Raw genomic sequence first — 72,089 nt, forward strand, 5'->3', positions numbered from 1 at the left:
TTTTTTTCAGAGAAAGGCCTCGAACAACACTAAGTTCCATGAATACCTCAATTCTTTTGAGTAGATTACTAATAAGGGATGTATTCTTTGGGAGACAAAATCCCCTTTTAGCAACATATTCCTTCAAGACCCCAAATGCATTTTAACCTTTTTGGCCAGGAAGGAAGTCTAATGGCTTGGCAGAGTCATCCCAGCAAAAGAAGTCATTACTAAGGATCAAGAGGCATCCCTCCCGCATCGAAGACTTCTGCAAGATTTAAGAGCAGACATGTCCAGCCATATTAATACCTCTTTGGAAGGGGTAAGCAGGGTGTAAATCTGTTTTGTACACATTTTCTAACCCGTACATGCTATGGGATTTTTGTATATGCTGTATCTTTAGATATAGAATTCTCCAGCCTTCCCACCGATGTATACGGTGTTTCATGTTCTCATTTTTTTATGCTTTGCAGTACCTTTGTAAAAATATAAAAGAAACAGATTACCGGTCAGACTTGACCTTTGTGGGTGCGGAGGTCACTGCCCCTACCCAGGCACTCCTTTGCCATCCACATGCCTTAATGTAGTTCGAGTCTCGCAAGCAATAAACCAGTCGGATCTCGGTTGTCTCATACGTTCAGTCTCACACACCAATACGCGACGTGCGCTGTCGTTAGTCCGTTAAAGTGTCAGGTTCCTGTGTGGTCGTCTACAGGTAAATAGCAGGGCCAATCAACTTGGGGAAAAAACGCCAGTGTTGAGTCATTTAGTGGCGTTTTGATGTCAACCCAGGAAAGGAACTTTCAGATAACCTAACTGAGGCATTGTTTGGTTCCATTAAAAGCTTTCTGAAGGCAATGCAGCTGTAGTAAGTCCGTTACCGTCCAATCTGGGAGGTCACCATTTGTAAGGGCATGAATGAGACAACTGAGATCTGACTAGTTTATAGTGTTTTAGCGTTTATGTAATATGTTAGCCTATTAGTTTTATAGTGAAAGCTTATTTACATAGTTTTACTTCACAACACCCCAGTCTCTTCAAATTGAAAGTAAGAACTATCCAATCATGCCACCAGAGGATCTTGTACAAAATGTTATAATGCAAAGGTAAAGAGCAACAAAATATTTTAGCTTAAACTCTCCCATATGGTCACAAAAACACAGGCAGTTCAGGTGTATTCCCCAATAACCCTAAGACACTTTTAATCTAAAAAAAAATCTCCCATATATATGTAAGAAACGAAGAGGTTACACTAAACCTAAAGACTTATTGTGCCGTTTACTTAATAATATAAACGATTTCAACTAATCTTGTGTAAAATAACAACTATGACTTAACCTTGAAAAAAATAATGTTGCCATGCTGTAATACTCAAAAGCTATACTGTTCCCATGTGGTCTTTCCAAAATTCAAAACTAAATAAGTCTCACAAAGCGAGTTAAAGCAAGCAGTAAAACTCAAAGCAAATACTGTAGCACTAAAGAGATTAATAATACGGTATGTGTTTTAAAATGTTAACTCTGTCGCTAAGGATAATGAATAACAAAATCATTACATAATCAACAGCACTAACTTAATGGCTGAGGAAGATGCATGAATCTTGGTACTATGACCATACAGAAAGAACATCTGTTCAATTGATTGACAACAGATAAAAGATGCCACACGAGAGCAAACAAGAGCCAAGGAAAGTTTGTCTCCAATATTAGTATTTGTTCTTGGTGATAACATGTCATTGGTTGTCAGACATTTCAGAATAAGAAATGATATGATAAGACTCAGTAGAGCCTGAATCTGTAGGTCTCCCTAATTATGTACTCGCAAAGTTTGTGCTACGCATTTTGATAAAACTGGCCCTGGGGCAGAGAAGGAAACATTTCTTAGGAGCAAAGACACATTTTTTTTGGTAACTTGTCATATTGGATTCCTTGTTTTAACCTGCGACAGGAAAGTTTTTGGAGATAACACAACATATTGACCACAAAAATGATATGGAAACAAATCTTGAAAGTGAATCATCCATAGGAAAGGATTTACTAATGGTCTCTCAAGAGGACATGAAATTGTCAATCTCCAATGTTCAATGATCAAGAAATACAGTACTATAATTATGATATTAATTCTTTTTCATTATCAATCACCTTCAAGCCACCTTTCAGTACCTTCAATTAAATGAAAGTAATATTCAAACTGAAAAAAGGTACTGTACACCGAATTTAGTTTATGAAATCTAGGCTAAAAAAGTACATGCTTTCATGTATGCTAGGATATTTACGCAAAATAAATTCAAACCAAATCAAATTTAACCACGACTAAAAATCAATTGAATGAAATTTCATAGCAGACAAAATAATTTCCTCATAAACCTAGTTATCCATCTTGCAGTCATCTCCAACTAATTGAATTATGAACCTGCCATACAGTGAGGTACAGTAGATCTAAATTACCTACAAAAATGGGTCTTGAATTATTCTAAAATAAGGCAATCCTTTTAAAATAGTCTGACAAATTTCCTGGCAATAATTAGCTATAAAGCATTATTTGTATTTTAAACTATTCAATTGCAAAAATTCAAATCATGTTTAAGCTACAGAATCTGATGCAACTTAGAATTCTATAGATTTAATCGCATTTTGTTCCAGCAAATATGGATAATTTCAGTGGCTTCTAGAATGGATTACAGTATGACCTCATAGTAACAGTCTCATTCATCATGGATTCAGGATTAACTGATTAAATCCAGATAACCAGCCATGTCCAAGTGGGTATTGTAACAGTCATCGAAAGAAGTACATTAATTATTTACATACTGTACGTTTATTTACACACTACATTTGAAATATTAATTGCTAAATTTTAAATGCTAAAAAGTTTATAACTAATCATTATAGAAGAAATTAGGTCAACTAAACAACTATCAATATTCTTATATCCTCTAGAAAGAAAATTAGTTTATCATTTCCTAAGGAAATTCACTTTTCAAGTTAATTTCCTTGTGTTACGCTTCCTCTTATGGTTTTGTCTCTGTAAATGAATCCTCTAAATTAACATTCCCATCATCCTCTGACTCTACAACTAGGTCATCCTGATCCATCTCCAATTGAAAGCATTAGAACTTTTATAAGTCGCAAGGTATTTTGACAACACAGCGTGAAGAATATACGAGGAAACCTTAATCATTTAAATATTGAAATAGATAACAGCACAGAAATCATTTAAAAAACATTGTGATTACCTTGAGAATATTCTTCTTCGTCTCTGTGCATATGTTTACATTCAATATATAACCTAAAATTCAAGAGAAAACCTATATAAAATTACATGAAACATGCATATTGCATAATACATAACTGTACTCATTTTTTACCGACTACAAATCACAACACAGCACTACAGTTTATTACCACAGAAGCCTGACCAATAGTCATACTTTTTTGACAGCCTATCTATTAATAAAATTAACAATAAAAAATGTCCAAGACTGTAGTGTATACCTTGAAAGTAAATTTCAAAATCGGCCAGATCTAAGATCGTCTGGTTCTACTCACAAATAGGAAACTTCACTATACACAATTATGTTGTGTTTAAAATTAGTACTTCTAGGCACTGCAACCAAGCAAAAGAAATTTCTGGCAATAAAGTCACTATTTATGACAAGAGGAGAATGTGCAACATTTTGAAAAAATCAATCCTTCAGGTGAACTGACCTTGAAAGTGACCTCAGGAACTAATGGTAATGACTATGCAACACAGAGCACAGAGGTCTAGAGGAAATTTGAAGTATCAAGAAGTATTTTGCTACTATATCTGATAATCTAGTTATTGTAAAAGGAGTGACAAATTCTGATAAAACCACCAAGCTAAGAAAACTTCTTGTAATATCTACCTAAGACCGAAGAGAGTATATGTGAACATGATAAAAGTGTGAAACTTTGGAGGACATTTCCAAAGCTTGTTATGATACATGGAATATTTGCGACTTCCAGCACTACGATATGGATAAAATATTTAGTTATGGTCATTTATGAACGGAACATTGAGAAGTTTCAAGCAGTAACTTCTTCGGATGAAGTTTTTGTTGTAAAAGGTAGCCAGATTTGGGGCTTCTTGCATTCAGATCACATCTCAAGTACAATAATCCCTGCTCAGGACAAAGAAATGTATACATGATATTCTAAGAAAGTTTCAGAGGTTATTATCAGACCTTGTACATTGGTGTTCTCTTTTAGGAAATTACAGGCAATAAATTTTGATAAGTTGTGACCTAGAATGTTTCACAATCATGGCTAAGGTATGATGGGAAGACTGTATTATACGCCAGGATTTTGAAGAGAGAATTGGATTTATGCATCTACACAACCAGACACTGGGGCCTGTGTGGCCATTCAGTGACCAAGTGTAACTAAAGGACAAACCTCCAGTTACACTGTGAAGTAAAGGCTGAAAGAGGCTGGACAGCAAGATAGAGGAAACGATACAAGAACAAGGGTATAATAGAAGGATATAATGAAAGTGCATCTAGAGCATGAGGAAATACTATACACCCCCCTATCTAATATTTAAGTACACAAAATGAGTTGCACTGATGGCACTAACCTCAATACAGGGTGGATGAGAGGAGTCCTGATGCTAGAAAAAGGTAGATCTCAAACACATGTACTGCATTTATGAATTTCAGCCTTAAAACCCAGCAGAGGCCAGGGAGCTTACTCAGTGTCAGAGACACACGAGGAAAAGGCCCCAAATGCATTATAAAGTCAAGTTCAAAGATATTAGACAGTTATTGTAGTTGGAAGAAGTGGGACAGGAGGTAAACAGAAGGCTAAAAACCGGAGTGGTGTGGGTAGGGTCCAAAGGGATGCTGCAAAGACAAAATGATTGAACACCCATATGAAGGCTCAGACAATTGTGCAAAATGGAGACAGAAAGACTTAGCCCTGATGACAGAACAGGACAGAAGTGACTAGATCGGATTTGTTGCAGGTTATCCCCATCCCAATTTTTTATGACGGTTCATTAACACGGAAATCCGAATATGGCTGGAGCATACTTCAGAAGCGATGCGCAAGGCCCTCGCCCGAGACTTGTGGAAAATATGCAAAGGATGCCTTCCAAAGGGTGGAGACGGCTAAACAAGAAATCCGATATAGGTTTGACAACCCAAAGAATGTCAGAATGGCCTCACTTAATGAATGGACGATGACAGGAAAAAGCTTTGCAATTGTTAAAATGATGAAGGATAAGAAAATTGACATTCGGCTAGTACAGGAAACAAAGTGGAATGGAGAACGAGCTGCAGAAATTGGCGCATGATACAAGATGTACTATGTTAGAACACAGAAGGAATGACATGGGAATAATTTTGTCCCCTGACTTGAGAGACCATGTACTGGAACTGGTTAGAGTAAAAGATCGTATCATTAAAATTAAATCAGAATGGTTTGGAGAAAATTGAAGCATCATAAGTGTTTAAGCACCACAAGTTGGTACACCCCCTGGGGGAAAATGAAACCACCTGGGTGGAATTAGATGAAGCCTTACAGGAGGTACTAGTTACCGAAAGACTATTGGTGGGGGGGGGAGAGATTTTAATGGACATGTGGTGCTACTAATAAAGGATTTGAGGAGGTTCATGGGGGGGGGGGGGGGGGGCATAGGAGTGCAAAATAATAAGGGACTGAGTATTCTTGACTGTGTCCTATCATATAGAATGAAAATCATTAACACTATGTTCATCAAAGAAGAAAATTACCTGATAACATATAGAAGTGGCAATACTTTCTCCCAATTGATTATATACTAGTAAGAAAGGGATGGGACGAGGGGGCTGGGAACCCCCTCTCCTGTATCTACATCCTGTGAGATATCAACAAAGAGATGGAGCTGGGGGGAGAGTGACTGCTCCCTGCACTCTAGTTTTGGGGTGTTTGAATGTGCGTGGATGTAGTACGATTGAGTAAAAGATGTGAAATTGGAAGTATGTTTAGGAATAGAAGGATGGATGTATTGGCCTTGTGTGAGACGAAGATAAAAGGAAAGGGTGAAGTGATGTTTGGTGAAATGTCTGGTAGTGTCTAGGATTGAAAGGGGAAGAGCGAGAGAGGGTGTGGCTTTGTTGCTGAGTGAATGGATGACAGGTAAAGTAGTGGAATGGAAGGAGATATCATCTAGGTTAATGTGGGTAAGGGTTAGGTTGGGTAGGGAATGTTGGGCGTTTGTCAGTGCGTAGTGAGAAAAGTGAAGAAGAGCGGAATGAGTTCTGGAATGAATTAACTAGGTGTGTAAAAGGATTGGGTAGAAGGAATTATGTAGTTGTCATGGGTGATTTAAATGCTAGAGTGGGCGCTGGAGAGGTAGAAGGTGTCATTGGGAACTATGGCGTACCAGGTGAAAATGAGAGTGGTGAGAGACTGGTGGATATGTGTGTTGAGCAAGAGATGGTGATAAGTAATAGCTTTTTCAAAAAGAAAGATAAAAATAAGTATACATGGGTAAGAGTGGTAAATGGAAGAGTAGTAGAAAGGGCATTAATGGATTATGTGTTGATAACTAAAAGAATGTTTGGAAGATTGAAAGACGTGCACGTGTTTAGGGGTATGGCTAACGGTATGTCTGATCATTTTTTGGTGGAAGGAAAATTAGTTGTAGCAAAAGAGTGGGGGAATAGAGTAAGTGAATGTAAAAGGGAGCTAGTGAGGGTTGAAGAGCTAATAAAACCAGGGGTAAAAAGTAAATATCAGGAAAGGTTGAAAATGACACATGACGAAGTGAAAGTAAGAGAAACTGGCAATTTAGAGGAGTGGAAGTTAGTAAAAGAAAATTTTGTTGGGATTGCAAGTGATGTGTGTGGCAAGAAGGTTGTTGGAGGCAGCATGAGGAAGGGCAGTGAATGGTGGAATGAAGGAGTGAAGGTAAAAGTGGAAGAGAAAAAGAGGGCTTTTGAAGAATGGCTGCAGAGTAATAGTGTAGAGAAGTATGAAAAATATAGAGAGAAAAATGTGGAAGTAAAGCGCAAGGTACGTGAGGCAAAGAGGACAGCTGACCTGAGGTGGGGTCAGGGATTGGGTCATTCATATGAAGAGAATAAGAAGTTTTGGAAAGAAGTGAAGAGAGTAAGGAAGGATGGTTCAAGAATTGAAGAGACAGTGAAAGATGGAAATGGGAGGTTGTTAAAAGGAGAGGAGGCAAGGAAAAGATGGGCGGAATATTTTGAAAATTTACTGAATGTTGAGGATAATAGGGAGGCAGATATAATTGATGTTGCAGGTGTTGAGGTGCCAGTGATGGGAGATGAAAATGAGAGAGAGATTACAATAGATGAAGTGAGGAGAGCACTAGATGAAACGAGAGTAGGAAAAGCATCTGGTATGGATGGTGTGAGAGCTGAGATGTTGAAGGAAGGGGGTGTGACTGTACTTGAATGGTTGGTGAGATTATTTAATGTGTGTTTTGTGTTGTCAATGGTACCAGTAGATTGGGTTTGTGCATGTATTGTACCACTATATAAGGGTAAGGGAGATGTGCATGAGTGCTGTAATTCAAGAGGTATTAGTTTGTTAAGCGTAGTTGGAAAAGTGTATGGTAGAGTAATGATTAATAGGATCAAGGATAAAACAGAGAATGCAATCTTAGAAATACAGGGTGGTTTTAGAAGAGGTAGGGGTTGTATGAATCAGACTTTTACAGTAAGGCAGATATGCGAGAAATATTTAGCAAAAGGTAAGGAGGTGTATGTTGCGTTTATGGATCTGGAGAAAGCACATGATAAGAGTTGATAGGGAAGCAATGTGGAATGTGATGAGGTTATATGGAGTTGGTGGAAAGTTGTTGCAAGCAGTGAAAAGTTTCTACAAAGGTAGTAAAGCATGTGTTAGGATAGGAAATGAAGTGAGTGATTGGTTTCCGGTGAGAGTGGAGCTGAGACAGGGAAGTGTGATGTCACCGTGGTTGTTTAACTTGTTTGTTGATGGAGTGGTGAGAGAGGTGAATGCTCGAGTGCTTAGACGAGGATTAAAACTGGTAGACGAGAATGACCATGAATGGGAGGTAAATCGGTTGTTGTTTGCGGATGATACTGTACTGGTTGCAGACACAGAAGAGAAGCTTGGCCGATTAGTGACAGAATTTGGAAGTGTGTGTGAGAGAAGGAAGTTGAGAGTTAATGTGGGTAAGAGTAAGGTTATGAGATGTACGAGAAGGGAAGGTGGTGCAAGGTTGAATGTCATGTTGAATGGAGAGTTACTTGAGGAAGTGGATCAGTTTAAGTACTTGGGGTATGTTGTTGCAGAAAATGGTGGAGTGGAAGCAGATGTACGTCAGAGACTGAATGAAGGAAGCTTTTGTAGACAGAGCTAGATAAAATACAGGACACAGACCACACCGGATGTGTGATAGCAGATATTATAAAGACAATAGGAATAGAGATACTACCGCTAGTGAGTTATGGGGTCCTTTGACTGGTCAGACAGTACTACATAGGACCCTTCTCTCTGGTTACGGTTCTTTCCCTTTGCCTACACAGACACCGAATAGTGTGGCCTATCCTTTACAGATTCTCCTCTGTCCTCATACACCTGACAACACTGTGATTACTAGACAATTCTTCTTCACCCAAGAGGTTAACTACTGCACTGTAATTGTTCAGTGGCTACTTTCCTCTTGGTAAGGGTAGAAGAGACTCTTTAGCTATGGTAAGCAGCTCTTCTAGGAGAAGGACACTCCAAAATCAAACCATTGTTCTCTATTCCTGGGTAGTGCCATAGCCTCTGTACCATGGTCTTACACTGCCTTGGGTTAGAGTTCTCTTGCTTGAGGGTACACTTGGGCACACTTTTCTATCTAGTTTCTCTTCCTCTTGTTCTGTTAAAGTTTTTATATTTTAGATAGGAAATATTTATTTTAATATTGTTACTATTCCTAAAATGTTCTATTTTTCCTTATCTCCTTAATTCCTTATTTCCTTTCCTCACTGGGCTATTTTCCCTGTTGGGGCCCCTGGGCTTATAGCATCCTGCTTTTCCAACTAGGATTGTAGCTTAGCATTTAATAATAATAATAATAAAAGTGTTGGGGGCAGTTAAGGGAGTAGTAAAAAATAGGTTGGGCATGAATGTAAAAAGAGTTCAATATGAGAAAGTGATTGTACCACCTGTGATGTATGGATCGGAGTTGTGGGGAATGAAAGTGACGGAGAGACAGAAATTGAATGTGTTTGAGATGAAGTGTCTAAGGAGTATGGTTGGTGTATCTCGAGTAGATAGTGTTAGGAACGAAGTGGTGAGAGTGAGAACGGGTGTAAGAAATGAGTTAGCAGCTAGAGTGGATATGAATGTGTTGAGGTGGTTTGGCCATGTTGAGAGAATGGAAAATGGCGTTCTGCTAAAGGTGATGAATGCAAGAGTTGATGGGAGAAGTACAAGAGGAAGGCCAAGGTTTGGGTGGATGGATGGAGTGAAGAAAGCTCTGGGTGATAGGAGGATAGATGTGAGAGAGGCTAAAGAGCTTGCTAGAAATAGGAATGAATGGCGAGCGATTGTGACGCGGTTCCTTTAGGCCCTGCTGCTGCCTCCGATGCCTTAGATGACCGCGGAGGTAGCAGCAGTAGGGGATTCAGCATTATGAAGCTTCATGTGTGGTGGATAATGGGGGAGGGTGGGCTGTGGCACCCAAGCAGTACCCGCTGAACTCGGTTGAGTCCCTTGTTAGGCTGGGAGGAACGTAGAGAGTAGAGGTCCCCTTTTTTGTTTTGTTTCATTTGTTGATGTCGGCTACCCCCCAAATTTGGGGGAAGCGCCTTGGTATATGTATGTATATGTAAGAAAGGAGTTTGTGACGGAAGTCAAAAACTGTAAAACCCTGCCTTACGAGCAATTGACAAGCCAACATAGAACATTAGTAACAGATATTAGAGTTAAAGCAAAGAAGAAATGGAAAAGTATAAAGGGCATCAATTAGATCTGTTGGTGGAAATGAAAGATACAAGGAAACAGGAAGCTTTTGTAGACAGAGCTAGATAAAATACAGGACACAGACCACACCGGATGTGTGATAGCAGATATTATAAAGACAATAGGAATAGAGATATGAAGATGATCTGGTAAAAGAAAAAATGGAAAAGAGACCTGGTCGTGGAGCGTAGATATTGGGAACATACTTAAAACAAATAGGAAACACCCTTATAACCTAGAGAGAGAAACTAAAAATCTGGAAAACATCAGAGGAGAATAAAGGTGAGGAGGAGTATAGGATTGCAAATTGTGCAGCGAGTGAAGGAAAGGGGGTTTGCACAATAAACTTTATGAAGAACTAGAAACATGAGAAGGGGAGTTAAAATATTTAGAAGCTCAGCAGAGTGGAATCAAATGGGTAAATATGTAAAACCAGTTAGAACAAAGATGGAAATGACAATGATTTGAGAGGTGACAATGAAATAAAGAAAAGATGGAGAAGCTATTTTGAAAGGTTAATGAATGATGAAAATGAAAGAATGCCCACAGAGGAACTGGAAAGCATTTCTGGTCCAATTCAAGAGATAACAAGAGTGGAAGTTGAGGGAGCCTTCAAAAAGTATGAAAAACGGAAAAGCGACGGGACCAGACAAGTTACCAGCTGAGATTTGGAAGCATTTGGGTCAAGACAGAGTAATGTGCTTTATAAGCTGCTAAATGTTATTCTGAAATGTGGAAGGATGCCAGCTGCCTGGAAGATGAGTATTCTAATCCACATATACAAGGGAAAGGGAGAGGTAATGGATTGTTCAAATTATAGAAGGATAAAATTACTATCTCATACCTTCAAAATCTGGGTGAGAATCAGAGATGGAAGACTGAGAGGGTTGGTGCATATTTTAGACATCCAACAAGGTTTCATGCCAGGAAAGAGGACAACAGATGCAATACTTTCCGTACAACAACTAACAGAAATATACAGAAGGAATAAAGTGCTTCTATACGATATTTATTGATCTGGAAAAGGCATATGACTATGTACCATGAGAAGAGATTTGATAAGTTTAAGGGCCCAAGGAATACCTGAAGCATATGTAATTCTGTTTAGGGATATGTATGAAAAGTGTTCAACAATGATTTGATGTGAAGCAGGAGACTGTGAGGTATTCAATGTGCAGGTAAGCCATCACGAAGATCAGAGACGTGAAATCTCCTAGAAAATACTGTATGCAGAGGATTTTTGTGTGCTACTGGTGATGAAACATAGAGAGTAGAGGTCCCCTTTTTTGTTTTGTTCTTGTTGATGTCGGCTGGCCCCCAAAATTGGGGGAAGTGCCTTTGGTATATGTATGTACTGGTGATGAAGAACTAAATATTAAAGCAGGGGTAGGGAGGAATAGTCTGGAAGAGAGGGTTCTGAGAATTACGTGAATCAAGACTGGGAATGCGCCGGGAATTCGAGGAAGCAGAAAGGGAGAGAAGGAGAGATCTTGAGATTTATTTTCATAAGTTGGAAGAGGTAGAAATTTTTAGATATCTGGTGTCTGTGATCCAAAATACAGGAGATCTAGATGAAGAATAGAATCAGGGTGGAATAGCTACAGGAAATGTAGTGGGATGCTGTGTGATAGTAGGATGCCAATAAAGCTAAAAAGCAGGATCGAGCTCCAGATGGTGAGACCTTCAATGTTGTGCTCGTCTGAAATAGGGGCAACTAAGAGACATGAGAACAGGATTGATGTAACCGAGATGAGGATGTTGAGATGACAATGTGAACTTGATACAAAGGATATGAAGTTAAGAACAAACATGTTAGAGGCACTCTCAAAATAGCACCAGCTTCAACCAAGTAGACTGAGATGGTATGGACATATAGAGAGACGAGAGGAAGACCATGCGATAAGGATGATGGTGGATATGGGACTACCTGGTGGGAGAAGGTTAGGTAAACCAAAATTTTGATGGATTAGCTGTGTGAAGAGAGATATGAGGGAGTTGGAATTGAGCGAGGAAGATGCACAGGACCGGAGGAAATGGAAGAATGCGTTGAAGAACCATTACAGCGACCCCAAATAGGGACAAGCTTGTAGAGAAAGATCTCCATAAAAAAGGACTACAAAAAAAAAAAACTTTTCCATTGACAAGGATTTATCAGTACATATGGTAGTTCACACAACATAACTATTGCTGACCTTGCTCAATTTTGTTATTTAATCACTGCTGGGCATTCATTCCCAAATGAAAATTTCTGGCAACATTCATTAAATTATGTAAGCATTAAAACACGTAATTAAGAAGGAGTCTTGAGAGATAGAATTATGTTAACCATCGACCCATAGTGACCACACCATTAGCGTTGAACCAGTAAAAAATTATTCATCTGTGTAAACCATTATCTCTGTGTTTTATTTTCTGAAAATGATGCTTAAATTATAGTTCAACTGCCCAGATTACAGGAACTTGGGAAAGGAATAATTTACATATTAAAATTACTTATTTCAGTACTTATTTTAGAAGAGCTACCATTGAAAAAAATAAATAGCACATGTTTCTCAAGGAAGATTTACTGAAATAATCCAACTTGGAATAACCTAATGAGTAGTAGTTGCAAACTTTAGTTTTGTGAAGAAAGTATGGAAAAGAAAAAAAAAAAATTCACCATACAGTAAACCCTCATTCATCAGCTCTTCAAATACCCATACAATGCATAATGCAATTCATTTGTGAAAAAGAGGAAGTGCAATACTGTGTATGTTTCCGCCCTGAATGGCAAAGTACAAATAAGACTGCATTTTGTGCAGATGAACCCAGAGCAGAAATTACTCCCTCAAGTAGGATGGAAAAAAAGGAATACTTAGCAAGCCAGAGTAACTGAGCAATGTACATATCCTGATTGGTTCATTGAGAATGTTAAGTGTGTACTGGCTTGTGGATGTGGAGAATGATAAGAGGAGGAGGAGTTATACTGTCCTGTAGTATGGTGCCAATTAGGGAGGGATACTAATCAGTCCCTAACTCCGGTCTAATTCTCAGTTCGGAACAAAGTTTCCAATGCAATACATTGTCGTCTTCCAGATGTTAGAAGATTTATACTCATAAAAACAAAACTGCAGACCTTGACAAATTTTGATAGGGGCTGACTTTGCTAAGTGTGCCAAACACAGCAATGAGATGATGCAACCAAATTAATCTGTAGTCATATAAAACATGGAAAACTGCTAAGTAAGTTTTAATTTTATATTGTTGTTAGCATTATCGTTACAAAGTTAAAGGAAAGAAATGCAAGTCAGGGTAATAATGCTGTACAAAAGTCATCCAGCAAATATGCTTGTAACATGTCACTAAACCATCATCAGGGATATGCTTATCAATCTGGTGTATTAATCACCCAATTTCTACAATCAAATTAGAAAACAGACAAATCAGTAAAAAATAAATTCTGATACAACAGTGGCATTGTCATTCACAACAACTTCTCTTATGGTTTGTACAGAAACATTTAGCAGCACACACTTCATCACAGTGTTATGCATTAGTCGATTACTCTTTTACACACTGTGATACTGCCGATTGATAGCTTTTGTGATACTGAAGTGACGTAAAATAATCCCCAATACAATGCCTAGATATGGTAGCTACCATGTCCCAGACAACGGCAAATACCATTCTCATTGAAGCAATCATTGGTATTCCCCTCCTATTTGGTAGTGTTCAATATTTGCATTGTTTTATTTATACTTTTGCCAATTAATGCATTTACATTTACATACCAGTAATGTGTAGCTGTAAAAATTTCAGTCGAAGTGAATGGGTATTTGAAGTGCTGATGAGAACGAGTGATTACTGCATAATGTAAGATTTATTATTTGCACTTAATCATCTCTTCTCTAAACAAAAGTTCACCAACTACAGTATTTCATGTGTCCTATCTTTTAGATTACTGTAGGCTACCTCACTTCTCCTTTTTCATGTAATCTGGGAAACAAAATCAAATTGCTTTTCCACAAAAATACAAAATAGTACTTCTGCTAGTAATGTATTACGCACAGGCGCTGTTCTCTTGGTAATCTAAATGCTAAAATAAGGGCATAAAACATATATAAATCTTTGCCGGGACAATACTGGTGAAAGTTATCACTGATGGACAAAAAGTAGCATGCTAGATATCTAGCTAGGTTAAAAATGAAAGGTTATTTCAGTACTTTTCTCAATTGTATGTGCTTCCTCTTAGTCAAGTGCCATGATTGAAGTCTCATGTAAAAATGACTATCAAATAATTACTGTACATTGTACTGGAATGCAAAATTATTTTTTTTTATTCTATAGGCCTAAGCTAAGGAGAAACTGATTTAAGGACAAATTAGCAAAGGATAGAAAATTCGCTGGGCCATTTGCCAAAGTCATATTAAAAGTAATTTTCCATTAAATTCTTCATACTTAATAATATAAACTTTAAGCTCTGACGTATAAAACCTTTTTATCAATTCTATCAGTCACTTTTATCTCCACTGATTAACTATGCTTAGTAGGTTTCCTATATATTTTTCCCAAACCTAAATTCTGGCAAATTATTACTAAATTTTTCTTGAGCTTTTATTCTCTAAGTTCTTGTATTCCTTGATGATTACAAGTTAACTGATCTTTCCTCTTTTATCTCTCTCAACAATCCAAACAATTATTTTCTTATACTGATTCCAGGACAAAGATTTATATTTCATTGGTAGTATTTCATTCCAAGCAGAGAATTATTGTATAAGAATAGTAGCATTTAATTCCTCAATTCTAAGTACAATATATAAAAAATGATTCTCCTTAAAACGAGTGTTATCAATGAAAGCAAATCTGTTTGACCTTTCTAGCAGCTGACCTGACCTTCAATCCTTAAACTTCAAGGTGATGGAAGATTATGAGACGGCAGAAACATGAAAGGGAAATCACAAGTACAAAGGAGAAATAGTAAGAGATTGGGACCCTTCAAAGGCATAATACTACCAGTTAAAATAATCAAAGACTTTTTTACATCTGGCCATCATTAGAAGGGAAAAGAAATATTCCAATAGGCCACAAAATTGTGTATAGTATTTCTCTGCAATCAGACCTTAACATTTAAAATCAAGGGTATTAGTCAGCCGATACCTTCGATTGTAGAAAACCTCGAGTATGCACTGCCCACCCTAACGATACTCCTAGATCCCCTATTTCCGCATACAGTACGACTAGGTAAACTCCATTCCAAGAACAATAATTTACAAAGGCAAATATTAAACCTGATGGCCTAATGGAATCGTCCCTGCCTGGCAATATGCCACACTAGGGTTCAAGTCCTCCTCAAGCTCAATAAGTTTCTTGTAGTGTCTGCAAACTTACCATCCTTGTGAGCTATGGATGGGAATTTGAGAGGAGCCTACAGGTCTTATCTGCTGAGTCATCAGCAGCCATTGCCTGATCCTCCCTTGTCCTAGTTTGGGTGAATAGGGGGCTTGGGGGACTACCACATGTATATATGGTCAGTCTATAGGACAATGTCCGGCTAGCTACAGCATTGTCATTACCCTTTGCTTCTGCCATTCATGAGTGGCCTTTAAACCTTTAAAATGTTAAGGGAAGACTCTATACAATTTGTCAAAGAATAAACCTTGGCTGTGGTTTGGAAATGAGTACAGTAATGCCTATCGCAAAACCTTGTGAAAACAAAAGTACTCTGGTAATGTACTTACATTAAATCATTTTGCAATCTCAATTCTACCTTTACAGTACACTTTACTTTACCTTATTCAGCTTCAAATGTTCAATATCATTCACACAAACATTTTGTGCTCATTAAATCTGATGAGAGCAGTAATAGTATTTAGATCTTCATCTCCTACACCAATATTGACTTGACCTGCAAAAGTGTACAAAATCAAAAACCATGGCAATCAATTTGGCAACACTCAAAATTAAAAATGTTAATCTTTTTATTAACTATTATTAAAATTGTCAAGGTACATTTAAGTCTCGTAAAAATGTAAATAAATTTAAATGTTCCTCATAATAAGTAGATAAAATGCAAGTCCACTTGTACTGACCCTTTCCAGTAATTCTCTGAGAAAATATAAATAAATTAACTTCACAAACAATAATATTGACATGGAGGGAAGAAAAACAGCTAATGAGTTATCGGCAATGGGCAAGTCGAATTATTCCACCTATGAACAAACTGATATCAAGAAGGCAAAGATGATAAAAAACAATACTGTAATAGTTGCAAAAAGTCCATTAGTTTCTTGAAAGTTCTCATTACTGTACTTCAAAACATGAAATATATTCTACATATTCACTCAACCACACTGCTAATTTAGACTATATCCAAAACAGTTACAAAATTGGAGCTTTTCCCTCTTCTAGTACACTAGCTAATGCTGAATAGATACTTTCCGACTTATTAATCTTAGTAATTTTTATTTCAAATTTAAAAAAACTCCTATATATTACCTTGTTTGCAAAACCTTAAAGAGTTCAATATGACAACAACAGCCTTAGTAGTAGTAGTAGTAGTAGTAGTAGTAGTAGTAGTAGTAGTTGTTGTTGTTTACTACTGATCAATTACATTTCAGGCTCAACCTGCACCTGCAAAACAAGAATAAAATTTAAAAATAACATTGAGACTGATTAATTTAATTGTAAATTCTAACAATTGTTCATAGCTTGAATCAAATACTATTCATAATGTACTCTACCATCATCAGGTTCACATAGGTCATAAAGTGTCTCATTCACAGTAAATAAAGAATGAACACTTGTACGAATACTTTGTGAAATTCACTTGCTTTCATGCTGTTAAATAAATTACGCCTCTATACAGGCAGAGATGAATTTGCATCTGGAGCTATATAATCTATGCCTAGAATGGCATTTCCATCCCTTCTCCCATAGTGTACTGGGCAAAGTTACAGAGATTTTCAATTCCAAGGCCTTTGCTGAAGTGATGTTTTGATACAAAAACTCTTCAGAAAGCATTGTTATCGTTTGCCATTGTTTTACATAATCTTGTACTTCTAGGAACACCTAAATTTTTCTAATATTCACAAAAACCATCCATGCTTCTAGTATCGAATATTTACAGCTCCTTATTACACTTGCTCAGAAGTCAATACAGTCCCAAAATGTGCATAGATTTTACTTGCTAATGAAAAAATTAAATGGACATAGAGCATAATTTTTCATTGATAGCTTCAGTTGGACATGTACCTGATGCCTAATATAGCATCAACATCATGAGTAAGTTGCAAAGGAATCTTGGCTATATTTTAGAACTGAAAATTTATTGATTCCAACTTCCTTGTGTTTACAGTCCCTACCTTTCCATACTGACCAACCTCAGATGATTTAACAAGTGATTTCAAGTTTTAAGAATTGTACTAACTATCCAATAATTTTCATAATCTTAGAGACAGCATTTGCACCAGTACAAAAGAAGCAGTTTTATTTTGCTGGGTTGCCACCAAAGTTGACATTCATGGTAATGAAAAAGTAAACTAGCTTACTGAGTCATGATATAACTGTCACTCAAAGACATTACTGTATACCATTTCATACAGTATCTTCAATAAGTTCTTTCTTATTTTCTCGTACTACTTATATACCAAAGTTTATGAAGTACCAGGTCCAGAATAATGTAAGAAACATCTAGATACATACTCTGAATTAATGTATGAAGTAAAATATTCATGTAATGTACTTTACATTTTGAATTAGATTAAAAAGGCCGCAGAGTTCTGATTATAAAAACTGAATAGGAATCATCCAATAGATTTATCAACCATGACAAAAATTCGGAGGAAGGCAAAGTTTAAGATTGAGAGCAGATTAAAATCACATTTTCTCTAACTACACAAGCCGGAGCCCCATCATATAAGGGAATGAAAATAGTGCAAAATGAAATAGCCCAGTTAAAAGATTTAAAGAGGTGTAAACATATGGCCGGTAGTTGCTGCCCCAGTAGCTGGGAGGCACCTTCCTCCCTGATTGCTTGCTCACAGACAACTCGCTTTGATAATAGCCAGGACTTATTTGGGGGTTGGTGCTGGCAGGCTAATCAGAGTAAGTGACTTGGGTGTGTATAGTTAGGGGAAAAAAATTACCTCGAAATTTGTGATATATTCCCTTACATACTCATTGTTAGGTGGGAGGGTATCCCGGTGTAGGCCAACTGGCGGAAAACTTATCCCGGACACTTTAAACTTTTGCATTGATAAACTATGAAGTTAAGTGTCTTAACACCTCGTGCACCAGAGGTTCAGCAAAACTCTGAGGTACACAGCCTGGACATTAAAGGTTCTTCTCGAGCTGAAACTCTTTGCATCATACGATGTGAGTAAGTTCATAATGGATTTATGTATGTCTTCAAGGCGTACATATGATACATAGGTTTGCCAGTCTTCGTCACGCTCCCCCTTGTAAAGGACTATAGGGAAAAGACACTATACCCGAGTATAGAACGGCAACACACTCAGTGGGGCTTACCTGCATCAAAACCTAGTTCCAGTAGGCTAGGCTCTTGATGTTGTACCCTAAGAGAGGGGAAGATTGAAATGAAATAGGACAAGCCACTCTGGAGCGTAGAGTGAATATGTCAAGGTACCTTTGGATCACATTCTGCTGGTAATGAGCTGTACAGTAAATGTAGTTTAACATTTCCATACCCCTGCCTGAAGAACCTGCGTAACAAATAACTTATAAATGACAGTGAACCACCAACACTCGTGATTCAATTGCCTTCCCTGGAGAGCTGGAGAGGGAGGTGAAAGGGTACAGTCAATGACCTCCCATTACCAAGAAGAAATGGTGTTCTTTGTAACATTCTGTTACTGCACTCACAGGTAAGTGCTGCAAGTTTGGTCTGGTGGCTCAAGTTTGCTTGAGATAGTGACTCAAGAGCTCTCACAGGACACAAATGCAACAGATCAGGATCATCGGATAAATCTCAGAAGAATATCAACTTGAAAAAAGGTAAAATGGCAGGATATGGAAGAACTCTTAGGCTTATTTCTGTATTCCTTTGATTCCCTACATCAAGGGGAAAGGAAGATGACAAGATGATCAGAGTCTGTCATACAATCGCAGTAAAGCAGGTGCACATTACTTCTCAACTTGTGACGTCACAGCACTTGGGTCCTCTGTCCTTAACTGCTGAACAATTTCAATAGGTTATAAGGGGAAATTATCTGCTCTGGTAATCTCCTTGGGGATAAATAGCCCATGTGTCTCAGTCTCCTGCTGTCCCCTATGGCCTGTTGCACCTCCTAATGTCCAAGTTGATGGGGACAATTGAAAGATCAATAAATCTGGGATTCATTCACCACGGCTGAGCCAGAAGACAATGGGGGTTATCCTCCTTGCTATGGTTCATCTGAAAGAAGCATGGCCAGGGGAAATATTGTCGAACAGGTCACCAGAAGCATGTCTGAGTGGATTGCATCCTAAGGAAGCGAGAACGAGAGGCACGACTTTCATAAGTCCGTCTACATGACACACGTCTATTGCAAGACAAAAGATTGACAGAAGAGCGCTTAGAAGGAGCCCTACTGGGCGATGCGTATTTAGTAGGAGAGCGAGCATAGAGATAAACTCACGATGCAGTATGTTCAAAGTGTTCCAGGCCTCTGCATGCTTAAGAATTATGCCTTTCAGCTGTGCATGTAGAGAAATCATACTTAGGAGACTAACATGGTGTCGATGTTTGATCGTAAAAAGGGAGGGCAAGGCTGGCACATATGGGTGAGGCGCGTCTGGTTGAGGATCGCTGGGGTGAGGCACGTCTGGTTGAGGATCGCTGGGGTGAGGCGCATCTGGTCGAAGATCGCTGGGGTGAGGCATGTCTGGTTGAGGATCGCTGGGGTGAGGCGCATCTGGTCGAAGATCGCTGGGGTGAGGCATGTCTGGTTGAGGATCGCTGGGGTGAGGCACGTCTAGCTGAGGATCACTGGGGTGAGGCACATATGGCTGGGGTAAGGCGCCAGAGGAGGAGACACGCTCAGGATTCCTTCGTCTGTAGGAGGCACTATTAGAGGTTGAGATCTGAAGTCGGAGTAGGAGGAGGTTCTTGGCGTAACGTGTGGTGGAGGCGCATCAAGGAAAGGAGACTCTAGGGAATCTAGAGAGTAAGTAGACCGCCTATGGAAGGCAAGTCTACGATCACCCGGGGAGAGGGAGGATCTGACAGAGGTTGGCTAGCAACTCTATGAGTGTACTCCAAGGAGCTAAGCCCTGAAAGGGAAGCCCTTCAAAAATAGCAAGTGTCACACATTCACTCTGTTAGTCTTGAATCCTCCAACTCTTGATGAGAAGACAAAGGGTGTTTCTGATGGGAAGATACCCTGGGAGCCTTCGAGAGTGGGTGTCATCCACCAGGAAAGGCCCTTGGAGTAGGAGGCACACAGAGAGAAGGCCCGATGTTCTCTGAAGGCAGAGCTGGAGGAGACTGCTGCTGCTGTCCAGCTGAGATGGTCTTATGGAGTCGATCCACTGAAGGGGAGCCAGTCAACCCCAATGGGGGGGGGGGGGGTGGAAGACATCTGAAAGGGTAAGGGCTCACCCTGAGGAGGAGCGCGCGGGCACGAAGGATCAGGGCGTTGAATGCGCGGGCGAGAGTTTGCGCGCCCCTGAAGAAGCCGTAGGGCCAGCGCGCGCAGGAGAGACACTCTTGGCGCGCGGTAGAAGCCTGTGCTGCTCGTGGGCGAGCGTCTTGTGGGCGCGCAACTGCAGAAGATGGGCGAGGGCGCGCGGGGCGCACGCGCTTATCCTCACGGATGCGTGCAAGAGACTGCGCGTGTCGGCGCGATGGAGAAAGCTGGCGCATAGGCGAGTGGGAGAAGTCAAGATAGACTTCCCCACAGCGCCCCGATCAGAAGATCGGGGGCGCCCATGAGATGACTGCTGGGCGTGGGCGCTGGCGCGCAGGAGGTTGATGGCGCGCAGAGGAACGCCGACGCGCAGGTGAGGGTTGGCGCGCAGCTGGGCGTGGGCGCGCTTGCTCAGGCAAAGCCTGGCGCGTAGGAAAACGTAAGCGCGTATGCTCGGCATAGCACGAGGAAAGTATGGGCGCGTTGGCGCATACGCCCTTGATGCCCTGTATTAGGGTTACAGGATGATGCCTGACGAGCGTGGAGGTCAGGTTTCGTGGGCACGTAGCGCGCATCCGCATCCAGGAACGGCGACGGCAGGTCGGCAGGTCGGCAGGTCTGTCGGGAGGAAGGTCGACGTGTCCTTTGAAAGAACGACCTTCCACCGAAGGGGATCGCGTACGATCCGCAGAGAGGTTCAGGACCAAAGAGGAACAGTCGGTGATTGATGACGAGGCTCCTCTGCGGGGGACTGTGCCGAAGATGTACAGTAGAACCAAAGAGGCGTCTCCTCACGGCAGGTGAAGGAAGGCCTCTCTGGCGAAGAGGAAGGCGAGCCTTGCGACGAATACGCCTTCTGGGGGCCGTTAGATCAGCAAGCTGACCTTCTGCAGTCCTCCAAAGAGGAGTCTCTGTAAGTGAATTCCCCAGAGGCAGAGAAACACTAGCTGGAGAGACTGTTGGACTTAGTTTCTCCCTCGTTGGTTGAAAAGGAACGGGAGAAACTAAGCCGTCAGCTACTGTAGGGTTTGACGAGGCAGAGGTAATGGGAGATACCGCATTGGATACCTCTACACCACAACGTCGACAATCGACAGAGGATCAACCTCTGCCGGAGGCGGAGATTGCTTGACAGCGGCACCCAATCGGATGTACTGTAGTCAAGTAAGACTTCCTTGGAGGGCGAACTCTCGAGCCCCAAGGAAGACCAACGCTGAAAGAGATGGATTATTGATACATCCTCCCCCGGGGGGAGAGGTGGAGTTGCTTCGCTAGGGTAAGCAACGCCATCTCTCGAACCCCAAGCTTGGAAAACAGTACAACGGTCTACGCTACCACTCGACGGTCTCTCGAAAGAGACCGACCAAGTGGGAGCTTCGGAGGAGGTTTGAGCAATGGAAGAAGCAGCCTTGGGTTTTTCTCCTTTCAATGAAACCTTCGAAGGAGAAATATCCCGTCTGGACTTCTTCTTCCGTCGCCGCGAAAACGTCTCCCACTGGGAGGTAGACCACTCCCTGCACTCACTACACTTATTACTGCTATCACACCGTTGACCTGTACAGTAAGGGCAAAGGGTGTGAGAGTGTCTCGACCGCCGACATGAATGTTCCAAAGGGGCGGTCGGGTAATCCAGGGCAGGTGCGCATAATAGCAGAGGCCAACTTCACACACAACTGTCAAAAAGAAAAAGCAAAAAAGCATTAATGGCTGCCAATGAGCAGCAAGGATGACAGCGGACATGTCCGACTATCATCCGAGCTGAGAGCAAAGCGAGTTCAAGCACAGGTGTGTGTGAGGGGGGGGGGAGGGTAGCAAGCTACCCTCCCCTATCCCCACTAACTAGCAGTGGGGGTAGTAAACCCTCGTTAAGTTTTAATGGCTCGTCATTTCAGCTACCGAAAGTAATACCCCTATAAAATAGCGTGGTTTGTATTTCAGTTACGGAACAAATATTCTACATAATCACTCAACCACAACGTTACTTTAGATTATATCCAAAACAGTTACAAAATTGGAACTTTTCCCTCTTCTAGTACACTAGCTAATGCTGGATAGATACTTTCCGACTTATTAATCTTATTAGGAATTTTGATCTCAATAGGAATTTTGATCTCAATTCTAACCATACTTCTCTACATTACCTTGTTTACACAAACTTAAGTGTGTTCAATACGACAACAGTAGGATTTGTAGTTGTCGTTTTTTTACATTTTTCATTGTTTTTCGGCGAATTCAAAAGCTCAATTTTGTTGTTGCTGTTTACTCCTAATCAATTACATTTCAATCTCAACCTGCACCTGCAAAACAAGAACAAAATTTAAAAACATTAAAAACATAACATTGAGACCAATTAAGTTACCTGTAAAATCTAACAATTGTTCAGTTTGAAGTACTCTACCATCACAAGATTCACATAGGTCTTAAAACAGAGTAAAAGTGTTTATAGTCTCTTATACACAGTACATAAAGAATGGCCACTTGTACAAACACACTAAAATTCACGTGCTTTCCTGCTAAACTAAATAAATTTTGTATTTGTACAACAAGGCAGAGATCAATTTGCATCTGGAGCTATATAATCTATGCCTAGTATGGCATTTCCATATCTTCCCCCATAGTGTACTGGTTAAGGTTACGGAGATTTGCAATTCCAAGGCCTTTGCTGAAGTGATGTTTAGATACAAAGATACACTTCAGAAAGCATCGCTATCGTATGCCATTGTTTTACAGTCTTGTACTTCTAGGAACATCAAAATTTGTTTTAATATTGACAAAAACCATCCATGCTTCTAGTATTGAATATTTCCAACTCCCTATTGCAGTTGCTTGGAAGTCAATACAGTACCAAAATGTGCATAGATTTTACATGCTGATGACAAAATGAAATGGACATTGAGCATAATTTTTTCATTGATAGCTTCAGTTGGATGTGTACCCAATGCCTAATATAGCATCAACATCATGAGTAAGTTGCAAAGGAATCTTGGCTATATTTTAGAACTGAAAATTTCTTGATTCCAACTTCCTTGTGTTCAGTCCCTACCTTTCCATACTGACCAACCATCAGTATGATTTAACAAGTGATTTGAAGTTCTAAGAATTGTACTAACTATCCATTAATTTTAACAACCTTAAATTGGCATAATTTGCACCAGTGCAAAAGACGCAGTTTTATTTTGCTGGGTTGCCACCAAAGTTAACATTCATGGTAATGAAAAAGTAAACTAGCTTGCTAAGTCATGATATAAATGTCATTCAAAGATATTACTGTATATCATTCCATACAGTATCTTCAATAAGTTCTTTCTTATTTTCTCGTACTACTTATATACCAAAGTTTGTGAAGTACCAGGTCCAGAATAATGTAAGAAACATCTAGATACATACTCTGAAATCATGTATGATGTAAAATATTCATGTAATGTACTTTACATTTTGAATTAGTTTTAAAAGGCCACCTGAATAGGAATCATCCAATAGATTTATCAACCATGACAAAAATTCGGAGGAAGGCAAAGTTTAATAAAATCACAAATTTGGAGATTATTTGTATTTTTCTCTAACTATACAAACCAGAGCCCCTTACACATGGGAATGAAAATAGTGCAAGATGAAATAGCCCAGTTAAAAGATTTAAAGAGGTGTAAACATCTGCCCGGCAGTTGCCGCCCCAGTAGCTGGGAGGCACCTTCCTCCCTGATTGGTTGCTCACAGACAACTCGCTTTGATAATAGCCAGGACTTATTTGGGGGTTGGTGCTGGCAGGCTACTCAGAGTGAGTGACTTGGGTGTGTATAGTTAAGGGAAAAATACAAATTACCTCCAAATTTGTGATATATTCCCTTACATACTCATTCTTACGTGGGATGATATCCTGGTGTAGGCTAACTGGCGAAAAACTTATCCCGGACACTTCAAACTTTTGCATTGATAAACTATGAAGAGTTAGGTGTCTTAACACCTCGTGCACCAGATGTTCAGCAAAACTCTGAGGTACACAGCCCTGACATTAGAGGTTCTTCTCAAGCTGAAACTCTTTGCATCATACGATGTGAGTAAGTTCATAATGGATTTATGTATGTCCTCAAGGCGTAAATAAGATACATAGGTTTGCCAGTCTAACGTCACGTTCCCCGTTATAAAGGACTGTAGGGAAAAGACACTATACTCTAATATAAAACAGAAACACACTCAGTGGGCCTTACCTGCACCAAGACCTAGTTCCAGCTGGCTAGGCTATTGATGCTGTACCCAAAGAGAGGGGAAGATTGAAATGAAATAGGACAAGACACTCTGGAGTATAGAGTGAATATGTCAAGGTATCTTTGGATAACATTCCGCAAGTAATGAGCAGTACAGTAAATGTAGTTTTTCGTTTCCATACCCCTGCCTGAAGAACCTGCGTAACAAATAACTTATAAATGACAGTGAACCACCAACACTCCTGAATTGATTGCCTTTCCTGGAGAGCTGGAGAGGGAGGTGAAAGGGTACAGTCAATGACCTCCCATTACCAAGAAGAAATGGTGTTCTTTGTAACATTCTGTTACTGCACACACAGATGTGCTGCAAGTTTAGTCTGGTGGCTTAAGTATGCTTGAGATAGTGACTCAAGAGCTCTCACAGGACACAAATGCAACAGATCAGGATCATCGGATAAATCTCAGAAGAATATCAACTTGAAAAGGTAAAATCGCAGGATCTGGAAGAACTCTTAGGCTTATTTCTGTATTCCTTTGATTCCCTACATCAAGGGGAAAGGAAGATGACAAGATGATCAGAGTCTGTCATACAATCGCAGTAAAGCAGGTGCACATTACTTCTCAACTTGTGACGTCACAGCCCTTGGGTCCTCTGTCCTTAACTGCTGAACAATTTCAATAGGTTATAAGGGGAAATTATCTGCTCTGGTAATCTCCTTGGGGACAAATAGCCCATGTGTCTCAGTCTCCTGCTGTCCCCTATGGCCTGTTGCACCTCCTAATGTCCAAGTTGATGGGGACAATTGAAAGATCAATAAATCTGGGATTCATTCACCACGGCTGAGCCAGAAGACAATGGGGGTTATCCTCCTTGCTATGGTTCATCTGAAAGAAGCATGGCCAGGGGAAATATCGTCGAACAGGTCACCAGAAGCATGTCTGAGTGGATTGCATCCTAAGGAAGCGAGAACGAGAGGCACGACTTTCATAAGTCCGTCTACATGACACACGTCTATTGCAAGACAAAAGATTGACAGAAGAGCGCTTAGAAGGAGCCCTACTGGGCGATGCGCATTTAGTGGGAGAGCGAACATAGAGATAAACTCACGATGCAGTATGTTTAAAGTGTTCCAGGCCTCTGCATGCTTAACCCTTTTACCCCCAGGCTATTTGGAAATTTCAAACCCTTAATCCCCAGGGTTTTTTTTTTTTTTCAAGCACATTTTGCAGTATATTTTATTCAAATTGCTCTAACAGGCTTAATTTTTGTCATAGAGAGGTCAGATTGGTCTCATTCTCTTGGAAAATGCCTGAAGTTTCTATAAAACTTATCAAAAATATGCCAATAAAAATTTAAATAGCAGTTTTTTGCAAGAACGTACCGGTACGTCCATGGGGGTAAAGGGATGAGTTTTGCGAAACGTACCAGTACGTCCTTTGGGGGTAAAAGGGTTAAGAATTATGCCTTTCAGCTGTGCATGTAGAGAAATCATACTTAGGAGACTAACATCTTGTCGATGTTTGATCATAAAAAGGGAGGGCAAGGCTGGCACATATGGGTGAGGCGCGTCTGGTTGAGGATCGCTGGGATGAGGCACGTCTGGTTGAGGATCGCTGGGGTGAGGCACGTCTGGTTGAGGATCGCTGGGGTGAGGCACGTCTGGTTGAGGATCGCTGGGGTGAGGCACGTCTGGTCGAGGATCACTGGGGTGAGGCACGTCTGGTCGAAGATCGCTGGGGTGAGGCACGTCTGGTCGAAGATCGCTGGGGTGAGGTACGTCTGGTCGAAGATCGCTGGGGTGAGGCACGTCTGGTTGAGGATCGCTGGGGTGAGGCACGTCTAGCTGAGGATCACTGGGGTGAGGCACATCTGGCTGGGGTAAGGCGCCAGAGGAGGAGACACGCTCAGGATTCCTTCGTCTGTAGGAGGCACTATTAGAGGTTGAGATCTGAAGTCGGAGTAGGAGGAGGTTCTTGGCGTAAAATGTGTGGTGGAGGCACATCAAGGAAAGGTGACTCTAAGGAATCTAGAGAGTAAGTAGACCGCCTATGGAAGGCAAGTCTAAGATCACCCGGGGAGAGGGAGGATCTGACAGAGGTTGGCTAGCAACTCTATGAGTACTCTAAGGAGCTAAGCCCTGAAAGGGAAGCTCTTCAAAAATAGCAAGTGTCACACATTCACTCTGTTGGTCTTGAATCCTCCAACTCTTGATGAGAAGACAAAGGGTGTTTCTGATGGGAAGATACCCTGGGAGCCTTCGAGAGTGGGTGTCATCCACCAGGAAAGGCCCTTGGAGTAGGAGGCACACAGAGAGAAGGCCCGATGTTCTCTGAAGGCAGAGCTGGAGGAGACTGCTGCTGCTGTCCAGCTGAGATGGTCTTATGGAGTCGATCCACTGAAGGGGAGCCAGTCAACCCCAATGGGGGTGGGGGGTGGAAGACATCTGAAAGGGTAAGATCTCACCCTGAGGAGGAGCGCGCAGGAGAATATTCACGCGCGGGCACGCAGGATCAGGGCGTTGAATGCGCGGGCGAGACTTTGCGCGCCCCTGAAGAAGCCGTAGGGCCAGTGCGCACAGGAGAGATACCCTTGGCGCGCGGTAGAAGCCTGTGCTGCTCGTGGGCGAGCAACTGCAGGAGAGGATGGGCGAGGGCGCGTGCGCTTATCCTCATGGATGCGTGCAGGAGACTGAGCGTGTCGGCGCGATGGAGAAAGCTGGCGCGTAGGCGAGTGGGAGAAGTCAAGATAGACTTCCCCACAGCGCCCCGATCAGAAGATCGTCGGCGCGCATGAGAGATGACTGCTGGGCGTGGACGCTGGCGCGCGGGCGGACTGGAGGTTGCTGGCGCGCAGAGGAGCGCTGACGCGCAGGTGAGGGTTGGCGCGCAGCTGGGCGTGGGCGCGCTTGCTCAGGCAAAGCCTGGCGCGTAGGAAAACGTGGGCGCGTATGCTCAGCATAGCGCGAGGGAAGTATGCGCGCGTTGGCGCATACGCCCTTGATGCCCTGTATTGGGGTTACAGGATGATGCCTGACGAGCGTGGAGGTCAGGTTTCGTGGGCGCATAGCGCGCATCCGCATCCAGGAACGGCGACGGCAGGTCTGTCGGGTGGAAGGTCGACGTTTCCTTTGAAAGGACGACCTTCCACTGAAGGGGATCGCGAACGATCCGCAGAGAGGTTCAGGACCAAAGAGGAACAGTCGGTGATCGATGATGAGGCTCCTCTGCAGAGGACTGCACCGAAGATGTAGAACCAAAGAGGCGCCTCCTCACGGCAGGTGAAGGATGGCCTCTCTGGCGAAGAGGAAGGTGAGTCTTGCGACGAATACGCCTTCTGGGGGCCGTTGGATCAGAAAGCTGACCTTCTGCAGTCCTCCGAAGAGGAGTCTCTGTAAGTGAATTCCCCAGAGGCAGAGAAACACTAGCTTGAGAGACTGTTGGACTTAGTTTCTCCCTCGTTGGTTGAAAAGGAACGGGAGAAACTAAGCCGTCAGCTACTGTAGGGTTTGACGAGGCAGAGGTAGTGGGAGATACCGCATTGGATACCTCTGACACCACAACGTCGACAATCGACAGAGGATCAACCTCTGCCGGAGGCGGCGATTGCTTGACAGCGGCACCCAATCGGATGTACTGTAGTCAAGTAAGACTTCCTTGGAGGGCGAACTCTCGAGCCCCAAGGAAGACCAAAGCTGAAAGAGATGGATTATTGATACATCCTCCCCCGGGAGGACAGGTGGAGTTGATTCGCTAGGGTAAGCAACGCCATCTCTCGAACCCCGAGCTTGGAAAACAGTACAATGGTCTACGGTACCACTCGACAGTCTCTCGAAAGAGACCGACCAAGTGGGAGCTTCGGAGGAGGTTTGAGCAATGGAAGAAGAAGCCTTGGGTTTTTCTCCTTTCAAAGAAACCTTCGAAGGAGAAATATCCCGTCTGGACTTCTTCTTCCGTCGCCGCGAAAACGTCTCCCACTGGGAGGTAGACCACTCCCTGCACTCACTACACTTATTACCGCTATCACACCGTTGACCTGTACAGTAAGGGCAAAGGGTGTGAGAGTGTCTCGATCGCCGACATGAATGTTCCAAAGGGGCGGGCGGGTAATCCAGGGCAGGTGCGCATAGTAGCAGAGGCCAACTTCACACACAACTGTCAAAAAGAAAAAGCAAAAAAGCTTTAATGGCTGCTAATGAGCGGCAAGGATGACAGCGGACGTGTCCGACTACCATCCGAGCTGAGAGCAAAGCGAGTTCAAGCACAGGTGTGTGAGGGGGGGGGGGGGGGTTTGCAAGCTACCCTCCCCTATCCCCACTAACTAGCGGTGGGGGTAGTAAACCCTCGTTAAGTTTTAATGGCTCGTCATTTCAGCTACCGAAAGTAATACCCCTATTAAATAGCGTGGTTTGTATTTCAGTTACGGAACAAATATTCTACATATTCACTCAACCACAACGTTACTTTAGATTATATCCAAAACAGTTACAAAATTGGAGCTTTTCCCTCTTTTAGTACAATAGCTAATGCTGGATAGATACTTTCAGACTTACTAATCTTATTAGGAATTTTGATCTCAATTCTAACCATACTCCTCTACATTACCTTGTTTACACAAACTTAGTGTGTTCAATACGACAACAGTAGGATTTGTAGTTGTCGTTTTTTGACATTTTTCATTGTTTTTTGGCGAATTCAAAAGCTCAATTTTGTTGTTGCTGTTTACTCCTGATCAATTACATTTCAATGTCAACCTGCACCTGCAAAACAAGAACAAAATTTAAAAACAATAAAAACATAACATTGAGACTAATTAAGTTAACTGTAAAATCTAACAATTGTTCAGTTTGAAGTACTCTACCATCACAAGATTCACATAGGTCTTAAAACAGGGCAAAAGTGTTTATAGTCTCTTATACACAGTACATAAAGAATGGCCACTTGTACAGACACACTAAAATTCACGTGCTTTCCTGCTAAACTAAATAAATTTTGTATTTGTACAACAAGGCAGAGATCAATTTGCATCTGGAGCTATATAATCTATGCCTAGTATGGCATTTCCATCCCTTCTCCCATAGCGTACTGGGCAAGGTTACAAAGATTTGCAATTCCAAGGGCTTTGCTGAAGTGATGTTTAGATACAAAGACACTTCAGAAAGCATTGTTATTGTTTGCCATTGTTTTAGTCCTGTACTTCAAACAGGGCCAAAAAATATTCTAATACACTATTGACAAAAACCATCCAAGCTTCAAGTATTGAATATTTTTAATTCCCTATTACAGTTGCTCGGCAGTTAATACAGTACCAAAAAGGGATTTTGACGAAGGAAAAATCTATTTCTGGGGAGAGACCTGTGGCGCCCGGCGAAAAGTCCTTCTTGTATACCTTTTCTGATAAAAACCTTCCAATTATACCAGAGAAAGATAAAAGCATGGAATGCTGAGGTTACAACCCTCGCGCGAGCACCTTTTGGGTGTCGTGTATAAAGCAAAGGCGCGTGAAATCCACTATTCACAGGTTGTCTTCCATTTAGTTAATTCCTTCGCCAAAGGGATGGGCCGATACAGAGGCCCTAGACACATCCCCATCGCCGCACCACCCACGCCACGACGCGAGCGCCATCTGAACAACATCCTTCTGTATTGACCATGATGGCTTGGAAAGGAAAGGGTGGGATCGTGTAAAATAAGGGGAAGGGTTTCGCCGGGCGCCACAGGTCTCTCCCCAGAAATAGATTTTTCCTTCGTCAAAATCCCTTTTCTGGGTCGAACCTGTGGCGCCGGGCGAAAATGTACCAGAGAATGCCTTCCAAGCCCAACAATAACTACTAATTTAATAAGGGGAGAGAAACAACACCATGTAAAGAAAATCATATATAATTCAGGTAAGTAGGCATAAAATATAAACTAGCCACAGGGCATAGTGATAACAAGGAAACCTCTGAGTATCAGAGGAAAACATGCAACAAAACTGACATGGCTAAGAATATCCCATCTTAATAACAAGGGAAAACAATAATAGTTACAATCATATTAACCTACTGTAATATGTAATACACTTAGGGCTAACGAACCACCAAGGAAGCGGCGTCGTGGTGCGAGTGGCGGGTAGGAGGGAGAAGAGAAGAGATGGATGAAAGGAAGAACAAAAGATCAATGGGGAGAGATAAGGCTCCCAGCTGCAACCGTTGGATATTTAAGAGCCTGTAAGTTCTTTAGATAGTGGCGTTTGAAGACCATAGGAGATTTCCAACCCGTGTACTTCTTAAGGTTATCAAAGTCCATATTCTGGAAATAGTTGATGGAGGTAGCTATCGATCGGATATCATGAGCATGGGGAAATGAACCCGGATTGGCTTGTTTAATGAAGTATAGGATCTGTTGCCTAATGCCACGTATGGAAATGGTACCTCCTTGTTCTCTGATAAACAAGGGGCCAGACGATTGGGTAGCAGTCCTGGCTAAAAAGGCCCTGAGAGTGGTGACCGGACATAGAGAAGTATCTTGGAGAAGAGGAATAATCTTCCAAGGGGACCACCTATTTTGGGGGTCCTCGTTCTTAGCTAGGAACGCCCTGTCTGGTGAAAGAAGTACCTCACCTGAAGGGAGGAAATCCATGTTCTCTGAGTTTCGTGAGAGAGCTGCTAGTTCTGAGATTCTGGAACCCGAGGCCAAAGCTGTTAGAAATAAAGTCTTCCTAAGAAGAGTGATATAAGAGCAGGATTCGTTGTCCGTGTCGGAGGCCAGTTTGAGGACATCATTTAGAGACCAAGAGACCTTTTGAGGACGGACCGAAGGTCGAAGCCTAGCACATGCTTTTGGAATAGATGAGAAATAAGACTCCGCCAGGTTAATGTTAAACCCAACCAGGAAGACTTTCCTCAGAGCTGACTTAATGGTGGTTATAGTGCTAGCTGCTAGGCCTTTGTCAAAAATGGACCTAAAGAAGGAGATGGCTAAATTAGGAGTCATAACCGAATGGTCTGACGTCCTTAAGAAATCCGCTAGTTTCTTAACCGCCGAATCATATTGGCGAATCGTTGAGTCCCTTTTGTCTGATTCTATAAAGAGGACATTATCTGGGTCGATGTTTGCGTCCCTACGTGCCGCAAACTTCATGAAATCCACAAAGTTAGGGTTTTGGCTATCCTTGAGGAATCTGACACAGTCCGTGTTTGGACCACCTGGGTCAGTTTGGGGAATGGGATCCGGAAGGGACGGAGTTTCAACTCGAGGAGGAGAGGAAACCAACTGCTCTTTGGCCAGTGAGGTGCCACTAAAGCTACTACCCCGTTGAAGGAGCGGAGTTTGTGCAAGACTTTCAGTAGAAGATTCACTGGAGGGAATAAGAAGATCTTCTGCCAATGGTTCCAATCCAGGGTTAATGCGTCCATGGCATAAGCCTGAGGGTCCAGGTTCGGTGTCACATAACACGGGAGTTTGTGATTGAGTCGGGTCGCGAATAGATCTACCTGGAGACCTGGAACCAGCCTGAGTATCCACCGGAAGGAGTGCATGTCCAGGGACCACTCCGATTCCAGTGGGCTCGTCCTGGATAATGCGTCTGCTATCACATTCTGGACTCCTGCTAGGTGAGTTGCTGACAGGAACCAGTCTTTGTCGGCTGCCAAGGTGAAGATAGTGACTAGGATCTGATTCAGGTTGGGTGATTTGGACCCCCCCCTGTTGAGGCAGTGGACTACGGCCGTACTGTCTGAGACTACTCTGATGTGGGTCGACCTCGGAGGGGAGATTCTCTTCAGGGTCAAGAACACCGCCATGGCTTCGAGAACATTGATATGGAACTGTCTCATGGCGGGTGACCAAGAGCCCTGACACATCTGATGTTGGGAGTAACCCCCCCAACCACTCAGAGACGCGTCGGTATGAATTGTCACTTGTGGAGAGGGGAACTGTAGAGGAACTGACTTGGAGAGGTTCCTCCGATCGGACCATGGTCGTAGTCTCATTTTCAAGACAGAGGGGATCTTCGAGGTCTTGTCTCTTAAAGGTATTGTCGCCCTCTTTCTCCAAACTCGATTGATGTCTTTGAGTTTGGCTTTTAATAGGAGATCGGTCAGTGAGGCAAACTGGAGTAGGCCGAGGACTCGTTCTAAAGCTCTTCTGGACACCTGTTTGTGTTTGAGAAAGTTCCTGACCTTGGAAGCTATCTCCCTCACCTTCTTGGGAGGAAGGGAGAGCTTGTGCTTTGAGAGGTCCCAACGGATGCCTAACCATTCGAAGAGGCTTGATGGTTGTAGGCGGGACTTCCGGAGGTTGACTTGGAAGCCCAGTTTGGAGAGAAAATGGAGTACCTTCGACGTAGCTCTTTTGCATTCCTGGTGCGACTGGGCCCAAATGAGCCAATCGTCCAGATAGGCGACGATTTGTATCCCTTGGTGTCTGAGTTGCTCGAGCACCGTCTCCCCCAGTTTCGTGAATACCCTGGGGGCAATGCTGAGACCGAAGGGCATGACTTTGAATGCGAAGGCTCTCTTGCCGAGACGGAAGCCTAGATAAGGAGAGAAGTTTCGAGCTACTGGGACATGATAATAGGCGTCGGTAAGATCGATAGAGGTGGTGACGGCCCCACGGGGAAGTAAGGTCCGTACCTGAGAGATAGTCAGCATACAGAACTTGTCGCAAAGGATGTAAGAGTTGAGCTTCGACAAGTCCAGAACTACCCTCAACGCCGACGAGTCTTTCTTCGGGACTGTAAACAGGCGGCCTTGGAACTTCAGGGATCGAACCCGCTTGATTGCTCTCTTCTTGAGTAACTCCGCAGTGTACTCTTCCAGGATGGGAGTGGGTCTCTGGAAGAAGGTCACCGGTGGAGGAGGGGATCCCTGTGACCATTTCCAACCCAAGCCCCTTGATATTATGCTGTGAGCCCATGGACTGAAGGTCCAATGATCCCGGAAGTGATAAAGTCTCCCTCCTACCGGCATCACATCATTGGGAGGGAGTGAACTTAGGGCCCCTCCCTCCACGGGAACCCCTTGCTCTGGGCCCGCCGCGTTGGCGGAACTGTCCTCTACCTCTGGAACTCCCTCTTTGGTATCCACGAAAGGAACCGGAGGGTTCGTAGGCAGGGTTGTATGCAGGTGAGGGCATCCAAGAGGGGTTGGGCTGTGTACCAGGGGGAGCAGCGAGGTAGACTACCTGCTGAGGAGGCGCCTGTTGTCGAGAAGTCGAGGCCGCGGAAGGCTGTGGGGACGAGGTACCCCGGGCCGCTTTGTAAGGACTAAACCTCAGCTTCTTCTTGAAGAATGTGTGTCTCTGGGGTTCGAACCTCTTTTTGGCTGAAAGACCCCACCTTACCTGCAAATTCTGGTTTGCCCTCGCTGCGTCCTGAAGAACCTTATCCACCTCGGTCTGAGGGAAGAGGGTCTTACCCCAGCAGGAGGAAGCTATCAGTCTGTTCGGCTCATGCCTGATGGTGGCCTCCGACAGAACGAACTTCCTGCAACTAACCCGTGCTGACCAGAAGTCATGGAGATCTATTTGGTAGGATAGCAGCTGGTTCTTTGTGGCGACTCTGAACATCGTTTCCTCTGGGTAAAGGGATGCAAGGGACTCCATGGAGGTGATGGATTGGAGGGACCTAGCAAGTCTAGTACGGGTCTCGAACTCAGTTTTGAGAAGACTCTCTATTAATCTGGGAAGCTTCTCAGAGAAAAGAGTAGAGGCACAGTCCGGGTCTAGTTTCCCCACCGTGAAGGTAGAGGCCGCAGCATCCCAGGCTGCCGAGGAACCCGGAATAAGCAAAGAGGTGGGGTCCGTCTCCTTGAGAGCCGGCATGGAAGAGCCTTCTTTGATGGCCTGTATAGTCAGCTCTGTGACTTTGTCTATGAGCGGCAAAGAGATGGAGGCCGCTGTCGTAAAAATAGTGTAGGAACCCTTGTGAGGGGTGAGCTTTGAGTTAATACACCCCCACACTGATAGTGTTCTGGCCCAGATAGCCTGGGCCTGCTCTTTTGGAAATATGACCGTTTCCTTCGGTACCTTGTCCATACGGACCAATGCATGTTCCTTTAACCGTACAAAACCATTGAACGGGAATGCTAGGCCAGGGGGATAGAACTCCAGGTCCTCTAGAGGGCGGGTGCCCATGCCCTCCAGAGTTAGGGAGCCATCTACGAATGGAGCATGCAAAGCAAACCGCCAAGGATTGTTTTTATCGAAGGGCGGCAGCTTCGATGCGTCTGGGGCAGAAGGGGGAGGGAACTGAGTTCCGGCGCGGATCAGAGTAGCCATCATATCCTTAATCTCTGTTATTGCACCAGAGTGATGTTGAACTTGATCCCTGACCAATCCTTTGATCAGTTGGATGGGGAGGAGATCGGCCCAGGGTACCTGAAAGTCACCCGTGGGTTTTTTCTTGGATTTGGTAGACTTAGACTTCTTAGGAGTAGTGGTTTTACGAGGAGCAATATGGATATCAGGAGCTGTCGAGGGTCCGGGGACCGGTGACGTTGATACTGGCAAAGCTGAAGTCTTATAAGTTCGAAGTGGCTTCACCTTGGGTCGTACGGAGGCAGAGGGATCCCGAGGAGAAGCCTTAGAGTTATCAAAACCTAGATAGGAAGAGGTAGAAGAGGGAGTAGGAGAGAAAAGGGTTTCCACCAACTCGGCACCACTTACCTGCTCGTCCCTGGGTTCTACGTCTATATCCAGACCAGCCATGTCCATTGGTACGAGGGTTTCGTCCTCCACGGAAATGGTAGCCCTGACTTCTTCAATTAAAGGGGCAGCAAGGTCAGGAGAGACTGCAGCAGTAGTCGAGCCTGGGAAGAGACGGGAGGCCATATCCCCATCGAGGAGATAGGGAGCGCCAGACGGGGCATTCCTGCCAAAGCCCGACACCCACGGCCGAAGAGTAGCCCTTGCTGACCGAAGAGAGACATCATCGGCCTGTAAGATTTGCAGTGATTAGTGATGGAGGAGGGGGTTTGCCCTCCTAAATATACTGTGTATATCATATTCATGTCTATATTAGTGTCTGCCAACGAGAAATAAGGAACAAAGGGAAAACCCACTTACATCATCATTCAGCAGAACTGACGACAACTCGTAACAGAACGAGCACAAATCCGGGAACCACACTGGGTATTGGGCCTGTCCCGGTTCCTGGATAAAGGGAATGGAGCAGTGGGCATGAGACCGGCAGAGGTCATGCCCAACGGGGTCGCTGAACGAGGCAGAGCATCCTTCAGCAGTACAACGGGCCTTCTGTAAAAGAAAGGAGACATGAGTCTGGTGATGCTTGAAACTCTGATAAGGGATAAAAACCTATTATTTTAGAGTTCTGGCACTCACTGAATTACCTAAGCACCCATATTGCCTTGACCAAACAACTAACTATTAACTTTAAGTTGATACTGCCCCATACCATTGTTGGCACTTTAAAATTCAATTGTCTGTATATTTGTAATGCACCCAATTCTGTTAATGACATAAGGATAATAAGCTTAAAGTAATCCGCCGACCTCCAAGGGTCGGGGAAGCAGTGACATGCCCTTAAAATAAATACAAACACCAGCCTTAGCTAAAGGCAAGGCAAATATAAGTGTGAAGTGTATGGGCGACCTCCGGTGAAGCCGGAGCTCCGGTGAGGCCGGATCGTAATGAAATGTCCTGAATAAAGGAGCCTTAGCTAATTAGCTAAGGCAACTTTAAGTGTTAAGTGTTTGGGCGACCTCCGGTGACGCCGGAGGATAATGAGATGCCCTGAATAATTCAATTGTGGCTAATAATTCAATTGTGAAAGATAAAAAGCTAAGTCGTAGCTAAAGACTAAAGCTTAGATTATAGTAAAGCGTATTTACGATCTCCGGTGAGGCCGGAGGGAGAAGAAAGGTCCTGAATAATTATTGTGAATAACAACACAGTTGTAATAACAAAGGCTATTGTGGATATGGCCGTGGCCTGAGACCGAAGTAAGGGCCACCGGAGGGTCTTATCTAAACAATATGAAGCCCGTCCCATGTAGTAAACAATATAAATATAACAATAGAACGAAAGTTATTGAGAATCCCTCGTGGCGGAGTATAACTCAAGGCGGAGTGGATAACGTTCATAACTACTCCCGAGCCGTAACGGGGAGAGGGCGAAACACGGACCAAAATAACGCTAACAATTGAAAAGTCACGAAAAAATAAATAACTCGTAAGTTATCATCCACCCAGAGGGGGAGAGGTGAGGGAGGGAGAACCCGCTGACCGCACAAAACGGAAAACGGGAAATCCGCTCCCCCACCGGAGCTAAGAAAGAAAACGAGAGAAAGGGGTAACTCGTGACTGCGAACAGAAAACGGGGACCCCAATCTCTCGCTCTCTTGGACACAAAAACAGGACTAAAAATCACAAAACACTATTATAAACGTATAAAATAAAAATGTACATCCATATAATACTACGATCGAAGAATAGCATCCGTTAAAACTTAAAATAAATAGCACTGTTCCTTTAACCGAGTCGAGTGACGAACGCCTCGGGCGGTTACTAAACAAAAACAAAGCTAAATCGCTATCTCGATCGTAGGCTGGACTTACTTGCAAAAAGTACCATGAGCAAAAAAATAAAAATAAAAATAATAACGGTTCTAAAGGCATAAGGCCAGGGACTTAACCAAGAACCTAAGTGACAGAGTACTAAACGGGCAGATAAAGATGAATTCCCCAACAAGTGAACAAACAATGGCCGCCATGAACGGCCAGACGGGGATAATAAAACAGACTATACTGGATATAAAACACAAGCCCGGTACAATAAAATACTGTCAAAACAAACTATGGTACTTAACATTGGAATGTGTGAAGATGGAGCTTCGGACATGACAAAATAAATCCACGATAGATAAAAAAGACCGAGAGCACAACGAAAACATTCAACACTTTTGAATTCCAAAAAGAAGGATGTTGTTCAGATGGCGCTCGCGTCGTGGCGTGGGTGGTGCGGCGATGGGGATGTGTCTAGGGCCTCTGTATCGGCCCATCCCTTTGGCGAAGGAATTAACTAAATGGAAGACAACCTGTGAATAGTGGATTTCACGCGCCTTTGCTTTATACACGACACCCAAAAGGTGCTCGCGCGAGGGTTGTAACCTCAGCATTCCATGCTTTTATCTTTCTCTGGTATAATTGGAAGGTTTTTATCAGAAAAGGTATACAAGAAGGACTTTTCGCCCGGCGCCACAGGTTCGACCCAGAAATGTGCATAGATTTTACTGGCTCTTGATTTAATGAAATGGACATTGAGCATAATTTTTTCATTGATAGCTTCAGTTGGACGCGTACCCAATGCCTAACAAAGCATCAACATCATGAGTAAGTTGCAAAGGAATCTTGGCTGTATTTTAGAACTGAAATTTTCTTGACTCCAACTTCCTTGTGTTCACAGTCCCTACCTTACCATACTGACCAACCATCAGTATGATTTAAGAAGTGATTTCAAGTTTTAATAATTTTAATATCTAATTCCATACAGTATTTTCAATAAGTTTTCTTATTTTCTCGCACTACTTATATACCAAAGTTTGTGAAGTACCAGGTCCAGAATAATGTAAGAAACATCTAGATACATACTCTGAAATAATGTATGATGTAAAATATTCATGTAATGTACTTTACATTTTGAATTAGTTTAATAAGGCCACAGAGTTCTGATTATAAAACCTGAATAGGAATCATCCAATAGATTTATCAACCATGACAAAAATTTGGAGATGGCAAAGTTGAAGATTGACAGCAGATTAAAATTCAAATTTGGAGGTTATTTGTATTTTTCTCTAACTATACAAACCAGAGCCTCTTACATAGGGGAATGAAAATAGTGCAAGATGAAATAACCCAGTTAAAAGATTTAAAGAGGTGTAAACATATGGCAGGTAGTTGCTGCCCCAGTAGCTGGGAGGCACCTTCCTCCCTGATTGGTTGCTCACAGACAACTCGCTTTGATAATAGCCAGGACTTATTTGGGGGTTGGGGCTGGCAGGCTACTCAGAGTAAGTGACTTGGGTGTGTATAGTTAGGGGAAAAAAAATTACCTCAAAATTTGTGATATATTCCCTTACATACTGTACTCATTGTTATGTGGGAGGATATCCTGGTGTAGGCTAACTAGCGGAAAACTTATCCCGGACACTTCAAACTTTTGCATTGATAAACTATGAAGAGTTAAGTGTCTTAACACCTCGTGCACCAGAGGTTCAGCAAAACTCTGAGGTACACAGCCTGGGCATTAAAGGTTCTTCTCGAGCTGAAACTCTTTGCATCATACAATGTGAGTAAGTTCATAATGGATTTATGTATGTCTTCAAGGCGTAAATATGATACATAGGTTTGCCAGTCTACGTCACGTTCCCCCTTGTAAAGGACTATAGGGAAAAGACACTATACCAGAGTATAGAACGGCAACACACTCGGTGGGGCTTACCTGCATCAAAACCTAGTTCCAGCACGCTAGGCTCTTGATGTTGTACCCTAAGAGAGGGGAAGATTGAAATGAAATAGGACAAGCCACTCTGGAGCGTAGAGTGAATATGTCAAGGTACCTTTGGATCACATTCTGCTGGTAATGAGCAGTACAGTAAATGTAGCTTAACATTTCCATACCCCTGCCTGAAGAACCTGCGTAACAAATAACTTATAAATGACAGTGAGCCACCAACACTCGTGATTCGATTGCCTTCCCTGGAGAGCTGGAGATTGCTTGATTGATTGATTGAAAGTTTTCTGGCATCCTGACATCTAAGGTCATTGACACCGATACCATTTACTGTATATGAAAATTAAAAGAGAATTCAATTAAAACCATAAAAATTAAGAAGTCATTACAATAGTTAAATAGTTTTCAGAAGACCTGCTTCTGAAATGAATTTAAAAATTCCGCTCACATAGTAAGACACATGTCCAAGAATCTTGGCAAGGATAAACCTGCCATCCTCACCTCGAGCCTCAAACAGATATCTATTTCTTAAGTTAGTAAAATTAGGGCATTCGGTCAACAAATGCCTCACTGTTAAAGGTACTAAGCAGTCCTCGCAATACGGTTGGTGTTGGCCCTTCAGCAGAAACTCGTGTGTCAACCGTGTGTGACCAATACGGAGACGACAAAGAGTCGTCTCCCATTTTCGGGGAATCCTGCTATACCTCCAAGGTGATATGATATTTGTTACTTCCCTCATTTTATTGCCATCTTGACTGTCCCAGTGCTGTTGCCATTTATCACAAACCAATTTCTTGATGTAAGGTAGGAGATCGTTACATGGAATGGGATACCTCCTTGGTAGCAACTCGGATGCCGCATTCTTCGCCAGTAAATCTGCCTTCTCATTCCCAGACACACCTACATGTGCTGGAACCCAACAAAATCGAACAGTTATACCTTTCCGTCCAATAATAAAAAGCCATTCTAAAATCTTTAAAACTAGAGGGTTACTAGAATTAAAAACTTCTAGACCTTGAAGAACACTCCTGGCATCACTAAAAATTGTAAAATTACCCTCCTTTTCCAAAGCTATTTTCTCAATAGCGGTTAATATGCCATACAGTTCGGCAGTAAATATGGAAGCGGTCAGAGGAAGTGCACCTCTACAATTAAAACCATTACTATGTACTCCAAATCCAACGCCAGCATCAGATTTGGAGCCATCAGTATAGATAAAAGTTGATCCTCTATGTTCTTTAACATGTTCATTAAAAAGAGACCTGGCTTCTATGTCTGACATATTCTTCTTATCTCCAATAAAATATTTACAAAAAGATATCTCTGGTAACTTCCATGGAGGCGTTGATGATACCTTGAATGGAAGTACCTTATTTCTAATTATATCCAGACTATTTAATAATCGTTTCACCCGAAAGCCATAAGGTTGAGGAGATTTTGGGTGCAACTCAAAGTATGATGCGTGTCTTACAAGGCTTGCAGTCTGAAAGGCTAGAGAGTTAGGGAGTCTTTGCAATCTAAACCAATACCGAAGAATGGAAGACATTCGGTAAAGGTCTAGAGGTAACTCTCCAGCATCAACAAGGAGACTTGGGATAGGCGAGGTTTTAAAAGCTCCAGTAGACAATCTAATACCTGCATGATGTATCGAATCTAATATTTTTAACCGGCTTGGGGTGGCTGAAGAATATACCTCACAACCATAACTAATTTTGGAAAAAATCAAGGCCTTGTATAATTTTAAAATAGTATTGCGGTCTGCCCCCCATGATGTATGGGACAATACTTTCAAGATATTCAGAGCTTCAACACATTTAGCTTTTAGCGCTTTTAGGTGAGAAACCCATGTAAGTCTACAGTCAAATATCAAACCTAAAAATTTGGTTTCCGATACACATGGTATCCGTTGACCTTTAATGTATATATCCGGGTCTGGATGTACTCCCCGGATACGACAAAAATGGACAATGGTAGTTTTACTTGCCGAGAACTTAAATCCATTCATGTCAGCCCACTGGATAATTTTATCAATAGAGAGTTGGATTTTTCTCTCAACCATTGCCATTCTAGTGCCAGCAAATGATATTGAGATCATCCACAAATAATGTTGAGAGAACATCCTGGGGAATGGCTGAGGATATCCCATTAATTGCTAGTGCAAAAAGGGTTACACTCAGCACACTACCCTGAGGAACTCCTTCTTCCTGGCACTTACTCTCTGATAGAGTTTCCCCCACTCTCACTTGAAAAACTCTACATGAAAGAAATGCCTGAATAAATAGTGGCAGCTCTCCTCTCAATCCCAATTCATGAATGGTTTTAAGAATACCATATCTCCATGTGGTATCATATGCCTTTTCAAGGTAAAAAAAATACTGTAACATGGTGCTTTTTGGAAGCAAAGGCTTCACAAATAGAAGACTCAAGTCGTATCAACACATCAGTCGTTGAGTTCATTTTTCGGAATCCACATTGAATTGGTGATAAAATACCTTTCTTTTCAAGGTACCATATCAGCCTTGCATTGACCATCTTCTCCATGATTTTACATAAACAAGATGTCAATGCAATAGGACGATAGTTTGCTGCTAAAAACTTGTCTTTACCGGGTTTTAAAAAGGCTAAAATAATGGCTAGTTCCCAAACACTTGGGTAACTATGATCATGCCATATTCTATTAATAATGCTTAAAATAAATAGCTTTGTATTAAAATGTACATGTTTAATCATTGCATATGGAATTCCATCGGGTCCAGGGGCTGTATCGTTGTAATGAGCAAGCGCGGAATCAAATTCTCTTTCAGTGAAAGGAGAATTATACGACTCTTCCCTTCTTGTTGCAAAATTTAAAATTTTCTTTTCTTCAGTGCTCCTGTACTGGTGACCAGGGGCTCCTTCACACTTGCTGGATACATTTGAAAAATGATTAGCCAGGGCATTGCTAACTTCATTTGCTTCAGTTACATACTGGCCATTCACCTTCAACACTGGTGGTGGGTTGGGGGTGAATTTGCCAGCTATCTTTTTTACTTTCCTCCACACAGAAGATGGTGGTGTTCTACTGTTAATGGAGGAAACAAAAGAAATCCATGACTGGCGCCTTGCTTCTTTCATGGCACGACGGAACTGTGCTCTACATTTCTTTTACATAGTTAAATTCTTATCAGTTCTGTGTCTACGCAATCGTGTTAGAGATCTTCTTGTGGCTCTGTGGAGTGCAGTTAGTTCTGAAGACCACCACGGGACTGGTTGTCGTTTGAATAACCCCGTTGTTTTGGGAATTGAATTGACTCCTGCTGTAAGAAGAGTTCCATTCAGTAGGTCTATGGCATCATCAACACTTTCAAACTGTTCTGCTCTCCCTTCGATTTCACTTAGCTCAGAAAATTTAACCCAGTCTGCCTTGTCTAGATTCCAACGTGGCGATCTTTGCAAAGGTGGACCCTTGTTGGTGTTTATAATGATTGGTGCATGATCACTAGTATGCCAATCATCTAATGTCCTCCAATCAAAATCAAGAAGGCAGTTAGAGCTTGTAATTGAAAGGTCAATGCATGACAAAGTACCTGTCTGAACATGGAAGTGTGTGGGCTCTCCTGTATTAAGGAGTCCCACATCCTCATTCTCCACAATTGATGAGATAATATTGCCCCTTGTGTTTGCTAAAATATCACCCCATAAAGGATGTCTACCATTCATATCTCCCAGTAAGAGAAAAGGTTGAGGGAGTTGTTGAATGACCTCTGCTAAATCATATAAAATATTATCATTTGGAGGCAAGTACAGAGAGCATATTGTATATTTTCTCCCGATATCAATTTGTACAACAACTGCCTGCAGGGTTGTACGTATAGACATGGGTATTTGGGGAACATCTCGACGAATGTACATGAGACTTCCGCCATGGCTCCCTGCTTGTTGATTATATGGTGTTCTATAGCTAACATAATCTCGAGGACTAGGAGTGTTAGAATCAAGCATACTTTCCTGTAGACATACAATTATGGGGGAATGCTCATGAATTAGGAGCTTAAGTTCTTCATATTTCGCCCTCAAACCTTGACAGTTCCATTGCAAAATGGAGGAGAAAACTATGGATTATTTCTGGAAGACATCTTGGATGAGGTCTTCCCATTAGCAGTTTTTAATCTAACATTATTACCTGTAGGTTTCTTTAGAGGTGGTCTTGTTATGTTGGGTTTTACGTTGGTGTTTTTCTTTGTATCTTTTTTATCTATTTGTTGAGGGGGATGGTGGACCTCAACTTGAATTTCTGATTTATTTAAATTATCTTCTGGTTGATCGGCAACATCAACAGACAAAACATCATATTTATTTGATGTCATAATTCTAGTATTTCTTATGGAAGGGGGTGAGAGAGATGGAGGTCTCTCTCTTTTACGATTAGTAGGTTGAGAGTTACCAGGTTTTTGTACCTTCCCCACTACAGGTACACCTGATAACTTGGTGTCAGGTGGAATCTCCATTAAATCAGGCAAGGATATGGCCTGGGAGAGGTTAGTACTATCCTTTGTAATGGGGGACAAAGGTTTGATAGTGGTGGGCAATGTCTTTTGGTTGATACTAAATGATAAATCTTCAGGAGGAGATGTTCTTGTCTTATGCAGCACTTTATCAATAGATGGTGAATTCCTTTTTCGAGAACTACCTACAGTAGTAGGTGGGTGAGATGATTCCCGAGGAACTTTTTCTCCTGTTTTTAATGTCTTTGCATAAGTATTAGATTTATTTAATAATCTCTTGGCATGCCCCACGCTTACATGTTCAATAATTGATTTATTGAGGGCACCCTCTTCTAACTTATAAAACTGGCAGCTCCTATCATTAGATTTATGATTAGAGTTGCAGTTTAAGCACCTTGCCTCAAATGTACATTCCCCATGGTAAATATTGGAGCAAGTATTACAAATTCTTTCACTATTGCAAACTTTGGAAGGATGTCCAAATTTAAAGCAATTATAACATTGCAGTGGCTTTTGCTTGAAAGGTTGAACTCTGATCCTTTCGTTTTCTATGTCTATGTGGGAAGGTACATCGGCATCCTGGAAAGTAAGAACAATCATTGATGTTCCAGGTACTTTATGTACTTTCCACACTGATAGAGGACACATAGTCAATATCTCTTCTTCAGTAAATTCATACAGATCCCTATTAAAAACCACACCCCTTCCATAGCTAAAGTTTAGATGGGGTTTGATGTCCAATTTTATATCATCATTTACTGTCTTCAAATTGGACAGTATAACAGACTGTGTGTATGACTTGGCCTTTATCAAGTAACTTTTCTTACCAAATCGAGATATATCTCCAGGTGCAATCGTACCTACCTTCCTCTGAAGAAATTTACAGACCTTGAAATAATTTTCCGTACCTCCTACAGATTGAGCAAGAAGCCACATTGGTGGTTTTGGCTTTCTTTGGGATGGCATATCCGCCTCTATATCTTTATCAGCCCAGTCTGCTGGTCTGTAGACATCCAGATCTTTAGGTGCCCCATCACACAGAACACCCTTAACACTCATATTACCTACTTTAATGTCAACAATATTACGGCTTGCATTAAATGCTTCCTCGTGACAATTAAATGATAGCCAAGATTCCCAATTATCATCTTGAAGTTTCATTCTAATTTCTTTTATTAATCCATAACACTCAAATATTTTATGTAGCATATCATAATTAGTTTCTAATGGGATTTGGGTAATGTGCAGGACATTCAATTTTCCTGTGTTGCCCAAATTACCCTTTTTCCGAGTGTTTAAAGAATAGTCCTTTTTAGTTCCTACGTCGTCAACGGAGTTTTCTTTAAATGAATTGCCAGAGGTTGTCAACAGTGCCGGGGGCGAGTCAGCATATCCAGGGGAGGTGGGGTCATTTTCACAAGATTCCATCATAAAAAAGAAGAGAGAAGAGTGATTTTTTGAAGTTTGATTTACCTGCTTGAGAACATTAAGGCATCACATGTTGGGAAGGAGATTTACACTCTCCACTACCGGCACAGTGAGAGTATACTTCCCAGATGGTCCACTCCATACCCTATCCGAAGGATAGCATCAAAACAGATATAGAGGCACAGGTGTAAGCTGAACCCGCCTGTTAGGACTGAGACCAAGAAACTATGGAATCATCCTCCCCATATCTGTAATGACGGGCTTCCGGCCAAAAGCCGAGAGTCCTACCCCAAGCGTTGGATCCCCCTGGATTCCGAAGACCCAACACTTGAGAATAGTTCCGCCAAAAAGGTCCAAACCATCTTCGGAATGGCTGAGATCATCCAATACTCTCACATATAGCTTTGAGCACAAACACCTCCCAACCGTGACACCTTTCCCATTCATCAAAGCAGGCAGCAATACCGGATGTAGAAACATCCGCCCAAGTGGCAATAATAGATGTAGAAACATCCATGCCATAAAAAGAGAAAAAAAATAATAAACACACATATATATGTAAATATATACACATACATATGGGAAATTTTACTCATAGGGTTGGGACAGCAACATGAAGGAAAGTTTATAATATTAGGAGAAGGTTGAAGCCATATAAAGAGTTAGAAAAAGATGAAAGAGAGAAATTTAGATTCGAACTGGGGGAGCAATTTCCCCATGTTCGAGAGCCCTCTTGCCCGTCACCAAGATTCAGCACGGGAATGAAATGCCGTGCTGAAGCTCAATGACTTCATCAAGGCATTCTCTCATTAAGAGGGGAGAGCTGGAGAGGGAGGTGAAAGGGTGAAGTCAATGACCTCCCATTACCAAGAAGGAATGGTGTTCTTTGTAACATTCTGTTACTGCACTCACAGATAAGTGCTGCAAGTTTGGTCTGGTGGCTCAAGTTTGCTTGAGATAGTGACTCAAGAACTCTCAGAGGACACAAATGCAACAGATCAGGATCATCAGATAAATCTCAGAAGAATATTTACTTGAAAAGGTAAAATCGCAGGATCTGGAAGAACTCTTAGGCTTATTTCTGTATTCCTTTGATTCCCTACATCAAAAGGAAAGGAAGATGACAAGATGATCAGAGTCTGTCATACAATCGCAGTAAAGCAGGTGCACATTACTTCTCAACTTGTGATGTCACAGCCCTTGGGTCCTCTGTCCTTAACTGCTGAACAATTTCAATAGGTTATAAGGGGAAATTATCTGCTCTGGTAATTTCCTTGGGGACAAATAGCCCATGTGTCTCAGTCTCCTGCTGTCCCCTATGGCCTGTTGCACCTCCTATGTCCAAGTTGATGGGGACAATTGAAAGATCAATAAATCTGGGATTCATTCACCACGGCTAAACCAGAAGACAATGGGGGTTATCCTCCTTGCTATGGTTCATCTGAAAGAAGCATGGCCAGGGGAAATATCGTCGAACAGGTCACCAGAAGCATGTCTGACTGGATTGCATCCTAAGGAAGCGAGAACGAGAGGCACGACTTTCATAAGTTCGTCTACATGACACACGTCTATTGCAAGACAAAAGATTGACAGAAGAGCGCTTAGAAGGAGCCCTACTGGGCGATGCACATTTAGTAGGAGAGCAGGCATAGAGATAAACTCACGATGCAGTATGTTCAAAGTGTTCCAGGCCTCTGCATGCTTAAGAATTATGCCTTTCAGCTGTGCATGTAGATAAAACATACTTAGGAGACCAACATGTTGTCGATGTTTGATCGTAAAAAGGGAGGGCAAGGCTGGCACACATGGGTGAGGCGCGTCTGGTTGAGGATCGCTGGGGTGAGGCACGTCTGGTTGAGGATCGCTGGGGTGAGGCACGTCTGGTTGAGGATCGCTGGGGTGAGGCACGTCTGGTTGAGGATCGCTGTGGTGAGGCGCATCTGGTCAAAGATCGCTGGGGTGAGGCACGTCTGGTTGAAGATCGCTGGGGTGAGGCGCATCTGGTCAAAGATCGCTGGGGTGAGGCATGTCTGGTTAAGGATCGCTGGGGTGAGGCAGGTCTAGCTGAGGATCACTGGGGTAAGGCGCCAGAGGAGGAGACACACTCAGGATTCCTTCATCTGTAGGAGGCACTATTAGAGGTTGAGATCTGAAGTCGGAATAGGAGGAGGTTCTTGGCGTAACATGTGTGGTGGAGGCGCATCAAGGAAAGGCGACTCTAGGGAATCTAGAGAGGAAGTAGACCGCCTATGGAAGGCAAGTCTACGATCACCCGGGGAGAGGGAGGATCTGACAGAGGTTGGCTAGCAACTCCGAGTGTACTCCAAGGAGCTAAGCCCTGAAAGGGAAGCCCTTCAAAAATAGCAAGTGTCACACATTCACTCTGTTGGTCTTGAATCCTCCAACTCTTGATGAAAAGACAAAGGGTGTTTCTGATGGGAAGATACCCTGGGAGCCTTCGAGAGTGGGTGTCATCCACCAGGAAAGGCCCTTGGAATAGGAGGCACACAGAGAGAAGGCCAGATGTTCTCCGAAGGCAGAGCTGGAGGAGACTGCTGCTGCTGTCCAGCTGAGATGGTCTTCTGGAGTCGATCCACTGAAGGGGAGCCAGTCAACCCCAATGGGGGTGGGGGTTGGAAGACATCTGAAAGGGTAAGGGCTCACCCTGAGGAGGAGCGCGCGGGCACGCAGGATCAGGGCGTTGAATGCGCGGGCGAGAGTTTGCGCGCCCCTGAAGAAGCCGTAGGGCCAGCGCGCGCAGGAGAGACACCCTTGGCGCGCGGTAGAAGCCTGTGCTGCTCGTGGGCGAGCGTCTTGTGGGCGCGCAACTGCAGAAGAGGATGAGCGAGGGCGCGCGGGGCGCGCGCGCTTATCCTCATGGATGCGTGCAGGAGACTGCGCGTGTCGGCGCGATGGAGAAAGCTGGCGCGTAGGCGAGTGGGAGAAGTCAAGATAGACTTCCCCACAGCTCCCCGATCAGAAGATCGTGGGCGCCCATGAGATGACTGCTGGGCGTGGGCGCTGGTGCGCAGAGGAGCGCCGACGCGCAGGTGAGGGTTGGCGCTCATCTGGGCGTGGGCGCGCTTGCTAAGGCAAAGCCTGGCGCGTAGGAAAACGTAAGAGCGTATGCTCAGCATAGCACGAGGGAAGTATGGGCGCGTTGGCGCATACGCCCTTGATGCCCTGTATTAGGGTTACAGGATGATGCATGACGAGCGTGGAGGTCAGGTTTCGTGGGCACGTAGCGCACATCTACATCCAGGAACGGCGACGGCAGGTCGGCAGGTCTGTCGGGAGGAAGATCGACGTGTCCTTTGAAAGGACGACCTTCCACCGAAGGGGATCGCGTACGATCCGCAGAGAGGTTCAGGACCAAAGAGGAACAGTCCGTGATTGATGACGAGGCTCCTCTGCGGGGGACTGCGCCGAAGATGTAAAACCAAAGAGGCGTCTCCTCACGGCAGGTGAAGGAAGGCCTCTCTGGCGAAGAGGAGGGCGAGCCTTGCGACGAATACGCCTTCTGGGGGCCGTTGGATCAGCAAGCTGACCTTCTGCAGTCCTCCAAAGAGGAGTCTCTGTAAGTGAATTCCCCATAGGCAGAGAAACACTAGCTGGAGAGACTGTTGGACTTAGTTTCTCCCTCGTTGGTTGAAAAGGAACGGGAGAAACTTAGCCGTCAGCTACTGTAGGGTTTGACGAGGCAGAGGTATTGGGAGATACCACATTGGATACCTTTGACACCACAACGTCGACAATCGACAGAGGATCAACCTCTGCCGGAGGCGGCGATTGCTTGACAGCGGCACCCAATCGGATGTACTGTAGTCAAGTAAGACGTCCTTGGAGGGCGAACTCTTGAGCCCCAAGGAAGACCAACGCTGAAAGAGATGGATTATTGATACATCCTCCCCCGGGGGAAGAGCTGGAGTTGCTTCGCTAGGGTAAGCAACGCCATCTCTCGAACCCCAAGCTTGGAAAACAGTACAACGGTCTACGCTACCACTCGACGGTCTCTCGAAAGAGACTGACCAAGTGGGAGCTTCGGAGGAGGTTTGAGCAATGGAAGAAGCAGCCTTGGGTTTTCTCCTTTCAAAGAAACCTTCGAAGGAGAAATATCCCGTCTGGACTTCTTCCGTCGCCGCGAAAACGTCTCCCACTGGGAGGTAGACCTCTCCCTGCACTCACTACACTTATTACTGCTATCACACCGTTGACCTGTACAGTAAGGGCAAAGGGTGTGAGAGTGTCTCGACCGCCGACATGAATGTTCCAAAGGGGCGGTCGGGTAATCCAGGGCAGGTGCGCATAATAGCAGAGGCCAACTTCACACACAACTGTCAAAAAGAAAAAGCAAAAAAGCATTAATGGCTGCCAATGAGCGGAAGGATGACAGCGGACATGTCCGACTACCATCCGAGCTGAGAGCAAAGCGAGTTCAAGCACAGGTGTGTGAGGGGGGGGGGTAGCAAGCTACCCTCCCCTATCCCCACTAACTAGCGGTGGGGGTAGTAAACCCTCGTTAAATTTTAATGGCTTGTCATTTAAGCTACACCGAAAGTAACACCCCTATTAAATAGCGTGGTTTGTATTTCAGTTACGGAAAAAGTATTCTACATATTCACTCAACCACAACGTTACTTTACATTATATCAAAAACAGTTACAAAATTGGAACTTTTCCCTCTTCTAGTACACTAGCTAATGCTGGATAGATACTTTCCGACTTAATAATCTTATTAGGAATTTTGATCTCAATTCTAACCATACTCCTCTACATTACCTTGTTTACACAAACTTAGTGCGTTCAATATGACAACAGTAGGATTTGTAGTTGTCGTTTTTTGACATTTTTTCATTGTTTTTTGGCGAATTCAAAAGCTCAATTTTGTTGTTGCTGTTTACTCCTGATCAATTACAATTCAATCTCAACCTGCACCTGCAAAACAAGAACAAAATTCAAAAACATTAAAAACATGACATTGAGACCAATTAAGTTAACTTTAAAATCTAACAATTGCTCCGTTTGAAGTACTCAACCATAACAAGATTCACATAGGTCTTAAAACAGAGTAAAAGTGTTTATAGTCTCTTATACACAGTACATAAAGAATGGCCACTTGTACAGACACACTAAAATTCACGTGCTTTCCTGCTAAACTAAATAAATTTTGTATTTGTACAACAAGGCAGAGATCAATTTGCATCTGGAGCTATATAATTTATGCCTAGTATGGCATTTCCATCTCTTCTCCCATAGTGTACTGGGCAAGGTTATGGAGATTTGCAATTCAAAGGGCTTTGCTGAAGTGATGTTTAGATACAAAGACAATTCAGCAAGCATTGTTAATATTTGCCATTGTTTTACAAAGTCTTGTACTTCTAGGAACACCTAATTTTTTTTAACATTGACAAAAACCATCCATGCTTCTAGTATTGAATATTTCTAACTCCCTATTACAGTTGCTCGGCAGTTAATACAGTACCAAAATGTGCATAGATTTTACTTGCTGATGACAAAATGAAATGGACATTGAGCACAATTATTTCATTGATAGCTTCAGTTGGACGCGTACCCAATGCCTAATAAAGCATCAACATCATGAGTAAGTTGCAAAGGAATCTTGGCTGTATTTTAGAACTGAAAATATCTTGATTCCAACTTCCTTGTGTTCCTAGTCCCTACCTTTCCATACTGACCAACCCTAAGTATGATTTAACAAGTGATTTTAAGTTCTAAGAATTGTACTAACTGTCCAATAATTTTTATAATCTTAAGAGACAGCATTTGCACCAGTGCAAAAGCAGCAGTTTTATTTTGCTGGGTTGCCACCAAAGTTAACATTCATGGTAATGAAACAGTAAACTAGCTTGACAAGTCATGATATAAATGTCATTCAAAGACATTACTATACATCATTCCATACAGTATCTTCAATAAGTTCTTTCTTATTTTCTCGCACTATTTATATACCAAAGTTTGAGAAGTACCAGGTCCAGAATAATGTAAGAAACATCTAGATACACACAGTGAAATAATGTATGATGTAAAATATCCATGTAATGTACTTTACATTTTGTATTAGTTTAATAAGGCCACAGAGTTTTGATTATAAAACCTGAATAGGAATCATCCAATAGATTTATCAACCATGACAAAAATTTGGAGAAGGCAAAGTTTAAGATTGACAGCAGATTGAAATCACAAATTTGGAGATTATTTATATTTTTCTCTAACTACACAAGCCAGAGCCCCTTACACAGGGGAATGAAAATAGTGCAAGATGAAATACTGTACCACGCATTTAAAAGATTTAAAGAGGTATGAACAACTGGCCGGTAGTTTCCGCCAAGGTAACTGGGAGGCGCATGCCTTCCTGATTGCTTGCTCACAGACAACTCGCTTTGATAAGAGCCTGAACTTACTCAGGGGTTGGTGCTGGCAGGCTACTCAGAGTAAGTGACTTGGGTGTGTATAGTTAGGGGAAAAATACAAATTACCTCCAAATTTGTGATATATTCCTTTACATACTCATTGTTAGGTGGTAGGATATCCTGGTGTAGGCTAACTGGCGGAAAACTTATCCCGGACACTTCAAACTTTTGCATTGATAAACTATGAAGAGTTAAGTGTCTTAACACCTCGTGCACCAGAAGTTCAGCAAAACTCTGAGGTACACATCCCTGACATTAAAGGTTCTTCTCGAGCTGAAACTCTTTGCATCATACAATGTGAGTAAGTTCATAATGGATTTATGTATGTCTTCAAGGCATACATATGATACATAGGTTTGCCAGTCTTCATCACGCTCCCCCTTGTAAAGGACTATAGGGAAAAGACACTATACCTGAGTATAGAACGGAAAAACACTCAGTGGGCCTTACCTGCACCAAGACCTAGTTCCAGCAGGCTAGGCTATTGATGCTGTACCCTGAGAGAGGGGAAGATTGAAATGAAATAGGATAAGCTGATCTGGAGCTAATGGTTCTGTGAGAGAAGCCGAGGTAACTATACCACCTGCTGTGCTGCTACAATAGGTCCTAGAGTGAATATGTCAAGGTATCTTTGGATCACATTCTGCTGGTAATGAGCAGTACAGTAAATGTAGTTTAACATTTCCATACCCCTCCCTGAAGAACCTGCGTAACAAATAACTTTTAAATGACAGTGAACCACCAATACTCGTGATTCGATTGCCTTCCCTGGCGAGCGAGGTGAAAGGGTACAGTCAATGACCTCCCATTACCAAGAAGAAATGGTGTTCTTTGTAACATTCTGTTACTGCACTTACAGATAAGTGCTGCAGGTTTGGTCTGGTGGCTCAAGTTTGCTTGAGATAGTGACTCAAGAGCTCTCACAGGACACAAATGCAACCGATCAGGATCATCGGATAAATCTGAGAAGAATAACAACTTGAAAAGGTAAAATCACAGGATCTGGAAGAACTCTTAGGCTTATTTTTGTATTCCTTTGATTCCCTACATCAAAAGGAAAGGAAGATGACAAGATGATCAGAGTCTGTCATACAATCGCAGTAAAGCAGGTGCACATTACTTCTCAACTTGTGACGTCACAGCCCTTGGGTCCTCTGTCCTTAACTGCTGAACAATTTCAATAGGTTATAAGGGGAAATTATCTGCTCTGGTAATTTCCTTGGGGACAAATAGCCCATGTGTCTCAGTCTCCTGCTGTCCCCTATGGCCTGTTGCACCTCCTATGTCCAAGTTGATGGGGACAATTGAAAGATCAATAAATCTGGGATTCATTCACCACGGCTAAACCAGAAGACAATGGGGGTTATCCTCCTTGCTATGGTTCATCTGAAAGAAGCATGGCCAGGAGAAATATTGTTGAACAGGTCACCAGAAGCATGTCTGAGTGGATTGCATCCTAAGGAAGCGAGAACGAGAGGCACGACTTTCATAAGTCCGTCTACATGACACACGTCTATTGCAAGACAAAAGATTGACAGAAGAGCGCTTAGAAGGAGCCCTACTGGGCGATGCACATTTAGTAGGAGAGCAAGCATAGAGATAAACTCACGATGCAGTATGTTCAAAGTGTTCCAGGCCTCTGCATGCTTAAGAATTATGCCTTTCAGCTGTGCATGTAGAGAAATCATACTTAGGAGACTAACATGTTGTCGATGTTTGATCGTAAAAAGGGAGGGCTAGGCTGGCACACATGCGTGAGGCGCGTCTGGTTGAGGATCGCTGGGGTGAGGCACGTCTGGTCGAGGATCGCTGGGGTGAGGCACGTCTGGTTAAGGATCGCTGGGGTGAGGCGCATCTGGTCAAAGATTGCTAGGGTGAGGCATGTCTGGTTGAGGATCGCTGGAGTGAAGCAGGTCTAGCTGAGGATCACTGGGGTGAGGCGCCAGAGGAGGAGACACACTCAGGATTCCTTCATCTGTAGGAGGCACTATTAGAGGTTGAGATCTGAAGTCGGAGTAGGAGGAGGTTCTTGGCGTAACATGTGTGGTGGAGACACATCAAGGAAAGGTGACTCTAGGGAATCTAGAGAGTAAGTAGACCGACTATGGAAGGCAAGTCTACGATCACCCGGGGAGAGGGAGGATCTGACAGAGGTTGGCAAGCAACTCTATGAGTGTACTCCAAGGAGCTAAGCCCTGAAAGGGAAGCCCTTCAAAAATAGCAAGTGTCACACATTCACTCTGTTGGTCTTGAATCCTCCAACTCTTGATGAGAAGACAAAGGGTGTTTCTGATGGGAAGATACCCTGGGAGCCTTCGAGAATGGGTGTCATCCACCAGGAGAGGCCCTTGGAGTAGGAGGCACACAGAGAGAAAGCCCGATGTTCTCTGACGGCAGAGCTGGAGGAGACTGCTGCTGCTGTCCAGCTGAGATGGTCTTCTGGAGTTGATCCACTGAAGGGGAGCCAGTTAACCCCAATGGGGGTGGGGGGTAGAAGACATTTGAAAGGGTAAGGGATCACCCTGACGAGGAGCGTGTGGGAGAATATTCGCGCGGGAGAATATTCGCGCGTGGGCACGCAGGAGCAGGGCGTTGAATGCGCAGGCGAGACTTTGCGCGCCCCTGAAGAAGCCGTAGGGCCAGCGCGCGCAGGAGAGATACCCTTGGCGCGCGGTAGAAGCCTGTGCTACTCGTGGGCAAGCGTCTTGTGGGTGCGCAACTGCAGGAGAGGATGGGCGAGGGAGCGCGGGGCGCACGCGCTTATCCTCATGGATGCGTGCAGGAGACTGAGCGTGTCGGCGCGATGGAGAAAGCTGGCGCGTAGGCGAGTGGGAGAAGTCAAGATAGACTTCCCCACAGCGCCCCGATCAGAAGATCGTGGGCGCGCATGAGAGATGACTGCTGGGCGTGGGCGCAGGCGTGCTGGAGGTTGCTGGCGCGCTGGAGGTTGATGGCGCGCAGAGGAGCGCTGAAGCACAGGTGAGGGTTGGCACGCAGCTGGGCGTGGGAGCGCTTGCTAAGGCAAAGCCTGGCGCGTAGGAAAACGTGGGCGTGTATGCTCAGCATAGCGCGAGGGAAGTATGCGCACGTTGGCGCATACGCCCTTGATGCCCTGTATTAGGGTTACAGGATGATGCCTGACGAGCGTGGAGGTCAGGTTTCGTGGGCGCATAGCGCGCAACTGCATCCAGGAACGGCGACGGCAGGTCAGCAGGTCTGTCGGGTGGAAGGTCGACGTGTCCTTTGAAAGGACGACCTTCCACCGAAGGGGATCGCAAACGATCCGCAGAGAGGTTCAGGACCAAAGCAGGAACAGTCGGTGATCGATGACGAGGCTCCTCTGCGGGGGACTGCACCGAAGATGTAGAACCACGGCAGGTGAAGGAAGGCCTCTCTAGCGAAGAGGAAGGCGAGCCTTGCGACGAATATGCCTTCTGGGGGCCGTTGGATCAGCAAGCTAACCTTCTGCAGTCCTCCGAAGAGGAGTTTCTGTAAGTGAATTCCCCAGAGGGAGAGAAACACTAGCTGGAGAGACTGTTGGCCTTAGTTTCTCCCTCGTTGGTTGAAAAGGAACGGGAGAAACTAAGCCGTCAGCTACTGTAGGGTTTGACGAGGCAGAGATAATGGGAGATACCGCATTGGATACCTCTGACACCACAACGTCAACAATCGACAGAGGATCAACCTCTGCCGGAGGCGGCTATTGCTTGACAGCGGCACCCAATCGGATGTACTGTAGTCAAGTAAGACTTCCTTGGAGGGCGAACTCTCGAGCCCCAAGGAAGACCAAAGCTGAAAGAGATGGATTATTGATACATCCTCCCCCGGGGGAAGAGGTGGAGTTGCTTCGCTAGGGTAAGCAACACCATCTCTCGAACCCCAAGCTTGGAAAACAGTACAACGGTCTACGCTACCACTCGACGGTCTCTCGAAAGAGACCGACCAAGTGGGAGCTTTGGAGAGGTTTCAGCAATGGAAGAAGCAGCCTTGGGTTTTCTCCTTTCAAAGAAACCTTCGAAGGAGAAATATCCCGTCTGGACTTCTTCCGTCGCCGCGAAAACGTCTCCCACTGGGAGGTAGATCACTCCCTGCACTCACTACACTTATTACTGCTATCACACCGTTGACCTGTACAGTAAGGGCAAAGGGTGAGAGTGTGTCTCGACCGCCGACATGAATGTTCCAAAGGGGCGGTCGGGTAATACAGGGCAGGTGCACATAATAGCAGAGGCCAACTTCACACACAACTGTCAAAAAGAAAAAGCAAAAAAGCATTAATGGCTGCCAATGAGCGGCGAGGATGACAGCGGACATGTCCGACTACCATCCGAGCTGAGAGCAAAGTGAGTTCAAGCACAGGTGTGTGAGGGGGGGGGGGGTAGCAAGCTACCCTCCCCTATCCCCACTAACTAGCGGTGAGGGTAGTAAACCCTCGTTAAATTTTAATGGCTTGTCATTTAAGCTACACCGAAAGTAACACCCCTATTAAATAGCGTGGTTTGTATTTCAGTTACGGAAAAAGTATTCTACATATTCACTCAACCACAACGTTACTTTACATTATATCAAAAACAGTTACAAAATTGGAGCTTTTCCCTCTTCTAGTACACTAGCTAATGCTGGATAGATACTTTCCGACTTAATAATCTTATTAGGAATTTTGATCTCAATTCTAACCATACTCCTCTACATTACCTTGTTTACACAAACTTAGTGCGTTCAATATGACAACAGTAGGATTTGTAGTTGTCGTTTTTTGACATTTTTTCATTGTTTTTCGGCGAATTCAAAAGCTCAATTTTGTTGTTGCTGTTTACTCCTGATCAATTACATTTCAATCTCAACCTGCACCTGCAAAATAAGAACAAAATTTAAAAACATTAAAAACATAACATTGAGACCAATTAAGTTAACTGTAAAATCTAACAATTGTTCAGTTTGAAGTACTCTACCATCACAAGATTCACATAGGTCTTAAAACAGAGTAAAAGTGTTTATAGTCTCTTATACACAGGACATAAAGAATGGCCACTTGTACAGACACACTAAAATTCACGTGCTTTCCTGCTAAGTTAAATAACTTTTGTATTTGTACAACAAGACAGAGATCAATTTGCATCTGGAGCTATATAATCTATTCCTAGTATGGCATTTCCATCCCTTCTCCCATAGTGTACTGGTCAAGGTTCCGGAGATTTGCAATTCCAAGTGCTTTGCTGAAGTGATGTTTAGATACAAAGATACAAAGATACACTTCAGAAAGGATCATTATCGTGTGCCATTGTTTTACAAAGTCTTGTACTTCTAGGAACACAGATTTTTCTAATATTGACAAAAACCATCCATGCTTCTAGTATTGAATATTCCAAACTCCCTATTAAAGTTGCTCGGCCGTTAATACAGTACCAAAATGTGAAGGCATTTTACTTGCTGATAACGAAATGAAATAGATATTGAGCATGATTTTTTCATTGATAGCTTTAGCCGGACATACCCGATGCCTTATATTAGCATCAACAATGTGACTAAGTTACAAGGGCATCTTGACTGTATTTTAAAATATTGAAAATTTCTTGATTCCAGCTTCTTTGTGTGTTCCCAGTCCCTACTTTTCCATACTGACCAACCCTCAGTATGATTTAACAAGTGATATTAAATTTTAAGAATTGTACTAACTATCCAATAATCTTCATAATCTTAAAGACAGTATTTGCCCAAGTACAAAAGCAGTAGTTTTATTTTGCTGGGATGCCACCAAAGTTAACATTAATGGTAATGAAACAGTAAACTAGCTTGCTAAGTCATGATATAAATGTCAATCAAAGACATTACTGTATACCATTCCATACAGTATCTTCAATAAGTTCTTTCTTATTTTCTCGCATTACTTATATACCAAACAAACTTTGGTATCACCAATTGTGTGAATGACTAGGTCCAGAATAATGCAGGAAACATCTAGATACATACTCTGAAATAATGTACGATGTAAAATATTCATGTAATGTACTTTACATTTTAAATTAGTTTAATAAGGCCACAGAGTTCTGATTATAAAACCTGAATAGGAATCATCCAATAGATTTATCAACCATGACAAAAATTTGGAGGAAGGCAAAGTTTAATAAAATCACAAATTTGGAGATTATTTGTATTTTTCTCTACCTACACAAGCCAGAGCCCCTTACATAGGGGAATGAAAATAGTGCAAGATGAAATAACCCAGTTAAAAGATTTAAAGAGGTGTAAACATATGGCAGGTAGTTGCTGCCCCAGTAGCTGGGAGGCACCTTCCTCCCTAATTGGTTGCTCACAGACAACTCGCTTTGATAATAGCCAGGACTTATTTGGGGGTTGGTGCTGGCAGGCTACTCAGAGTAAGTGACTTGGGTGTGTATAGTTAGGGGAAAAAAAATTACCTCGAAATTTGTGATATATTCCCTTACATACTCATTCTTAGGTGGGAGGATATCCTGGTGTAGGCTAACTAGCGGAAAACTTATCCTGGACACTTCAAACTTTTGCATTGATAAACTATGAAGAGTTAAGTGTCTTAACACCTCGTGCACCAGAAGTTCAGCAAAACTCTGAGGTACACATCCCTGACATTAAAGGTTCTTCTCGAGCTGAAACTCTTTGCATCATACAATGTGAGTAAGTTCATAATGGATTTATGTATGTCTTCAAGGCGTACATATGATACATAGGTTTGCCAGTCTACGTCACGCTCCCCCTTGTAAAGGACTGTAGGGAAAACACTCTATACTCTAATATAGAACAGAAACACACTCAGTGGGCCTTACCTGCACCAAGACCTAGCTCCAGCAGGCTAGGCTATTGATGCTGTACCCTAAGAGAGGGGAAGATTGAAATGAAATAGGACAAGCCACTCTGGAGCATAGAGTGAATATGTCAAGGTATCTTGGGATCACATTCTCCAGGTAATGAGCAGTACAGCAAATGAAGTTTTACGTTACCACACCCCTGCCTGAAGAACCTGCGTAACAAATAATTTTTCAATGCCAGTGAACCACCAACACTCCTGATTTGATTGCCTTCCCTGGAGAGAGAGGTAAAAGGGTACAGTCAATGACCTCCCGTAACTAAGATGATATGGAGTTCTTTGTAAATTTCTGTTACTGTGCTAACGGATAAGTGCTCCAGGTTTGGTCTGGTGGCTCAAGTTTGCTCGAGATAGCATCTCAGAGCTCTCACAGTACACCAAAGCAACAGACCATGATCATAGAATAAATCTTAAAAGACTATCAACCTGAAAAGGTAAAAAACCAGGATCTAAAACTCTTAGGGTTATTCTTGTAGTCTTTCAGTTCCCTACATCAAGGGGGTGCAGCAAAGGGGGGGGGGAAGAGAAATGACTAAATGAGCAGGGTCTGTCATACAATCGCAGAGAAGAAGGTGCATGTTTCTCGTCAACTTGTGTTGTCACAGCCTTTGGTTCCTGTCCTTAACTGCTGAAAAAAATCAATAGGTTATAAGGGGAAATTATCTGCCCTGGTGATTTCTTAGGGACAAATAGCCCATGTGTCTCAGTCTCCTGTTGTCCCCTATGGAAGGAGTCACTTGCGGTTTACGCCTGTTGCGCCTCCTAATGGCCAAGTTGATAGGGACAATCGAAAGATCAATAAATCTGGGATTCATTCACCACGGCTAAGCCAGAAAACAATGGGGGTTATCCTCCTTGCTATGGTTCATCTGAAAGAAGCATGGACAGGGGAAACATTGTCGAACATGTCACCAGAAGCATGTCTAAGTGGATTGCATCCTAGGGAAGCAACAATGAGAGGCACGACTTTCATAAGTCCGTCTACATGACACGTCTATTGCAAGACAAAAGATTGACAGAACAGCGCTTAGAAGGAGCCCTACTGGGCGATGCGCATTTAGTAGGAGAGCGAGCATAGAGACGAACTCGCGATACAGTATGTTCAAAGTGTTCTAGGGCTCTGCATGCTTAAGAATTATGCCTTCCAGCTGCGCATGTAGAGAAATCATACTTAGGAGACTAACATCTTGTCAATGTTTGATAGTAAAAAGGGAAGGCAGGGCTGACGCATATGGGTGAAGCGTGTCTAATTGAGGGTTGGTGGGGCGAGGCGCGTCTGGTTGAGGCGTGAGGCGCACTGGTTGAGGATCGCTGGGGTGAGGCACGTCTGGTTAAGATCACTAGGGTGAGGCGCATCTGTTTGAGGATCTCTGGGGTGAGGCATGTCTGGTTGAGGATCGCTGGGGTGAGGCGCGTCTGGTTGATGATCGCTAGGGTGAGGCGCATCTGTTTGAGGATCTCTCGGGTGAGGCGTGTCTGGTTGAGGATCACTGGGGTGAGGCACGTCTGGTTGAGGATCGCTATGGTGAGGCGCATCTGTTTGAGGATCTCTGGGGTGAGGCACTTCTGATTGAGAATCGCTAGGGTGAGGCGCATCTGTTTGAGGATCTCTGGGGCGAGGCGTGTCTGGTTGAGGATCTCTGGGGTGAGGCGCGTCTGGTTGAGGATCGCTGGGGTGAGGCACATCTGGCTGGGGTAAGGCGCCAGAGGAGGAGACACGCTTAGGAGTCCTTCGTCTGTAGGAGGCACTATTAGAGGTTGAGATCTGAAGTCGGAGTAGGAGAAGGTTCTTGGCGTAACATGTGAGGTGGAGGCGCATCAAGAAAAGGTGACTCTAGGGAATCTAGAGAGTAAGTAGACCGCCTATGGAAGGCAAGTCTACGATCACCCGGGGAGAGGGAGGATCTGACAGAGGTTGGCTAGCAACTATGAGTGTACTCCAAGGAGCTAAGCCCTGAAAGGAAAGACCTTCAAAAATAGCAAGTGTCACACATTCACTATGTTGGTCTTGAATCCTCCAACTCTTGATGAGAAGACAAAGGTTGTTTCTGATGGGAAGATACCCTGGGAGCCTTCGAGAATGGGTGTCATCCACCAGGAGAGGCCCTTGGAGTAGGAGGCACACAGAGAGAAGGCCCGATGTTCTCTGAAGGCAGAGCTGGAGGAGACTGCTGCTGCTGTCCAGCTGATATGGCCTTCTGGAGTCGATCCACTGAAGGGGAGCCAGTCAACCCCAAATGGGGGTGGGGGGTGGAAGACCTCTGAAAAGGTAAAGGCTCACCCTGAGGAGGAGCGGGCGGGAGAATATTCGCGCACGGGCACGCAGGATCAGGGCGTTGAATGCGCGGGCGAGAGTTTGCGCGCCCCTGAAGAAGCCGTAGGGCCAGTGGGCACAGGAGAGATACCCTTGGCGCGCGGTAGAAGCCTGTGCTGCTCGTGGGCGAGCGTCTTGTGGGCGCGCAACTGCAGGAGAGGATGGGCGAGGGCGCGCGGGGCGCGCGCGCTTATCCTCATGGATGCGTGCAGGAGACTGCGCGTGTCGGCGCGATAGAGAAAGCTGGCGCGTAGGCGAGTGGGAGAAGTCAAGATAGACTTCCCCACAGCGCCCCGATCAGAAGATCGTGGGCGCGCAGGAGAGATGACTGCTGGGCGTGGGCGCTGGCGTGCGGGAGGTTGCTGGCGCGAAGGAGGTTGATGGCGCGCAGAGGAGCGCTGACGAGGGTTGGCGCGCAGCTGGGCGTGGCCACACTTGCTCAGGCAAAGCCTGGCGCGTAGGAGAACGTGGGCGCGTATGCTCAGCATAGCGCGAGGGAAGTATGCGCTCGTTGGCGCATATGCCCTTGATGCCCTGTATTAGGGTTACAGGATGATGCCTGACGAGCGTGGAGGTCAGGTTTCGTGGGCGCGTACTGCGAATCCGCATCCAGGAACGGCGACGGCAGGTCGGCAGGTCTGTCGGGTGGAATATCGACGTGTCCTTTGAAAGGACGACCTTCCACCGAAAGGGATCGCAAACGATCCGCAGAGAGGTTCAGGACCAAAGCAGGAACAGTCGGTGATCGATGACGAGGCTCCTCTGCGGGGGACTGCACTGAAGATATAGAACCAAAGAGGCGCCTCCTCACGGCAGGTGAAAGAAGGCCTCTCTGGCGAAGAGGAAGGTGAGCCTTGCGACGAATACGCCTTCTGGGGGCCGTTGGATCAGCAAGCTGACCTTCTGCAGTCCTCCGAAGAGGAGTCTCTGTAAGTGAATTCCCCAGAGGGAGAGAAACACTAGCTGGAGAGACTGTTGGACTTAGTTTCTCACTCGTTGGTTGAAAAGGAACGGGAGAAACTAAGCCGTCAGCTACTGTAGGGTTTGACGAGGCAGAGGTAATGGGAGATACCGCATTGGATACCTCTGACACCACAACGTCGACAATCGACAGAGGATCAACCACTGCCGGAGGCGGCGATTGCTTGACAGCGGTAGCCAATCGGATGTAGTCAAGTAAGACTTCCTTGGAGAGCGAACCCTCGAGCCCCAAGGAAGACCAAAGCTGAAAGAGATGGATTATTGATACATCCTCCCCCGGGGGGAGAGGTGGAGTTGCTTCGCTAGGGTAAGCAACGCCATCTCTCGAACCCCGAGCTTGGAAAACAGTACAACGGTCTACGCTACGACTCGACGGTCTCTTGAAAGAGACCGACCAAGTGGGAGCTTCGGAAGAGGTTTGAGCAATGGAAGAAGCAGCCTTGGGTTTTTCTCCTTTCAAAGAAACCTTTGAAGGAGAAATATCCCGTCTGGACTTCTTCTTCCGTCGCCGCGAAAACGTCTCCCACTGGGAGGTACAGTAGACCACTCCCTGCACTCACTACACTTATTACCACTATCACACCGTTAACCTGTACAGTAAGGGCAAAGGGTGTGAGAGTGTCTCGACCGCCGACATGAATGTTCCAAAGGGGCGGTCGGGTAATCCAGGGCAGGTGCGCATAATAGCAGAGGCCAACTTCACACACAACTGTCAAAAAGAAAAAGCAAAAGAGCATTAATGGCTGCCAACGAGCGGCGAGGATGACAGCGGACATGTCCGACTACCATCCGAGCTGAGAGCAAAGAGAGTTCAAGCACAGGAGTGTGAGGGGGGGGGGAGCAAGCTACCCTCCCCTATCCCCACTAACTAGCGGTGGGGGTAGTAAACCCTCGTTAAATTTCAATGGCTCGTTATTTCAGCTACGCCGAAAGTAATACCCCTATTAAATAGCGTGGTTTGTATTTCAGTTATGGAACAAATATTCTACATATTCACTCAACCACAACGTTACTTTAGATTATATCCAAAACAGTTACAAAATTGGAGCTTTTCCCTCTTTTAGTACACTAGCTAATGCTGGATAGATACTTTCCGACTTAATAATCTTATTAGGAATTTTGATCTCAATTCTAACCATACTCCTCTACATTACTTTGTTTACACAAACTTAGTGTGTTCAATATGACAACAGTAGGATTTGTAGTAGTCGTTTTTTGACATTTTTTCATTGTTTTTATGCGAATTCAAAAGCTCAATTTTGTTGTTGCTGTTTACTCCTGATCAATTACATTTCAATCTCAACCTGCACCTGCAAAACAAGAACAAAATTTAAAAACATTAAAAACATAACATTGAGACCAATTAAGTTAACTGTAAAATCTAACAATTGTTCAGTTTGAAGTACTCTACCATCACAGGATTCACATAGGTCTTAAAACAGTGCAAAAGTGTTTATAGTCTCTTATGCACAGTATATAAAGAATGGCCACTTGTACAGACACACTAAAATTCACGTGCTTTCCTGCTAAGTTAAATAAATTTTGTATTTGTACAACAAGACAGAGATCAATTTGCATCTGGAGCTATATAATCTATGCCTAGTATGGCATTTCCATCCCTTCTCCGATAGAGTACTGGTTAAGGTTACGGAAATTTGCAATTCCAAGGCCTTTGCTGAAGTGATGTTTAGATACAAAGATACACTTCAGAAAGCATCGCTATCGTGTGCCATTGTTTTACAGTGGCTTGTACTTCTAGGAACATCAAAATTTGTTTTAATATTGACAAAAACCATCCATGCTTCTAGTATTGAATATTTCCTACTCCCTATAACAGTTGCTCAGAAGTCAATACAGTACCAAAATGTGCATAGATTTTACGTGCTAATGACAAAATGAAATGGACATCGAGCATGATTATTTCATATATAGCTTCAGTTGGACGTGTACCTGATGCCTAATATAGCATCAACATCATGAGTAAGTTGCAAAGGAATCTTGGCTGTATTTTAGAACTGAAAATTTCTTGATTCCAACTTCCTTGTGTTCACAGTCCCTACTTTTCCATACTGACCAACCTCAGATGATTTAACAAGTGATTTTAAGTTCTAAGAATTGTACTAACTATCCAATAATTTTCATAATCTTGGAGACAGCATTTGCACCAGTGCAAAAGCAGCAGTTTTATTTTGCTGGGTTGCCACCCAAGTTAATATTCATGGTAATGAAAAAGCAAACTAGCTTGCTAAGTCATGATATAAATGTCATTCAAAGACATTACCTGTTTATTATTCCATACAGTATCTTCAATAAGTTCTTTCTTATTTTCTCGCACTACTTATATACCAAACAAACTTTGGTATCACCAATTGTGTAAATGTTTAGGTCCAGAATAAAGCAAGAAACATCTTGATACATACTTAGAAATAATGTACGATGTAAAATATTCATGTAATGTACTTTACATTTTGAATTAGTTTAATAAGGCCACAGAGTTCTGATTATAAAACCTGAATAGGAATCATCCAATAGATTTATCAACCATGACAAAAATTCGGAGGAAGGCAAAGTTTAATAAAATCACAAATTTGGAGATTATTTGTATTTTTCTCTACCTACACAAGCCAGAGCCCCTTACATAGGAGAATGAAAATAGTGCAAGATGAAATACCGTGCAGTTAAAAGATTTAAAGAGGTGTAAACATCTGGCCGGTAGTTGCCGCCCCAGTAGCTGGGAGGCACCTTCCTCCCTGATTGGTTGCTCAAAGACAACTGACTCTGATAATAGCCTGAACTTCCTCGGAGGTTGGTGTTGGCAGGCTACTCAGAGTGAGTGACTTGGGTGTGTATAGTTAGGGGGAAAAAATTACCTTGAAATTTGTGATATATTCCCTTGCATATTCATTGTTAGGTGGGAGGATATCCTGGTGTAGGCTAACTGGCGGAAAACTTATCCCGGACCCTTAAAACTTTTGCATTGATAAACTATGAAGAGTTAGGTGTCTTAACACCTCGTGCACCAGAGGTTCAGCAAAACTATGAGGTACACAGCCCTGACATTAAAGGTTCTTCTCGAGCTGAAACTCTTTGCATCATACGATGTGAGTAAGTTCATAATGGATTTATGTATGTCCTCAAGGCGTAAATATGAGACATAGGTTTGCCAGTCTTCGTCACGCTCCCCCTTGTAAAGGACTGTAGGGAAAAGACACTATACTCTAATATAGAACAGAAACACACTCAGTGGGCCTTACCTGCACCAAGACCTAGTTCCAGCAGGCTAGGCTATTGATGCTGTACCCTAAGAGAGGGGAAGATTGAAATGAAATAGGACAAGCTGATCTGGAGCTAATGGTTCTGTGAGAGAAGCAGAGGTAACTATACCACCTGCTGTGCTGCTACAATAGGGCCTAGAGTGAATATGTCAAGGTACCTTTGGATCACATTCTGCAGGTAATGAGCAGTACAGTAAATGTAGTTTAACATTTCCATACCCCTGCCTGAAGAACCTGCGTAACAAATAACTTATGAATGACAGTGAACCACCAACACTCGTGATTCGATTGCCTTCCCTGGAGAGCTGGAGAGGGAGGTGAAAGGGTACAGTCAATGACCTCCCATTACCAAGAAGAAATGGTGTTCTTTGTAACATTCTGTTACTGCACTCACAGATAAGTGCTGCAAGTTTGGTCTGGTGGCTCAAGTTTGCTTGAGATAGTGACTCAAGAGCTCTCACAGGAAACAAATGCAACAGATCAGGATCATCGGATAAATCTCAGAAGAATATCAACTTGAAAAAAGGTAAAATCGCAGGATCTGGAAGAACTCTTAGGCTTATTTCTGTATTCCTTTGATTCCCTACATCAAGGGGAAAGGAAGATGACAAGATGATCAGAGTCTGTCATACAATCGCAGTAAAGCAGGTGCACATTACTTCTCAACTTGTGACGTCACAGCCCTTGGGTCCTCTGTCCTTACCTGCTGAACAATTTCATAAGGTTATAAGGGGAAATTATCTGCTCTGGTAATTTCCTTGGGGACAAATAGCCCATGTGTCTCAGTCTCCTGCTGTCCCCTATGGCCTGTTCCACCTCCTATGTCCAAGTTGATGGGGACAATTGAAAGATCAATAAATCTGGGATTCATTCACCACGGCTGAACCAGAAGACAATGGGGGTTATCCTCCTTGCTATGGTTCATCTGAAAGAAGCATGGCCAGGGAAAATATCGTCGAACAGGTCACCAGAAGCATGTCTGAGTGGATTGCATCCTAAGGAAGCGAGAACGAGAGGCATGACTTTCATAAGTCCGTCTACATGACACACGTCTATTGCAAGACAAAAGATTGACAGAAGAGCGCTTAGAAGGAGCCCTACTGGGCGATGCGCATTTAGTAGGAGAGCGAGCATAGAGATAAACTCACGATGCAGTATGTTCAAAGTGTTACTTTACATTATATCCAAAACAGTTAAAAAATTGGAGCTTTTCCCTCTTTTAGTACACTAACTAATGCTGGATAGATACTTTCTGACTTAATAATCTTATTAGGAATTTTGATCTCAATTCTAACCATACTCCTCTACATTACCTTGTTTACACAAACTTAGTGTGTTCAATATGACAACAGTAGGATTTGTAGTTGTCGGTTTTTGACGTTTTTTCATTGTTTTTCGGCGATTATGCCTTTCAGCTGTGCATGTAGAGAAATCATACTTAGGAGACTAACATGTTGTCGATGTTTGATCGTAAAAAGGGAGGGCAAAGCTGGCACATATGGGTGAGGCGCGTCTGGTTGAGGATCGCTGGGGTGAGGCACGTCTGGTTGAGGATCGCTGGGGTGAGGCGTTTCTGGTTGAGGATTGCTGGGGTGAGGCACGTCTAGCTGAGGAACACTGGGGTGAGGCACATCTGGCTGGGGTAAGGCGCCAGAGGAGACACGCTCAGGATTCCTTCGTCTGTAGGAGGAACTATTAGAGATTGAGATCTGAAGTCGGAGTAGGAGGAGGTTCTTGGCGTAACATGTGTGGTGGAGGCGCATCAAGGAGAGGTGACTCTAGGGAATCTAGTGAGTAAGTAGACCGCCTATGGAAGGCAAGTCTACGATCACCCGGGGAGAGGGAGGAACTGACAGAGGTTGGCTAGCAATTCTAGGAGTGTACTCCAAAGAGCTAAGCCCTGAAAGGGAAGCCCTTCAAAAAATAGCAAGTGTCACACATTCACTCTGTTGGTCTTGAATCCTCCAACTCTTGATGAGAAGACAAAGGGTGTTTCTGATGGGAAGATACCCTGGGAGCCTTCGAGAGTGGGTGTCATCCACCAGGAAAGGCCCTTGGAGTAGGAGGCACACAGAGAGAAAGCCCAATGTTCTCTGAAGGCAGAGCTGGAGGAGACTGCTGCTGCTGTCCAGCTGAGATGGTCTTATGGAGTTGATCCACTGAAGGGGAGCCAGTCAACCCCAATGGGGGGGGGGGGGGGGGTGGAAGACATCTGAAAGGGTAAGGGCTCACCCTGAGGAGGAGCGCGCGAGAGAATATTCGTGCGTGGGCACGCAGGATCAGGGCGTTGAATGCGCGGGCGAGAGTTAGCGCGCCCCTGAAGAAGCCGTAGGGCCAGCGCGCACAGGAGAGATACCCTTGGCGCGCGGTAGAAGCCTGTGCTGCTCGTGGGAAAGCGTCTTCTGGCCGCGCAACTGCAGGAGAGGATGGGCGAGGGCGCACGCGCTTATCCTCATGGATGCGTGCAGGAGACTGCGCGTGTCGGCGCGATGTAGAAAGCTGGCGCGTAGGCGAGTGGGAGAAGTCAAGATAGACTTCCCCCACAGCGCCCCGATCAGAAGATCGTGGGCGCGCATGAGAGATGACTGCTGGGCGTGGGCGCTGGCGCGCGGGCGCACTGGAGGTTGCTGGCGCGCAGAGGAGCGCTGACGCGTAGGTCAGGGTTGGCGCGCAGCTGGGCGTGGGCGCGCTTGCTCAGGTAAAGCCTGGCACGTAGGAAAACGTGGGCGCGTATGCTCAGCATAGCGCGAGGGAACTATGCGCGTGTTGGCGCATACGCCCTTCATGGCCTGTATTAGGGTTACAGGATGATGCCTGACGAGCGTGGAGGTCAGGTTTCGTTGGCGCGTAACGCGTATCCGCATCCAGGAACGGCGACGGCAGGTCTGTCGGGTGGAAGGTCGACGTGTCCTTTGAAAGGACGACCTTCCACCGAAGGGGATCGCGAACAATCCGCAGAGAGGTTCAGGACCAAAGAGGAACAGTCGGTGATTGATGAAGAGGCTCCTCTGCGGGGGACTGCACCGAAGATGTAGAACCAAAGAGGCGCCTCCTCACGGCAGGTGAAGGAAGGCCTCTCTGGCGAAGAGGAAGGTGAGCCTTGCGACGAATACGCCTTCTGGGGGCCGTTGGATCAGAAAGCTGACCTTCTGCAGTCCTCCGAAGAGGAGTCTCTGTAAGTGAATTCCCCAGAGGGAGAGAAACACTAGCTGGAGAGACTGTTGGACTTAGTTTCTCCCTCGTTGGTTGAAAAGGAACGGGAGAAACTAAGCCGTCAGCTACTGTAGGGTTTGACGAGGCAGAGGTAATGGGAGATACCGCATTGGATACCTCTGACACCACAACGTCGACAATCGACAGAGGATCAACCTCTGCCGGAGGCGGCGATTGCTTGACAGCGGCACCCAATCGGAGGTACTGTAGTCAAGTAAGACTTCCTTGGAGGGCGAACTCTTGAGCCCCAAGGAAGACCAAAGCTGAAAGAGATGGATTATCGATACATCCTCCCCCGGGAGGAGAGGTGGAGTTGCTTCGCTAGGGTAAGCAACGCCATCTCTCGAACCCCGAAAACGTCTCCCACTGGGAAGTAGACCACTCCCTGCACTCACTACACTTATTACCGCTATCACACCGTTGACCTGTACAGTAAGGGAAAAGGGTGTGAGAGTGTCTCGACCGCTGACATGAATGTTCCAAAGGGGCGGTCGGGTAATCCAGGGCAGGTGCGCATAATAGCAGAGGCCAACTTCACACACAACTGTCAAAAAGAAAAATCAAAAAAGCATTAATGGCTGCCAATAAGCGGCGAGGATGAAAGCGGACATGTCCGACTACCATCTGAGCTGAGAGCAAAGCGAGTTCAAGCACAGTGTGTGAGGGGGGGGGTTAGCAAGCTACCCTCCCCTATCCCCACTAACTAGCAATGGGGGTAGTAAACCCTCGTTAAATTTTAATGGCTCGTCATTTCAGCTTCGCCGAAAGTAATACCCCTATTAAATAACGTGGTTTGTACAGTATTTCAGTTACGGAACAAATATTCTACATATTCACTCAACCACAACGTTACTTTACATTATATCCAAAACAGTTACAAAATTGGAGCTTTTCCCTCTTTTAGTACACTAACTAATGCTGGATAGATACTTTCCGACTTAATACTGTAATCTTATTAGGAATTTTGATCTCAATTCTAACCATACTCCTCTACATTACTTTGTTTACACAAACTTAGTGTGTTCAATATGACAACAGTAGGATTTGTAGTTGTCGTTTTTTGACATTTTTTCATTGTTTTTCGGCGAATTCAAAAGCTCAACTTTGCTGTTGCTGTTTACTCCTGATCAATTACATTTCAATCTCAACCTGCACCTGCAAAACAAGAACAAAATTTAAAAACATTAAAAACATAACATTGAGACCAATTATGTTAACTGTAAAATCTAACAATTGTTCAGTTTGAAGTACTCTACCATCACAAGATTCACATAGGTCTTAAAACAGAGTAAAAGTGTTTATAGTCTCTTATACACAGTGCATAAAGAATGGCCACTTGTACAGACACACTAAAATTCACGTGCTTTCCTGCTAAACTAAATAAATTTTGTATTTGTACAACAAGGCAGAGATCAATTTGCATCTGGAGCTATATAATCTATGCCTAGTATGGCATTGCCATCCCTTCTCCCATAGCGTACTGGGCAAAGTTACAGAGATTTGCAATTCCAAGGCCTTTGCTGAAGTGATGTTTATATACAAAGACACTTCAGAAAGCATTGTTATCGTTTGCCATTGTTTTACAGTGTCTTGTACTTCTAGGAACATCAAAATTTGTTTTAATATTGACAAAATCCATCCATGCTTCTAGTATTGAATATTTCCAACTCCCTATTGCAGTTGCTCGGAAGTCAATACAGTACCAAAATGTGCATAGATTTTACTTGCTGATGACAAAATGAAATGGACATTGAGCATAATTTTTTCATTGATAGCTTCAGTTGAATGTGTACCCAATGCCTAATATAGCATCAACATCATGAGTAAGTTGCAAAGGAATCTTGGCTGTATTTTAGAACTGAAAATTTCTTGATTCAAACTTCCTTGTGTTCACAGTCCCTACCTTTCCATACTGACCAACATCATTATGATTTAACAAGTGATTTTAAATTTTAAGAATTGTACTAACTATCCAATAATTTTCATAATCTTAGAGACAGCATTTGCACCAGCGCAAAAGAAGCAGTTTTATTTTGCTGGGTTGCCACCAAAGTTGACATTCATGGTAATGAAATAGTAAACTAGCTTGCTAAGTCATGATATAAATGTCATTCAAAGACATTACTGTATATCATTCCATACAGTATTTTCAATAAGTTCTTTCTTATTTTCTCGTACTACTTATATACCAAAGTTTGTGAAGTACCAGGTCCAGAATAATGTAAGAAACATCTAGATACATACTCTGAAATAATGTATGATGTAAAATATTCATGTAATGTACTTTACATTTTGAATTAGTTTAATAAGGCCACAGAGTTCTGATTATAAAACCTGAATAGGAATCATCCAATAGATTTCTCAGCCATGACAAAAATTCGGAGGAAGGCAAAGTTTAAAATTGACAGCAGATTAAAATACCAAATTTGGAGGTTATTTGTATTTTTCTCTAACTACACAAACCAGAGCCCCTTACATAGGGGAATGAAAATAGTGCAAGATAAAAACCCGCAGTTAAAAAGATTTAAAGAGGTGTACACAACTGGCAGGTAGTTTCCGGCAATGTAACTGGGAGGCACATGCCTCCTTGATTGCTTCCTCAAAGACAACTCACTTTGATAAGAGCCTTAACTTACTCGGGGGTTGGTGCTGGCAGGCTACTCAGAGTGACTTGGGTGTGTATAGTTAGGGGGAAAAAAAATTACCTCCAAATTTGTGATATGTTCCCTTACATACTCGTTGTTAGGTGGTAGGATATCCTGGTGTAACTGGCTGAAAATTATCCCGGACACTTCAAACTCTTGCATTGGAAAATTCTTAAGAGTTAGAACTCTCAACACCTCATGCACCAGAGGTTCAGCAAAACTCTTGAGGTACACGGCCCTGACATCAAGGGTTGTTGTTGAGCTGAAACTCTTTGCATCATACAACGTAAGTTCATAATGGATTTATGTATGTCCTCACCAAAGGAGTAATTATGATACGTAGGGTTGTCAGTCTACGTCACATTCTACCTTGTAAAGGACTGTAGGGAAAAGACACTACAGTATACCTGAGTATAGAACGGAAACACACTAAGTGGGCCTCACCTGCACCAAGACCTAGTTCCAGCAGGCTAGGCTATTGATGCTGTACCCTAAGAGGGGAAGATTGAAATGAAATAGGACAAGCCACTCTGGAGCGTAGAGTGAATATGTCAAGGTACCTTTGGATCACATTCTGCTGGTAATGAGCAGTACAGTAAATGTAGTTTAACATTTCCATACCCCTGGCTGAAGAACCTGCTTAACAAATAATTTTTCAATGCCAGTGAACCACCAACACTCCTGATTTGATTGCCTTCCCTGGAGAGGGAGGTAAAAGGGTACAGTCAATGATCTCCCATAACCAAGAAGATATGTAAATTTCTGTTACTGTACTAATGGATAAGTGCTCCAGGTTTGGTCTGGTGGCTCAAGTTTGCTCGAGATAGCATCTCAGAGCTCTCACAGGACACAAAAGCAACAGATCATGATCATAGAATAAATCTAAAAAGACTATCAACCTGAAAAGGTAAAAACCCAGGATCTAGAACTCTTAGGCTTATTCTTATAGTCCTTCAGTTCCCTACATCAAGGGGGTGCAGCAAGGGGGGGGGAGAAATGACTAGATGAGCAGGGTCTGTCATACGATCACAGAGAAGGAGTATGTTTCTCATCAACTTGTGCCGTCACAGCCTTTGGGTCCTCTGTCCTCCACTGCCGAGAAACAGGAACAATTTCAATAGGTTACAAGGGAAATTATCTGCTCGAGTAATTTCCTTGGAAGCAAATAGCCCATGTGTCTCAGTCTCCTGTTGTCCCCCCTCTGGACGGAGTCACTTGCGGTTTACGCGAGTTGCGTCTCCTAATGTCCAAGTTGATAGGAGAAATCGAAAGATCAATAAATCTGGGATTCATGT

At 43.5% G+C, this 72,089-nt stretch overlaps 1 long non-coding RNA gene across 1 annotated transcript; it reads right to left on the reverse strand.

The window, feature by feature from the left end:
• Positions 1–29,389: 29,389 nt before the first annotated feature.
• LOC137621978 (uncharacterized) lies at positions 29,390–56,375 on the reverse strand. The gene is made up of 3 exons (XR_011040308.1): positions 56,218–56,375; positions 49,871–50,026; positions 29,390–29,489 (listed from the first exon to the last, which is right to left on the reverse strand). It is a non-coding gene; the product is annotated as an uncharacterized lncRNA (long non-coding RNA).
• Between the last annotated feature and the right edge of the window lie 15,714 nt (positions 56,376–72,089).

This window comes from Palaemon carinicauda, chromosome 28 (assembly GCF_036898095.1).
Source record: "Palaemon carinicauda isolate YSFRI2023 chromosome 28, ASM3689809v2, whole genome shotgun sequence".
Lineage (NCBI taxonomy): Eukaryota > Metazoa > Arthropoda > Malacostraca > Decapoda > Palaemonidae > Palaemon > Palaemon carinicauda.